Source organism: Phyllobates terribilis, unplaced genomic scaffold (genome assembly GCF_046119375.1).
Source record: "Phyllobates terribilis strain yellow unplaced genomic scaffold, ASM4611937v1 Scaffold_2__4_contigs__length_985480577, whole genome shotgun sequence".
Taxonomy (NCBI): Eukaryota; Metazoa; Chordata; class Amphibia; order Anura; family Dendrobatidae; genus Phyllobates; species Phyllobates terribilis.
This window is the reverse complement of record NW_027362762.1, coordinates 161,737,798-161,809,886: the sequence shown is the minus strand read 5'-3', so window position 1 is coordinate 161,809,886 and position 72,089 is coordinate 161,737,798. Positions and strand designations below refer to the sequence as shown.

At 43.4% G+C, this 72,089-nt stretch overlaps 1 protein-coding gene across 4 annotated transcripts; it reads right to left on the bottom strand.

The window, feature by feature from the left end:
- Positions 1-19,028: 19,028 nt before the first annotated feature.
- LARP4 (La ribonucleoprotein 4) lies at positions 19,029-62,491 on the bottom strand. Of its 4 annotated transcripts, none has more exons than XM_073663209.1 (16): positions 62,179-62,491; positions 53,194-53,338; positions 50,798-50,959; positions 43,264-43,351; positions 42,862-42,998; positions 41,053-41,156; positions 38,857-38,967; positions 38,017-38,070; positions 36,198-36,410; positions 34,332-34,432; positions 31,529-31,756; positions 31,107-31,155; positions 30,332-30,514; positions 29,427-29,557; positions 26,180-26,342; positions 19,029-22,060 (listed from the first exon to the last, which is right to left on the bottom strand). In XM_073663209.1, exons 3-16 carry the CDS (start codon positions 50,913-50,915, stop codon positions 21,734-21,736), a joined length of 2,007 nt encoding a protein of 668 aa, XP_073519310.1. In that variant the 5' UTR covers positions 50,916-50,959; positions 53,194-53,338; positions 62,179-62,491; the 3' UTR covers positions 19,029-21,733. The 4 variants fall into 4 exon arrangements, with proteins under 4 accessions (XP_073519310.1, XP_073519308.1, XP_073519307.1 ...); XM_073663207.1 differs by having other exon boundaries at positions 62,257-62,491; XM_073663206.1 differs by having other exon boundaries at positions 62,277-62,491.
- Positions 62,492-72,089: the final 9,598 nt, after the last annotated feature.

Sequence of the window (72,089 nt, the reverse complement as noted above, 5' to 3'; positions counted from 1 at the left end):
GCCGATCCCAGTCACGGGGGTCGTGTGGATGAACGTGCGGTTATGTGGACAAGATGTGGGAAGGAAAGGTATCCTGTTGGTTTCTGAACCATTCAAAGAAGATGTACCGGTGATAATGGGTATGAATATTCTGCGGGAGTTAGACCAGATCATGTGCACTAAACAGGGGCCTGGCTACTGGAAACAGGCCACCTCGCATAAGCCCACTCAGAAAGCGTTTCAATGGCTGATCCACGTTTGTAGGACTCAGAAGAGCGTCCCGATATACCAGTCTGTAGGAATTATCCGAGTGCCCGGAGCATCCCTCACCCTTCCTTCTGGTCAGGAGACCATTCTCCTACTGCCCGTGGGAACTTTCCGCAACCTTGAAGGTATGGAGGTGGCTATTGAACCAGTGGGCCTTGGTGAAATAGAGCAGATTGTCCTGGTGGCCTGGACACTGGCAGTGGTCCGACAAGGGAGAGTACCCATCCAAGTCGTCAATATGGGGCAAAGGGAAGTCCATTTACCACTGAGAGTGGAGCTGGCCCGGGTGTACCTACATCGAAGTGAAGTGTTGAGTCCGAGAGAAATGACCCTAGCCCCAGTAGATGATGCAGTCTGGACTCTGGCTGTCACGGCTGAAGAGAAGGGGGCTCCGACTCCAGAATGGAATCTGACTCAGATGGGGGTGGATGTGAAAGACCTAAATTCGGATCAGATACAAGCAGTGGAAGCAATGCTGTGGGAGAATCAGGCCGCGTTCGCCCGTCACGCTGACGGCTTTGGCTGCATGGACGCCATCACCCATGAGATACCGAGGGGGGACACTCCTCCGATTCGAGAAAGATATCGACAGATACCCCCTAAGCTGTACCAAGAGGTGAAGTCCCCTGCTAAAACAGATGTTGGATTCGGGAGTGGTGCAGAGTAGTCATAGCCCATGGGAAGCACCAGTTGTGCTTGTCAAGAAGAAGGACCGGACCCTTCGTTTCTGCGTGGACTACAGGTGGTTGAACGCGTGCACCGTGTGAGATTCATGCCCACTGCCCTGTATTGATGACCCTGGGAAAAGCAAGGTACTTCTCTACTCTAGATTCGCCTGCCGGGTACTGGCAAGTACCGATGGCAGAAAAGGACAGGGCAAAAACAGAGTTCAAAATCCCCATGGGATTGTTTGAATTTAATAGGATGCCGTTTGGATTATCCAACACACCGGAGATGTTTCAGCGGTTGATAGAGAAGTGTTTGGGTGATCTAAACTTTGAAGCTACTCTGATATACCTGGATGATATCAACATTTACTCTGCTACTTTTCAGGAACATCTGGACTGACTCGGACAGATGCTTGGATGATTGCGGACCCATGGCCTGAAGATAAAGCCGAAGAAGTGTCATCTTTTCAAGAAAGAGATCGAGTACCTGGGCCACAAGGTGTCTCAGCATGGAGTCTTGCCTTCCCAAGCTAAAGTTGCTGCGATACAACAATGGCCAGCAACTAGAATCCTACGGGAGTTAAAGGCCTTCCTTGGATTGACCGAGTACTACCGGCGGTTCATCAAAGATTATGCGAAAATAGTGGGCCCGCTGCATGAGCTGCTGAGAGGGACTGTTGGGGGACCAAGAAACAAGGGCATACCCTGGGAGCAGAAACAGGAGGAGGCCTTCCAGACACTGAAAGACGCCCTAACATCAGCCCCCATCTTGGCCTACGCAGATTTCGACCAGCCGTTCCTCTTATACACGGATGGCAGTCTTCATAGAATAGGAGCAGTCCTCTCGCAGATTCAAGACGGGCATGAAAGAGTCATCACCTATGACAGTAGGTCCTTGAGGGATACGGAGTGGAACCCCCATAACTATAGCTTCTTCCGGCTGGAACTCCTCATCCTAGTATGGGCCATGACGGAGAAATTCGCAGAGTACTTAACAGGAGCCAAGATCCAAGTGCGAACGGATAACAACCCATTGGCCTATCTGGACACTGCCAAGCTGGGGGCCATGGAGCAGCGTTGGGTTGCCCGTCTCGCGAAATTTGACTTCTCGATTCGCTAACGCTCTGCAATGGAGAATACCAACGCTGATGGATTGTCAAGAGTAACCTTCGAGACTCCGGGAGAAGACCGTGATGAGGACCTAGAAGAAGAGGAGATCCCAGATTTCCGTAAATTCACACCCATCGCAGTAGCGGCACAGTCAAGTGGGGAGGCTCGACCTCTACCCAAGTCACTGGGAAGGATTAACGAAGAATGGGGTCGGGTCCAAGATGAGGATGCAGGATTGCAGCAAGTGAAAAGCTGGGTAGTCCAAGGAAAATGGCCTGACAAGAAAGAAAGAGCTGCCCTAGATCTCGAAATGAAGTCCGTGATACCCCAGTGGGAAAGATTGAAAGTTCGAGAAGCCGTTCTATACCACAAGTGGCAACAGCCTGCTGACTTAGGGGCAAGATGGCAAGTAGTAGTCCCTGGAAGAGTGGCACGAGAAATTTCCAAAGAAGCTCATGAGTTTGGAATTCACTTTGGCCCGGGAAAAACTTACAAGTGGTTGCAGCGTTATGGATATTGCCCCCGGCTGAAGGAGACGGTTGAAGAAATGCTGACAGTGTTGAATGTGTGACCTCACCAAAAGTACAGAACAGAGGGCAGCCATACAGACCATACGGACCAAAGAGCCACTTGAAGTGTTGATGATAGATTACCTTCTAGTGGGACAATTGACTAGAGGCCCACAGTACTGCCTGGTAATGACCGACCACTTCTCCAAGTTTGTGGTGGTCACCCCGACTCGGGACCAGACGGCTGAGTCTACTGCGCGAGCTATCTGTCAGGATTTCATCCGAGTCTATGGGTGTCGGAAGCAGATCCATTCAGACCAAGGAGCGTGTTTTCAGGGTAAAGTAATCAGGAGGAACTGTGTTGACTGTACGGCATTGAAAGGTCCCGAACAACCCTATATCACCCCCAAGGGAATGGGGCCTGTGAGCGCTTTAATCGAACTCTGCTTAAAATGTTGAGGGCATTAGAAGAAGACAATAAGACACACTGGCCTGACTATGTACCCGAAACTAGTTTGGACCTATAACAATCAGGTCCACACCACCACAGGTTACACACGTGGTCAAAATTGTGAAAGAAAAACCCACACTGGTCACAGAAATAACTTGAATCTGACAAAAGTAATAACTTAAAAATTTATGAAAATGAACAAATGAAAGTCAGACATTGTTTTTTAACCCTGCTTCCACAGAATTTAAAAAAAAATTAAACTCATGAAATAGGCCTGGACAGAAATGATGGTACCCTTAACTTAATATTTTGTTGAACAAACTTTTGAGGCAATCACTGCAATCAAATGATTCCTGTAACTGCCAATGAGACTTCTGCACCTCTCGACAGGTATTTTGGCCCACTCCTCATGAGCAAACTGCTCCAGTTGTCTCGTGTTTGAAGGTTGCCTTTTCCAGACAGCATGTTTCAGCTCTTTCCAAAGATGCTCAATAGAATTTAGGTCAGGGCTCATAGAAGGCCACTTCAGAATAGTCCAATGTTTTCCTCTTAGCCATTCTTGGGTGTTTTTAGCTGTGTGTTTTGGGTCATTATCCTGCTGCAAGACCCCTGACCTGTGACTGAGACCAAGTTTTCCGACACTGGGCAGCACATTTCTCTCTAGAATCCCTTGATAGTCTTGAGATTTCATTGTACTCTGCACAGATTCAAGACACCCTGTGCCAAATGCAGCAAAGCAGCCCCAGAACATAACAGAGCCTCCTCCATGTTTCACAGTAGGGACACTGTTCTTTTCTTGATATGCTTCATTTTTCCGTCTGTGAACATAGAGCTGATGTATTTTGCCAAAAAATTACATTTTTGTCTCATCTGTCCATAGGACATTCTCCCAGAAGCTTTGTGGCTTGTCAACATGTAGTTTGGCAAATTCCAGTCTGGCTTTTTTATGATTTTTTTTCAACAATGGTCTTCTCCTTGGTCGTCTCCCATGAAGTCCACTTTGGATCAAACGATGACGGATGGTGCGATCTGACACTGATGTTCCTTGAGCTTGAAGTTCGCCTTTAATCTCTTTAGAAGTTTTCCTGGGCTTTTTTGTTACCACTCATATTATCTGTCTCTTTGATTTGTCATCAATTTTCCTCCTGCAGTCACGTCCAGGGAGGTTGGCTACAGTCCCATGGATCTTAAATTTCTGAATAAGATGTGCAACTGTAGTCACAGGAACATCAAGCTGCTTGGAGATGGTCTTATAACCTTTACCTTTAGCATGATTGTCTATAATTTTCTTTCTAGTCTCCTGAGACAACTCTTTCCTTTGTTTCCTCTGGTCCATGTTGAATGTGGCACACACCATGTCACCAAACAGCACAATATCTGTAGCCCTATATACAGGTCCACTGACTGATTACAAGACTGTAGACACCTGTGATGCTAATTAGTGGACACAACTTGATTTAACATGTCCCTTTTGTCACATTATTTTCAGGGGTACCATCATTTCTGTCCAGGCCTATTTCATGAGTATAATTTTTTTTAATTCTGTGGAAGCAGGGTTAAAAAGCAATGTTTGACTTTCATTTGTTCCTTTTCATAGAATTTTATTTTATTATTACTTTCGTCAGAGTCAAGTTATTTCTGTGACCATTGTGGGTTTTTCTTTCATTAAATGAGAGGTACCAACAATTTTGACCATGTGTGTATACCCCATACACGCTACTGTTTGGTAGAGCCGGCCGAGAAATCATCAAGCTAAATCTGGAACAGCCTGAGGATCTATTTGAACGATCTACCACCTCCTGGGTGAAAGAGCATCGGCAACGACTTCAGACAATCCACAGGCTAGCAGGCCAGCGATTACAAGAGAAGGTGCACAGCAGTCAACCCGCCAATTCAGGAAGTTCTGCTGCAGCCTGGAGACCGAGTGCTGGTGCAGGAAAAATGCCCCAAAGGGAAGCGGAGCCGACGTTGGGCGGTACAACCATACAAAGTGATCAAGAGAGCGTATCCCAATGGTCCAGTGTACGAAGTGCAAGCTGAAAATGAGGAGTCTGGTCAGAGAACTCTACATAGGAATATGTTACGACCATGCTGCTCCGAGGATCCAACACCTGTCCCAAGAGTTACTCCTCCTGCTCCTTCACCAAGACCTGTTTTCCCTGACAGTGACTTTTCTGAAGACTGGTGGACCTTTCCTGGGTCTGTGGAAGGTCCCCAGTCAGTGGGAGTTGACATTCCCGACACGGATGCATTGCTAGCTCGCGGAGAGGAGTAAACCACGGCTCCAGCCGAATCTTCAGTTGAAGAAGACAGTCACACGGCCGTTATGCCTATGGAGGACTGTCAAGATCTCCGGAGATCCAGTAGGCCTAATGCAGGGATTCCACCAGAAAGGTACAATGCTGATCAGTTTATTTGGTCCATTCATATGTGAAACTTTTTGCACACTGTTTGTTCTGAGCTTTCATTGCCAGAGCTGGAGCATAGTTTGTGACTCGCTCCAGCTATATCTTCCTATGTTCATGTTGGTAATATCGTTATTGTAAATATTGTAGTTTTCATCTCCCAGCATATAATTCCTTTGCACATAATAAAGCCGGAGTTTTGTTTCAGCCTTCTCGTCTGCTGTGCCGTACTTGAATCCTGCCTTGCGGTGTTCTTTGGACACCACATGTGGCCGGAAAGGTGCCCCGTCTCATGCTGCACATAACACATCTGCATCTCTGGCTGCTATGGGCATAAAAGGGGACAAACTTATGGTGTGGCACCCATGCTCCCCTGACCTCAACCCCATTGAGAACCTCTGGAGCATTATCAAAAGGAGTGTCTATGATGGCGGGAGGCAGTTCACATCTAAGCAACAGCTCTGGGAGGGTATTCTGTCCTCATGCAAAACAATTAAAGCAGAAACCATCCAAAACCTGACAAATTCAATGGACGAGAGAGTTCAGAAGCTCCTTTCGAACAAGTGGTCCTATGTGCAAATGTAACATCACCTAGAATAAAGTTTTGAGTTGAAAACTGTTTGATTTCAGTTTGTAATAACCTGCTAATGCTTAGAATTTCAAAAATGACCATTTTTTTTGTTCTTTATTAAAATGAAAAGGTTGAAAACTCTGCTGTGCATAATAATTTGGAACATGCATTTTTAGTGCAGTTTGAGTTTTAAAAATATACTGTTATCATAGGCAGTTTGTACAAAAACCTTTCAATTGTACTCTAATAGTTATTTGACTGGAAAATTACAATGACTGCAATTCATATAGGTAATTTGGGAAAATCTGAGAAAATATTATTTGCATAATAATTTGGAACACAGTGTAGATGTAACATATCATGGCAATATTCAAATTTGTTATGTACGTATGTAACAAACTAATAAATAAAATATGGTAAATACGACACATACAATAGACAGAGGAGTAAGGGGAAGAGTAAAGGTGTTAGGTGCTGAAGGGTGGTAGGAGATATATGACTTAGCAAGAAAGGTTCCTAAATATTCAGAAGAACCCAAAAGGTATCAACTAGTTTCATCATTCAGAGCAGTGCAATATTGAAAATTTCTGATATCATTCATCTTAGTGTATAAGTCATATATAAACGTGGGAAGGTTTGTTTCCAATGTGAAGCTAGCAAACATCTTGCAGCTGTCAATATGTGTAAAAGTCTAACGGTTCTTTTAGATATGTTTTTCAGAAAAGTATTGAGTACAAAGTGTTGAGGATCCAATGATAGGCTTAAATCAAAGACTTGTTTAATCAAAGTTTGTACATTCATCCAGAGTGGTCTTATCAGGGAGCAGTCCCAAAGTATGTGGAATATAGATCCGGTCAACAAAACACATCTTCAACTCAAGGGGGGGTGCTGATGGATCTAATTGATGTAGAGGCTCAGGAGTGGGGTACCAGAAGTGGAGGATTTTGTATTGGTTTTCTTTATAAGTGATAAAGGATGCCGAAATGGCTGCTCTCGACCATACAAATCTCCAATCTCCATCGCTTAGAGTTCTACCCAAATAACTTTCCCATTTAAGAATATATGGATGCCTAGTCAAGGAATTTCCATCAGGGTTTTGTATAATATTATAGACATCAGAGATTAAGCCCTTTGTTGAAGAACCATGTCTACAGAGTCTTTCAAAGGATGTTGAGATAGATACCTGTAAACTATGAAATAGGGATGAGGCAAAATGCCTGATCTTAATGTATTGGAATAACGGGAGCATAGGAACAGCTAATGTATATTTCATCTTATAATAAGGGAGCAAAGTCCTTGTTTTATAGTTATGTCTGCAAAATTAAACAGGCCAGTGTGAGCCAATGTTCCCGTTATTGAGGGAGTCAAGCTTTCAGGGAAATTTGGGTGGAAAAGAAAGGCAGTAAGAGAAGAGTTTGTGGATGATAACTTAAAGGGGTTTTCTGTTGAACAAAAGTATATTTTAATCAACAGATCTTGGAATAAAAATAAACCCCACAATTGGATGGGTTTAAATAAAATGTTCCTGTGCTGAGATAATCTTAGAAATGTGTCCCTGCTATGTTCTGTGTAAAGGCTGTTTAGCCGAGTGGATCCAACGAGCAATAGACTTGGAGGCAGGGAGTCCCTTCAGTGACCCTCAGGAATGACGAACAAGGAATCCGAACCTCTGAAGGATGCTGTCTTTGAGACGTAGAGACGCAGTGCTCTGACTAGGTCTAGTTTGTGGAGAAAGCTTTCAAGGGGATGAACAGGCGACAGGCAGACGGAAAGAAAAACAATATCCTCGTTGATATGGAAAGGAGAGACCACTTTGGGAAGGAAGGCACTGGACGAAGGGCCACCTTTTCCAGGTGGAGGATGAGGAAGGGGGAGCGACAAGAGAGCTGTCTGATGTAAAAGTGATCACAAACAAAAAGGCAACCTTACAGGAGAGAAGAGAAGACTAGATGTCCTGAATGGGTTAGAAGGGGGGTCCCTGAAGAACACTCAAAAATAGGTTAAGGTCCATGGGTCCACAGGTGGATGATATGGTGGAGCAAGATGAGCAATTCCCTGAAGAGGCCAAATTTTGTTGAAACAGAATTGAAAGTGCACACCTAACCCTTGAGGGTACTAAGAGACAAACCAGACTCTAGCCTTGATTGTAAGAATGCCAGAATAGATGGAAGGGAAAAAGACATGGGAACTGTGTGGCTGTCTTCACACCAGCGAAAAAAGGCCTTCTAGGAACAATGATAAATGCATGAAGACGAGGGTTTACTTGCCCTGGTCTATATGACTTTGGCTGAGAAGCCTGCCTCCCTCAGGACTGTGGCTTCAACGGCCATGCCATTAAATTTAGAGACCAAGAATTCTGGAAGAAGAAGGGACCCTGAGAGAGCAGGTCTGGTTGGTATGGGAGTTTCCAGGGTACATCTGCAAGTATGATGACGGCGTACCAGGGTCTTCTTGGCCAATCTGAGGCCACAAGTATGACTGGAACACTCCTTCCACTTTGATCTTCTTGACGAGTCTAGGGATCAAAGGAAGATGTGGAAAGAGGTACGGAAGTTTAAAGCGGAGACCATGGAATAACCAGGGTGTCATACCGATCACCAGGGGGTCGCGAGACCTGGCCACGAAACAAGGAACCTTGTGATTCATCCGAGACACCATAAGACTGACATTCGGAGTGCACTACCTCTAACAGATCTGTTCCAACACAGAAGGGTTGAGGGAGAGGAGGAGAGGAGAGGCCCTGACGACTTAAGAAGTCATCAGCCCAGTTGTCCACGCCAGGAATGTGAACCGCTGATATTGCTGCCACATGCCGCCCGGCCCAAGCCAGAATCCTTGAGACGTCTTACATGACAGACTAGCTGCGAGTCCTCTGGTAGTTTATGTAAGCCACGGGCATGGCATAGTCAGAATGAATGCGAACTGGTCGGTCCGTTAGAAGTTGCCAGTGGAGAAGAGAGAGGTAGATTGCTCTGATTTCCAGGAGATTGATGGGAAGGGAGGTTTCCCTAGAGTTCCAGCGACCCTGGACTGTGTGAAGAACAACCACTCCCCACCCGAGGAGACTGGCGTTCGTCATGACTACTTGCCAGTAGAGAGGGAGGAATGATTTCCCGTGCCAAATGGAGGGGGGAGAGACTCCACCATGCCAAAGACTGCCTCACTCGGGAGTGATCCAGGGAAGAAATCCTTTTGTCCCAAGCTGATAGGAGGCCAAGCTGGAGGGGACGGTTATGGAATTGTGTGCAAGGGACAGCTTCCAAAGTGGCAATCATCCTCCCTAGTACTCTCATGCAGAGTTGAAGAGAGCGAGGGGCTGGGCGGAAACGAATCCCCTGTGGTAACAATCTCCCTGACTCAGGCATCGTCAACTGCATTGAGCCACACATCCCGGTAGAGATTTAGAAGCTTCCCAGGCGGGGGAAACCAGTCATGCAGAAGAGAATCTATTTGATCGGGACCCTGAGGACGTGGTAGAGTGGCCCTTTGGGCGCCATGCCAGGGCTGGTTTGAAGGAAATGAAAGACGCACTCGAGTACTGGTTGGCTGGAGCACACGAGGAGGAGGGGGCGTGAATAAAGTGTGTAGGCCTTAGAAAAGCCGGGAACTAAATTTTTGGGTGTCAACTTCAGCGCGGCAGAAAATGCGTGCTGCAAAGAGGGGAGCTGTGATCGCCTCTATCTTTCTAATGCCTTCCCACCACCTGAAGAGAGACTGTGGAGAAGAGGGACAGTACCTGTCTGGATGAGGTCCTGACTCCTCCTTCTCCATCCAGACGCCGATATCAGGGGACCCTAGGTGAGGAGGGGGCCAATGGGAAAAAGGAGTCCTCCTTCCCGCATCTTAGTGGCAGCAGACAGTGAGAAAGACTGTCGACACTGGAGAGGAGGGGGCACTGAGGACCACAGTTTTCCTCCCAGCCTGCTCCGAGGAAAGGGCAAGGACCGCCTGCCACAAACCGCCCTGAGACACGCTTGAAGTGTCAAGGGGTTAGGTCCTGCCTCACAGACTAGAGAGGGTACCGAAGTAGACGGCGCCACACTGTTCGTTCTCTCCCACAATTTGGGAAAACAGGGTGAGACATTACAACCTGTTACCCTGAAGAGAAGAATCTGGAAAACAAAGGGAAAAGATTAATACCCATGTTCAGTATTTTACATCAGTGTTTGTAAGCCAAAATCAGGAGTGGGCAAAAAATGGTGCCCATGTTTCTGGATATATGCTGTAAGTTTAGATCGTGAGTCGCATGGATCTAGCAAGTCATTGTGGTACATATATGGACAGTAAAATATGTCGTCTGTCGGAACCAGGCCAAACATGGAAACCCACACTTTCCATTGACAGATGGTGGACCTGAGTGGGGCTTACTTGTGGTACGAGTTGAAGTATTTATTGGTACCAATAACTTTTTTCTTCTGGTCAATATGATTACAGTGATACCAGATTCAGGGTTTGTGCATACGGCTGCAAAAGTGCCTCATAAAATGACATTGCTGTGCACATGTTCCGTCTTACGTCACGTCTTTGAGAAATGACCTGTCCATAATGGAAAATATTAAGATAGGGCAGCGGCAGAGCTGCCACAAGAACAACGGCGAAGCTGCTTCAGTAAAACGACCACCGATGCTCTCCGGAAACTGCTTCGTCTGGGGGAAGGGAAGGGTGTTGGCTTCTAAAAGACATATGCACATAGCCATGTACAGAGTTTTTTTTTATGCTTTCTTACTTTTGTACACTTTTTTTTTTTAAATCGCCATATTCTAAGAGCTGTTATTTTCATTTTCTGGTGACAGAGCCAAGCAAGTGCTTGGTTTTTGTGAGATGAGTTAACATTTTCAGCGAAATTTTATTATCGCTGACTTTTTGATCACTTTCTTTCTATTTCTGTACATAGAATAATGCGAGTTATCGTTCGACTCATCCCGAACGCAGTAATACTAATTGTGTCATTTTTTTATTTTTATTTTTTTTTTTACATAAAGTATGCTTTTTTTCCCATGGCAAAACTTCTTTATGCAATTTAGATTTTTTTTCAATCTTTATAGATGTGATTTTTTTCCCTTATATATAGTCACACTGCAGAATTTACGGTAAGTATTTTTCACTTTGATTACCCATCTGTTACACTGCAGTACATCAGACATGTCAGCGTTACACAGCCTGCTCCTGGCAGGGTCTAACAGGCTGCTGTAGCTGGAAGACCCAGAGGCCATTACTTAGCATTAGGTTGCCACAACAATGGGGTTAAAGAAGGAGCCGTTAAGGATCCAGATGCTACTGTCACTATTGACAGTGGCATTTGGGTGTTTGCTGAGGCACACACTCCAGACAGACAGCTCAGATACTGTGTGACATCACTGAGAAAACTGGAGCCAGATGTGATTGGTATGTGTATAAAGACACACCAGTCACAGCGATCGCCAGCTAGGACCAAAGCAGCTTGGTTCCCGGGCGGCTATAGCTGCATGTCTTCAGTGTAGGAGACAATCGTTTTTAGTAAACTAGCACCTCCGTTCAGTTTAACTCCTTCGCGACCTTGGGATTTTCATTTTTTGCATTTTTGTTTTTAGCTCCCCTTGTTCCCAGAGCCATAGCGTTTTTATTTTTTGTGCAATATGGCTGTGTGAGGGATTATTTTTTTGCGGGACGAGTTGTACTTTTAAACGCCATTACTAGTTTTATCATATCGTATACTGGACAACGGGAAAAAATTCCAAGTGCGGTAAATTGAAAAAAAAAAATGCAATTCCACAGTTTTTTGTCTTTCTTTCCACGTTCACTGGATGCTAAAAATGACCTGCCATTATTATTCTCCAGGTCATTACGAGTTTGTAGATACCAAACATGTATAGGTTCTTTTTTATTTAAGTGGTGAAAAAAATTCCAAAGTTTGCTTTAAAAAAAAAAAGTGCCATTTTCCGAGACCCATAGCGTCTCCATTTTTCGGGATCTGGGGCCGGGTGAGGACTTATTTTTTGCGCGCCGGGCTGACGTTTTTATTAATACCCTTTTGGGGTAGATCCGATGTTTTGATCGCCCATTATTGCATTTTATTGAAATGTTGCGGGGACCAAAAAAACGTAATTCTGACGTTTGGAATTTTTTTTCTCGTCAGGCCGTTTACCGATCGGATTAATTATTTTTTTATGTTGATAAATTGGGCGATTCTGAACTCGGCGGCACCAAATGTGTATGTGGGGTTTATTTTTTATTATTTTATTTTGCATGGGGCAAAAGGGGGGTGATATAAACTTTCATATTTAATATTTAAAAACTTTTTTTTTTTCCACACTTTTTTGCATGATTCTAAGCAGCAACTGTCTGATCACCTCTGCTACATAGAGGTGATGAACAGATCACCTCTATGTAACAGAAATGCTCTTGTGCTATGAGTGCCGACCACTAGGTGGCGCTCATAGCGATCTTTACATGACAACCACTGGGGTCTGCTGCAGACCCAGGGTTGTCATGCCCACCCATCGGTGACCCGCGATCACATAACGGGGCCACCGATGGGCGGGGTAAGTGACATGCTTCCGGCCTGGCGATGTTAAATGCCGCTGTCAGATTGACAGCGGCATTTAACATGTTAAAAGCCGCAGGTAGATCGCGATTCCACCTGCGGCTGTTGCGGGCACATGTCAGCTGTAAGAATCAGCTGACATGTGCCCGATTGAGTGCGGGCTCAGCGCCGGAGCCTTCACTAAACCAGGGGTGATAGCCTGGGACGTACTAATACACCCTGGGCCATTAAGGGGTTAAATCAATCCCATACATGTACAGCGGATCGCGGTAAGGCGCCACATCGGCCGAAGTACATGTGAGTGATTGTGTTAAGTCATGTTCATATCTGCATTATAAGTAGAAACCATTAGAATGGCAGCCAGCGCTGGCAGACCCCCTCATGCTTATAATTAAAGAGGACCTGTCATCACAATTTAACATGTATAAGTAAAAAGGTATGGCCATAATGGCCTTGTTACTGATTTAATGGATACCTGTAGTGAAAAAAATCCACAGCCTGGTTGTTTAATTCACCTTAGAAGTTTTGGTGCAATAGCCTCTTTGTGCATAGGGGCAGGACTGTGGGTAGGGTCTTCTGCTCTGCTGTGCGCCCCTCCGCATTTGTATGAGCCTCCTTTTTTAAATTTCACACTAGCGCTGCCCTTGCGCACACATTCATGTCCTGGCAGTCTCCAGCAAAATAGTGCTGGTGGCTGCGCATGCATAGAGTGGGGTCTCTGTTCAATGACAAGCCGAGATTGATCTGCGCCACAAAGGGTGCCATTTTACTGGAGACCGTAAGGTTAATCTGGGCATGTGCTGCCTCCATTTTGCTGGAGAATGCCAGGATATGAATGTGCACAAATGCAGCTGGCCGCGAGGGCGGCGCTGGCACGAGTTTTAAAAAAGGAGGCTCATACAAATGCAGAGGGACCACAGCACAGCTGAAGACCCTGCCTACAGTTCCACCTGATGCATGTAGAGTTGTGATGATCGAGTATTCCTCATTAACCCGAGCGTGCTCGCCGAGTATTTTGGCATGCTCATTTCATTCATTGTCGCCGCGCCTGCAAGTGTCACGGCTGTTAAGGAAAGCTGTGACACATGCTGAGACAGCCTGGAGAACAGGCTCTCTCTGCATCTGTCACAGTTGTCTAACAGCCGTGACACTTGCAGGTGCAGCGGCAACGAATGAAATGCCAAGCAAGCCAAAATACTCGGCGAGCACCTGAGCGTGTTAGCCAAAATGCTTAATGAGGCATACTCTATCATCACACTTGAAGAGGCTATTGCACCAAAACTTCTAAGGCGAATTAAATAAGAACTAGGCTACAGATTTTTTCACTACAGGTACCCATTAAATCAGAATAATAAGAAGAAAGTCATAAGTTACTTACCGGTAACGGGATTTTTCGGAGACCATGACAGCACCATGAGAGAGGGGTTCCGTCCACCAAGGACAGGAAACCTATAGGCTTAAAAGAGGCGGCCCTTTCTTCTCGCCTCAGTTTGGATTACAGAGCATTGAGAGGACCACCAGGTTAGTAGACATAGCAAAACATGATAAACCAACATTTCTATAAATCACCAACTTAAGAGTGAAACTTAATAAACAAGGAGTGCTCCCACCTATGTGAAGGGAGGGAATATAAGGGTGCTGTCATGGTCTCCGAAAAATCCTGTTACTGGTAAGTAACTTAAGACTATCGATCGACCATGACAGCACCACGAGAAAATTACAGAGATGAAGTTTAGGGAGGGACTACAGCTTGGAACACCCTTCTCCCGAAAGTGAGCTCAGACGAAACACCCAAATCCAGTCTATAGTGCCTATAGAAGGTAGACGGAGAAGACCAGGTAGCAGCCTTACATATGTCTTCTATCGAGACACCCGCCTTCTCCACCCAGGAGGTAGTCACTGCCCAGGTGGAGCGAGTCTTCAATTCTTGTGGTATTTCCTCACCGCTGGATGTATAAGCTAGGGAAATAGCCTCCCTGATCCATCTAGCTATGGTGGACTTTGTGACTTTAGAGCCTTTCCTAACACCTTGGTAGGATATAAGTAAACTCTTTTCGAAATTCTGGTGACCAAGAGGTACCTAATTACCATCTCCTTACATCTAGCGTATGAAACTCTTTTTTCCGGTTACCCGAATTAGGGCAGAAGGAGGGTAGGACTACTTCTTGGAGTCTGTGAAAAACGGGTAGCTACTTTAGGGAGATAGGCGGGATCAGGTTTATTAATTATTTTATCATCCAGGATCTGAGTGAAGGGCAAGGCTGAAGACAGGGCATGAATATCACTAACTCTCCTAGCAGATGTTAAAGCTATCAGAAGTGCTGTTTTAAGAGTAGCTAACTATTGGCTCAACGAGTGGACCAGTTAAGGCTTTAAGAAACAAATTTAGATCCCAGGGTACCAATTTGCTTTTGACATCGGGCTTGGACCTAAAGGCGGCTTTAATGAAACGAGAAATCCAATAATTACTCGCCAGATCACAGCTATATAAAGCGCCCAAGGCGGACACCTGAACCTTCAAGGTGCTAGTGGCTAGCCCTAACTCAAGACCTTTTTGCATAAATTCTAGAATTTTACATATTGGAGCCTCCTCACCGACTCTGGAACAGGAAAAAGATAAAAACTTCTTCCAGGTTCTCGCATAAATTCTGGTTGTAATAGGCTTACGGCTATGCATTAAGGTTGTCACTAAGCATATTTTTCTTAATAGCACCACTGCAAGTTCCATACCGTCAAGTGGAGGCCAGACACTTCAGGATGGACTATAGGACCCTGGAAGAGGAGATCCAGAACTTCTGGTAGAACCCAAGGATCTGACACAGACATGCTCCTGAGGCATGAGAACCAGGGCCTCCTGGACCAAAAGGGTGCAACCAGCAGAACTCTCACCTTGTCCTCCCTGATAACCATAGGAAGAAGGATTAACGGGGGAAAGGCATAGGCTAGACTGAACCCCCAAGGTATCTGGAGAGCATCTACTGCCAAGGGTTTTTCTTTGGGGTCCAGCGAACAGAAGAGCTGAGTTTTCCGATTTAACTTTGTAGCAAACAAGTCCACTATTAGAGGTCCCCATCTTCGGACAATTTGGGAGAAAATGTCCTGATTTAGTTTCCATTCCCCAACTATCAGGAAATCATCCAGATAAGGGATAATAGCTCATGCTCTCTAACATGAGCCATTACCTCTGCCACGATTTTGGTAAATACCCGGGGGTTATGGCTAAACCGAACGGCAGGGCCCTATATTGAAAGTGCTTGATGACCCCATCTATAACCACAGCCACTTTAAGATATTTCTGGTAATCTGAATGGATAGGCACATGGTAATAGGAGTCTTTCAAATCCAAAACTACCATGTAACAATCTGGAAACAGCAATTTTATTGTTGACCTTATCAATTCCACTTTGAAGGTGGGGATTATCAGGAATTTATTCAGGACTTTTAAATTTATAATACACTTGAAAGAACCGTCCAGCTTAGAGACCAGAAAGAGGGGAGTAAAATCCCAACCCCCTTTCAGACGTCAGGACCTCCACCAGGACTGCTTTTTGAACAAGGTCCAGTACTTCTTCCTGAAGAGCGAGTTGTTCTGATATAGAGGAACTGACCAGGGTCAAGATAAGCCTAACACAAGGAACTGCTTGGAACTGGAATCTCAGACCCGAACCTGGGCTACGAGTCATTGACTCGATTTCCAGGGCTCCCGAGTGGAAGACGACGTACTGAACAGAATACCTCTACCTTTTGGTGACCGTCTCCCCATTTATCCTGATCTCTGTGGCTTTTTATGCACAAATAGTCTCCTGCGAAAAAAACGCTTATAAGCAGGGATGGACAGGCTAGGGAAACCTTTCTTCCTGTCGCTTGCTTTGTCTAGGATTTCATCCAGGACTGGACCGAAGAGATGTTCCCCTTAGCAAGGTATAGCACAGTCTAGTTCTAGCCTGGATGTCACCCGGCCAACACTTGAGGCTCAGGGCCCTGCGGGCTGCATTAGACATGGCGGCCGATCTAGCAGCTAACTTAGCAGCGTCCGCGGAAGCATCCGCTAGGAAGGCTGCTGCCCCCTGCATGAGTGGGATACTAGACAAGATCTCTTTCCTGGATGTGTTGTTTTCTAAATGCGATTCCAGCTGATTTAGCCATATCAAAGACCTAGCTGTGCAAGTCGCAGCAATTGCCGGTTTTAAAGCCCCAGCGGTTCTCTCCCAGGTGCCTTTGAGAAACACATCCACTTTTCTGTCCAGATGATCTTTAAAGGGCCCCCATATCAAAGAAGAGATGACTTTTTAGAAGCCTTAGTTGTGGCTGCGTCTAGTTTGGGAGCCTTCTCCCAGGAGGCGGCGGCCGAGTCATCAAAGGGGTACATTCTTTTAAAGAATGGGGGGAGAGAACCCTTTCCTTCTGGCTTTTGCCACTCGATGGATTAGACCCTGAAGTTTATCATTAAACGGGAAACATTTTCTCTTCCTCTGCCCCAGTCCTCTGAACATGACGTCTTGGACTGACTTCTCTGGTCTGAAGTCCGTAATGCCCATGGTTGAGCGGACCGCTTTAACCATCAACTTCATTTAATGGAAAGCAGTGCTGGCTTGAACTACTATCCAAAGATGAGGAAAATGAATTGTCACCACCTCCTCGGCTGATAGGGATTAATCAGGAGTTGGGGAGACCTCATGGTTAGCTTCCTTCCTCTTAAGACTTTTTAGAGAGGAGTTTGGTCACCTCAGATTTAACTAGGGTTTTTAAGCCTGAGGCAAAACTAGGGGTCTCATCCAAAGTTTGGTATATGCAGGACTGGCACAGTCTTTTGGAATAAGAGTCTGCCAATAGGGCCTCGCATAACGCACATTGCTTGTGTTTGGTTTTGGAGGTACACTTCTTCCCCTAAACGGATAAGAAGGGACACCTTATTACCCAAGTGAACTTTCTCGAAGATCACTTACCCAGAGCTCAAATAGCCGGTACCGGTTTCTCAGCCAGGGGGATCGTCCCTAGGGGCTGCAGAATCGTCCGTCTTGTTAGAGTCATGATGGCCGGAGCAGGTTCGTCTACATGCAGTCCGAGAATTGCTGGTGACTCGAGGGGGTCGTGTCTCCTGGGAGTCCCCAGGCGACCGCTGAGATGGAGAAAGTGGCGGCCGCTGGATTTCCTGCTGCTCATCTTCAGAATCCATTAACAGAGTTCTGAAGTAGCTGGGAAGCCTAGAGCAGCGATATCTGGACACAAATAGGAGCATCTACTTCCCCCTCTTTTTTTTTTTTACATTGCAACCTGCTGGTTGGAGGGGAGAATGCAGCACTCACGCGGCGTCTGCATGCATGTGGACCAGACATCCTGTCTGGTCACATGACTGCCCAGCATCAGACCTCGCCCCCAGCATAGTAAAAGACCGGAAGCATGCGGCGCCGGTCATAGAGGAGCTGCTCCTGTAATCGGTGCTCTCTCCCTCCAGCTAGCATTTACCTGCTGCTAGGGGCGGCCCTACCTCAGCCGGGGTGCTGCTCCCCCAGCGTCCTGCGTGCAGGTCTGGGGCTGCCAACCCCAGACAGGGGCGCAGCCCTCCAATGCTGTCCCCACCTCAAGTTGGGGCTGCCGTCCCCAGATAGGGGTGCAGCCTCCGTCATCAAAATCCATCTGGCTGGAGCTGCCACCCCGGACAGGGGGGAAAGCTCCCACAGCCCAGGACGGTACTGTAGCTGCTGATCCCAGACAGGGGCGCAGCTCGACAGCACACTTCTTCCGGACATCACAGGTAAGCCTGTCAGAGGTTCCCTTCATCAAGGACAGGAAACCAAACTGAGGCGAGAAGAGAGGGCCTTTTAAGCCTGTAGGTTTCCTGTCCTTGGTGGGCGGATGCCCTCTCTCGTGGTGCTGTCATGGTTGACCGATAAATAATCTTTATATAGCTCCAACATTCATATATTAGGGCCATACCTTTACTTTAACAGGTTAAACCGTGATGACCGGTTCTCTTTAGGACAAAAAGAAAGCAAACAATACAGCACCATCCTTGTAATAAATGTATGCCGAATGGTCCCGGATTTGGAACACATGCTTGTGTAATTGCATTGCATGGTTTTAAAACTGCTGCAATAGAGCAGACATAAGAGATGTGCCAGCTTTCAGATAAAGCAGTCAGGATGTCCGGTTGTATCATAAGTAGTTAAAGTGAATGTACAATAGGAAGAAAACTATACCACAGACTAAACCCTTTGAATCAGCTTTATTCTTCTAAATCTGGTATTTCAATATTTCATAGCACCTTGGCAATGTCCAGAATAGAATACAAACACATATACATTTAAAGCATGAACCCTACTTTACAATTTTCAAATAGGACGATAAGCTGGAACAATGGGGAAAAAAATGCATGTTTTATTTTGACTAAAAAGCCCCATAACTGCCAAGGCAAGTTATAATCACCAGGTAAAAGGATGTAGATACATTTTTTTTTCACAGTTCAGCCTAAAAAAAAAAAGTGTAGTTTTTGGGTACAATTTAATTTAACACAATCAGATTTTTAAGTGCCAGATGGTCTTGAGTTATTCAGGACAAGAAAAAAAAAAAAAAAAGATTTCAAATAACATTCCAGATTCAAGAACTGTTTCTTGATCGTCAAACACAAAGCTGAAAACTATGGTACCACAGTAAAAGGAAGCCCTGACAACGCAATATACAGAACAGAAAAAAAAAGTTGCATTACTGAAGTATCACACTTGTGTAAATATTCTAGAATAAAACTCAAATGAACCTGGGAGGAAAAAAATAAAAAATGTATAACAAATAAAATGTATAAAATCAAAAAGCAAATTAATCTACCCTAGTGCAGTTTCCACAGACCGCTCAAATAATTCACGTGTATTTATCACACTCGCCAAAGATGTGTCACTGGGTAAAAATCATTATTTCCTTGAAGCAATACAGTTTGTCATTTCACTTTAAGCAGACTGTAATTACAAAACTACTTTACCAGCATATCTAGTTATCGAAGGAGGAATGTTATACCACACCGTTTTAGATGCTGCCTATATGCGTTACATTTTGCAGAGTAATATAATGTGTTAATAGTGGTAGAATAAATCGTTTGAATAGAAGCTGAAGAAAATTAAGAAAAAAAGATATATACAAAAAAAAAAAAAAAAAAAGACTCAAAATTCAAGAAAATAAACACCCTGTAAATTAATATTTTTTTTTTTTGAACATGCTCATTAATGAGAATAGTTCACAACATTTTTTGCTATGAAAAAGCTATAAAGCTGGTATATCTGATCTTGATAAAACAAAAAACGTATTGAATTTCCAGAATGGCAAAGGTGAATATTGTAATTTCAGAATATGCTTGAGCTAGCGGCCAGCCTAAGAGGCCATGTGCTTGTCATGCAACATACCGCATATGTAGTTTATAATCTAGATATTTTCACAGCCTTTATTACATTTTGATAGCCCCAGTCAACAGAAAAAGAGAAAAAAAATCAAGGGGCAGCAAAATATTCTGTACGGAAAATTAAAATAAATACTTTCATGGGGAGGAAAAAAGAAAAAAAAAAAGCCTTATGTAGCATTTATACTGAAAGCCAACACTTCCAAATCGGCATTTCTGTACATGAGCTATAAGTCTGATGGAAAAAAAAATGCTATACACAACAGAGCATTCTTTCAATTTCACATCTTAAATCAACTTACATAATAAGATTTCTGCAAGTCACAATCAATGATAATTTATTTTACATCTAGAAAGAAAAAAAAAAATATATAGTACAATTAAGAAATACTCAAAAGTCCTATTTCTAGAAGAATAGGATTAAATGCACTGCATTCACATTTCCAGATTTGGACTAGAACGAGATAAAAAGATTTAAGATGGAACCTGTTCCAGTGATTAATGAGAAAACAGGCCCCATCGTTCCTTTGTAACTAGCACGATACGAGTGCTCGCAAGTCAATTTCAGTAGACATGCAACATGTCATTGTGCGGACCTCGGATACAAAGAGGCCCGCTATACAAAAATAGCAGTGAATGGTGCAACTGAGATAGGACTAATGTCTAAAAAATAAAATGATTAAACCAAAAAAAAAAAAAAACCACAAACCTGTCGAACTAATTTATACAAGTAATATAATGACTATGGAACAGTGGGCAGGGCAAGTTTTAAACGGATTTGTACAATTTTGGTTACTGGATAGGAAACAAAAAACAATATAAGATTAGTTTGATCGCGAGGCCTTCGATCACAAATGACTATGCGGCAACAGAGTCACCATTTCCGAAAGACTACAAGGGTGAAAATTCCCCCCAAAACACATGGATTTAACACATGTTGGTGAGAGATTGCATCAGTTTACTAGAGATGTATGAAAAGCCGCACAGGATGGTGACAGATATGAGGGTGAATGACTCCAGCGAGAAGTGTTTGGTATCTGACCAGTTATGCATAGCCCTTTCTTAAAAGATGACATACATATACACCGCATGGATTGACAGATTAACATAGCTAATGTGAAAACCATGCTCGAGACTGAGAAACAAGAAATAAATCGTACATATGAGAAAGCCTGGATTACAGACACGCATGCCTTTGCTATAAGCTAAGCTCTTGTTATCTTCCAAAAAGTTCTGGCTTGATAGGTAAACAGCTTCAAAAAGAAATTTTAGTAAGGTCAAAAGACAAACTAAATTTCAAGCTAATAGACATGACAGAATAGCTGTACATTCAGTTTTATAATCTGTGACAATACAGCATATGGCCACAGTTACAATACACACTGACCACACACTGCATCTTTTTATTTCCACTTCAAGGCCAAAATGGCATACATATACTACCAGCAAAGCCTTAAATAGATTAAAAAAATCAATTTTAAATTTCTATATTTTTTTTTTTTTTTACATTTTTTTTCTTAACAGATCTATTTCTCAAAAATATTTTCTTTTACCCCCGACTGAGGGTCTTCTAGGTTTATGCCAAAGCCCTGAAAATGATATATAGCAGGTAACTTCTGCAACTTAAACAGAAAAAAAAACCCCACAAATTATACCCACCCGCTCCTCAAAAAAAAAAAAAAAAAAAAATCCTACATTTCATATGTTTTAAATCAATCATATCTGGAACATGCTACCACCTCAAAAAATCCGAGATGAACATTGGGTTCCACTATGCCCGCTTTGTACAAAACAATGACCATCTCCGTTCAAGTCTTTTTCTTCGATGTCATCAGTCCGATTAGATAGTTAAGAGACGAGAAGTTTTTACTTTGGTGATCTTGGTGGCACATATTGCTCCTTGCCATTACGCCGTGTTGCTCCCTGAGGTGAAGACCTGCGTCCAAACTGGCGTCTCTGTTCCCTGATTTTCCCAGCACCACCTCGGGGTGCTCCATTACTTCGGTGCCCAGGAGTTTCTTTTACTTTTCCTTCAACCTTTTCATGCGTCTTTTCTGAACCTTTTTCTGGAACAGAAGTTTCTTCATTTTTGGCAGGTGGCGCTATATTTGTACGAAGCTCACGAAGTGGCTGGACTGGAGCTGGTGCTGGAGGCCTTTGACACACCTCAGCGTAACTTAGTTTTCGTGGTTCCTTGAAACAAAAAGATGGTTGATGTGAACACATGGCAGATGTCAGAACCCGATATTTATGCTCAACACTAGAGCAAATTATGAGAAAAAGGTAAAATAATGCAACTACATTGAGCACAGATTATAAAAGCAACTAGTACAACAGATAGCGAGGCATTAAGGTCATCTTAATTGTTTCATCTAAACTCTTGGCAATAAAGCAGGTAAAAATATAATTTTAAAGGAGACCTTTCATAAATTTCCTCATGTTGAACTGGACACAAGTTGTGACTACAAAGCAGAATAAGTTTTTTTTTTTTTTTAAAAATTCACCCTAATTTGGCATTTATGTTTTATTATATCTAAGTGGGTGTAACAGTTTTCAATGAGCGCCTGTACATCTCCCTGTATGATGCTGTCCAAACATAAGCAGGCAGCAACGCTAAAAGGAAAGAAGAACCCCCCACCATAGCGTAAAGCAGATTTCTCAGTGTGTGAGATGTATAATGTTAGACAGCCCTACCCTGATCTCTTGGTCTAACCTCCCACATGAGTCAGTATGGGAGGAGAGGCAGTGCTACGGAACTTAGCTGCGTCACATTACAAACCCTTCTATCAGCGCTCCTCCTCTCATAGCACTGTCAGCTCTTTTGTGCTGCACCTGCACCAACCCCCACACTGCCTGCTCTGATGATTTCTCAAAACGACAGTAATCAGAAGTCAGGCAGGTTACCAAGCTGGATTGACAGCCCTGAACTCCGTGCAGAGCATGTACAATTTTCTCTTTGCCTTACTTCCTGCATTAGTGAATGTGGAGGGAAGAGCAGTGCAGCGGTTTTTAGCAGTGTCACATTACAAACCTTTCTACAAGCTCTCCGGATTACTGAGTGTGTCAGTAATGACACTAATGTTTGCGGAGCCTAAAGAGTCTGTCAGCACAGAATGAGTGTTCAAACCAAGTACAGTCGCTAGGTGCACTCTTTCTGTGACCAAACATTTAAAAAGGCTGTCCACTACTTGGACAACCCCTTCTTGATCTAAATGTTTGGCCTCGATAAAATAAAAGCCCTGGCGTCACTGTCCCCGCCTTAGGACAAATCGAACATTAAGAGGAAGTCAGTGCTGCAGCTGATCTGACTTCCTCTTCATGTTTAACTTGACAGGAGGCGGGGACAGCGACGCCAGCGCTGATTCAGCGCCAGGGTCACGTGTCACAACAGCACAGGAGCACTGGGGAGAGTGAGTGCTGACACTTCGGGAAAAGAGCCAGCACAGGGATGTGAATATACGCTTTTTATTTTATTGGGGCCAAGCGTGGGTTATAAGAAGGGGTTGTCCAAGTAACTGAAAACTTCTTTAATAACACATTCCCACCTGCTTGGTCTCCATCTATCTTCAGCTCTATGAAGCTTGAGCTGTCAAAGAGGGCATAGGGGAGGAGGGTGTTGGAGATAGATGGAAAACAAGCTGGTGGGAAGGTGAACTTAAATGTTTGCCCACACCATAACGCACAGAGCACATGAACTTTGTTTGAATAGTCATTTTGTGCTGACAATCCCTTTAAGCGCAGCAGACATTAGTGCGATTACGGAAACACTTGGCAATCAGGAAAGCTGCTAGAAGGGATTGGAACGTGACACCGCTAAACTCAGCTGCATGGCCTTTTTCCCCAAACTGACTCATGAAGGAGGTTAGACTAGGAGATGAGGCTTGTCAGTCATACATCTCGCACACTGAGAAATCAGCTCTAAGCCACGGTGGGGGCTTTGATCCTTTTTGTGTTGCTGCTTGCTTATGATTGGTCAGCATCAGAGAGAGTAACTTAAAGTTAAGTTCAAATGGGCTTTACCAGAAATTCTTCTCTGGGGAATGTACTGTGTCCCTTGCATGACACTGACCAATCAGAAGAGGAAAAATGACAACTTATGTAACCTTTATGTTTACCAAAGCAGTATGGCAATATGATAACCTTATTTTATGGGTAAGCTCAAACAAATCCAGAAAAAAAACAACTCGCTTCTATACCAATTTGCTATTGAATTGAGTTTTAGTAAAACACTTGTTAAATTAGCCATGCAATTAGTTTAACAGAATGAGTTGTAGTTTATTAATACTGTTCTGATGTTGTTTTACAGGTGCTTCTCACAAAATTAGAATATCATGAGAAAGTTAATTTATTTCAGTTCTTCAATACAAAAAAAAGTGAAACTCATTATATAGTCATTACAGAGTGATCTATTCCAAGTGTTTATTTCTGTTAATGTTGATGATTATGGCTTACAGCCAATGAAAACACAAAAGTCATTATCTCAGTAAATTGGAATCATTAACGAAACACACCTGCAAAGGCTTCCTAAGCGTTTAAAAAGGTCCCTTAATCTGTTTCATTAGGCTCCACAATCATGGGGAAGACTGCTGACTTGACAGATGTTCAGAAGGCAGTCATTCAGGCTAAGTAAATGCAAAGTAAATTTTGCATTTCATTTGGAAACCAAGGTCCCAGAGTCTGGAGGAAGAGTGGAGAGGCCACAATCCAAGCTGCTTGAGGTCTAGTGTGAGGTTTCCACAATCAGTGATGGTTTGGGGAGCCATGTCATCTGCTGGTGTAGGTCCACTGTATTTTATCTAGGCCAAAGTCAGCGCAGCCGGCTACCAGGAAATTTTAGAGCACTTCATGCTTCCCTCTGCCGACAAGCTTTTTGGAGATGGAAATTTCATTCTCCAGCAGGACTTGGCACCTGTCCACACTGCCAAGAGTACCAATACGTGGTTTAAAAACAACAGTATCACTGTGCTTGATTGGCAGCAAACTCGCCTGACCTTAACACCATAGAGAATCTATGGGGTATTGTCAAGAGGAAGAGGAGAGACATCAGACCCAACAATGCAGACGAGCTGAAGGCTGCTATTAAAGCAACCTGGGCTTCCATAACACCTCAGCAGTGCCACAGGCTGATCGCCTCCATGCCACGCCGCATTGATACAGTAATTGATGCAAAAGGAGCCCCGACCAAGTACTGAGTGCATTTACTGAACATACATTTCAGTAGACCAACATTTCGGATTTTAAAAACATTTCTCAAGCTGTTATAAAGTATTCTAATTTTCTGAGATAATGACTTGTGTTTTCATTGGCTGTAAGCCATAATCATCAACATTACCAGAAATAAACACTGGAAATAGATCACTCTGTTTGTAATGACTCCATATAATATACGAGTTTCACTTTTTGTATTGAAGAACTGAAATAAATTAACTTTTTGATGATATTTTAATTTGGTGAGATGCACCTGTATATACATTTACTACTTATTCACAAAAAAAAATATTTCTGGGGGATTAGCTGCTAACATCCCCATCAATTCTGAGAAGATGGTTCCCAAAGATCCCTGCATGATTGGAGTGAGCACTACTCAGTGAAAACCCAAGATAAAAACAATCAGCAAATACCCGGCAGTAAATAAATAGCAAAGTTGCTTGAAAATATAGAGTGTTTAGTTAAAAAAAAAAATTTTTGATAAAAATTATAAGCCATCCCACCACATCAGGGTGACCCTATTCAGGACGGTCCTAACCTCTAGTATTAAAACCTTACTATTTGTCAAGTGACATAGATGTGGGAGAAGGATTGAGACCAGAGTTTTAATACTAGAAGTTAGGAACAACCCAAATAGGGTCACCATAACGTGGTGGGATGGCTTATACTTTTTTTTTTTTTATCAAAATTATGTTAACTAAGCACACCATTATTTTCATGCACTATTGCCATTTATTTACAGCAGGGTATTTGCTTATTAGGTTTTTATCTTAGGTTTTGTCTGTTTAGTGGCCAGTGTAAACATGCGCCTACAAGCTACATGCACATTAACTTGAATTCCAGTTCATCTCCTTAGGTTTTTTTTTAATCAGTGAAGGAAAGCTGAATACACAAGTTTAGGAGAATATAAACTGCTTGAACAGAGCAGGACCCTGGAAGAAACAACGCAGACACAAAGATGTTGTAAACTCATCCACAGCCTACTGATCATCAGATGTCTCAGTACACTTCGACACTTACCAACAGCTCCCATTGAACACATTATGTAACTGCTCATTAAACTGACTGTTGGAGAACTGAAGAGGGGGGATATATTACTAGTACCTGTGTACTCGGAGCAGGGGATGTATTCCCCATAGGTGCAGTGGCAGCAGGTTTAGTTGGTTTCGAGGAGGCAGAAGTGCATACAGGGAGCACTGATGAGGTCTGGCTGGCAACATCTTTGTGACAAGAATTTTCTGCAGGTTTTTTCTCAGGCATTGAGTTGCTATGAAGGAACAATAAACAAACAGTGAGATTAAATGAGGTGCTGCACATTTGTGTATTTAGTAGTCTCCGCTATATCATAGCCCTCAGATCTCATAATCTTGCAGTCATTGGAAGAACAATGCAGAGAAATTCCGGCCAGAAAAATCAAGAGAAGTGGAGAAAGAATGAATAAAAAGAATAAAAGGAAAAAAGGGTAGTTAGTTGTGAAGAATGAAAAATGATAAAGAGCACAGAACAACATCTGCAAGTCTTTTACCCTCTAAGCGCGATACTTAATCATCACAGGGCTGGAAGACTAAAATGAAGGTTGAGGAATACATGAACAGAACTTTAATTACAAAAGGAAGTTGAAGGCAAACAAACATTTATGACTGCTTATGCAAAGGTATTTTAAAACAAATCCTGAGGTTTCCAAAAAATAAAAATATAAATAAATATAAATAAATATATATATATATATATATATATATATATATATATATATATATATATATATATATATATATATATATATATATATATATATATAGATAAGACACAGTATATACTCGAGTCTAAGCCGATTTAACAAATTTTACCACAAAAAATTGGGAAAACTTATTGACTTGAGTACAAGCCCATCCTGTATGCATGTGGGCCCCCCCTCATCCCCCCAATCCTGATATACATGGCCCCCATCACTGCACACATAAAAAAACACTCACCTTCCCAACCTCTGCTCCTGCGCTGCATCCTGTTCTGCTGCAGCAGCTCTGAGCAGCGCATGACATCACTGCCATTTGCTCTCAACGCGCTGATGTGAGCAGCCGGCATATTCATTCCTCTCCACGCCGGGACTATGGACGTGGAGAAGAGTGAATATTAATTTTCCCTTTAGCAGCGGGCACACGTGGTAGCTGCAGCAGCCGGCTACTGCCTGTGCCCCGCTCCTCCACCGCAACCACCTACCCCCTTTCCCCCACCACTGGAATTTCTATATACTCAAGTATAAGCCGAGGGGGGCTTTTTCAGCACAAAAAATGTGCTGAAAAACTTGGCTTATACTTGAGTATATACAGTAGTTGTAAATATATTTATGCCCAAAAATGACAAAAGTATTCCAGGAGTGATATTTTTCTGGTTAGCCAATAAAAGGCATCACTCCTAGAATACTTTTGGGCATAAAATAATTTACAAAGTATTCTAGGTGAGAATTTTTGGTTAGCCGATAAAAGGTATTTACTGCTTTCAGAGCACAGAGGCTCCTTTTTGAAAACCAGCATGAAGGAGACCATGAACTCAAAGTGCCAAATAGTTTTTTTTGGTTAGCCAATAAATGTATCACTCCCAGAATACTTTGTCACCTTTTTAATGTACATTAAAGACATGGTTAAAAGTCTAGGATGTCAGTAATGTATGGAGTTGTATAAAATGATTTGCAGGTTCGGTGTCCACTTTGGTACTCTGCGGCAGCTGGACAGTAAGAACTTCCTCAGACAGCACTCAAGTGCAGATATCCTGGGCACATCTTGAGATTTCTAGAACTCCATGACAACACAGGGTCCTAGTAAGCACAATAAGTGTTTAAGGATGTCGACATTCGAGGCGCGGCCAAGGAATTGCGCACTGCTCTGGTCCGGCAGCCATGGAGCGCCGAAGCATTTTCTCATTTAGTATGAGTTGGTCGGCTACTATAAATGCTCTTTGAAATTAGCCCCTTCCTGTAAATGGAAGTTACAGTGAATCCATACTGTAGGTAATTTACCTCAATTGGAAGTACAGTTAAGCGGTGGCATGGGCACTGGAAATGCTGAGTGCGCAGAGACCAGATCTAGCTCTGATCTCAAAACCTCTCAGATGCCACTACTAACAGCATCCTGTGCAGAAAATAACAGAGGGAGAACGCTCCCTTTGTCAGCCCATCAGTACCTCTACAGTACGACGGCAAGGAGCCAATGAGTTGCTATGGCAATCAGAGGCCCAACAATGGCTTATTTGCATTTGCCATATACCTCAGCCTACTATATCCTGCAGAGGCAGAATCTAATAAGCTACTTGTCAGTCAAATGCTAACATGTAGTGCAATGCATTACCTAGGCTAAGTAGAGCAGTGTATTACATAAGTTATCATAGGATTACATGTTCAAGTTCTTTTGTGGGACTTTTTTTTTTTTTTAAATGAATATTTAAGACATTCTGTATCGCCACGTTCGTAAGGACCCACACTGTAAAACTTAATATTTATTCCACAAGATGAATGCTTTTAAAAAGAAAAAATATGAAAAATTGTGTCAAATTTCTGCTTTTGTTACATTAAAGAAATATAAAAAAAAAATAAATTTATGCTACAGCTGGTTACGCAAAAAACTAACTCAAACAGCTTAACTTAAAGGGAATCTGTCACCCCCTGGGACTTTTCAGACAGCTAATATGGGCATACAGGGCCCTGTGACGTGCAGTTCCCGGCCGGATGCAGCGCCTGCCCTGTTTCCCCTGTACGGACGGCGCTCTTCTCCCTGAAGTCCGTACAGCCTTGTGGAGCAGGGAACTTGTGTGCAGGGGAGCTGGGGTAAGTATGATAATAGGGCTAGTAGGCGGGCATTTCTTGGTGTCCGGGGGACGCCAAGCTTAGCAGACATCATTTAATAAAAATGCGATTAAACTGAAAGCAGACCGCTAATATGAGCCATACAGGTAAGTATAGATTCACATTTCTATAACCTGTTTGCCCATATTAGCGGTCTGAAAAGTCCCAGGGGGTGACAGATTCCCTTTAAAAGAATGAAACAGTTGGGGTACTCAGAAGGGAAAACAAAAAAAAAGTAAGTTATTTTCTTGTATAATTTGAGTATCATCGTTTGCATAACGACCAACGGAAAAATGTCAATTATACTGGATGATGAAATAAAAAAATAACGAGCATCTGCTGGAATGGGGACTACCCCCTTTCGGTATAAATGCAGACCAGGGAGCGTTGGATCCAGGTAATTATTCTTTTGTTAGTTATTTCAATATAAAAAGTCACCGGCAAAATTTTTACTTTCCCCAGACAGTTTTTAAACATTAGACACCAATTTATCCAAGTTAATTAACACCTGCTTACCTTGGTTGGGGAGGCGGTGTAACCGCTTGTGTAGGATGCTGCGCTGAGCTTGTGATCGTGTGCTGTACTGGAGTTTTTGCAGGTTCTTCCTGAGCAGGATTCGTCAAGCTTTGAGGCAATTCCTTATTCTCCTGGAACAAATCAGAATATAAGGAGTGTGCTACTTTTAGATAAGTAGACACCAAAATGCTGCTCATCATATTAAACAAAATCATACAGTGCTCACCCTCCACTACTGCACCAGCCTTAGTATTTTGGCTGCAGGGATAACGTCATGATCACCAGTCTCACCACCACTGAGCTCCACATCTTGGCCAAAGTAGATGGCACAAGCCATTAATCTCAGTGATTGTTGTGGTGATGTGAGCCATCAAACTGATCTCACCACTGGAACAAAAAACAACGAGACTGGAGTAGTGGCGGACGGCCGGTATAAGGCCCGGGGAGTGCGAGTACTAGCAGATTTTGCTATTCTACATAACAATCAAAGTTTGGCATTCATTTTTCTATAAGTGGAAAATCTTTTTCAAGACTAAGGAGCCGATTCATCAACAGCAGCATTTTTCTTGCCGGTCTTGATGAGCCCTTGCCAGAAATTTTACTGAAGACTAGAGTGAGATCTGTGGGTGCAAGGTACGCAACCGCTCATGAATTTGCCAGGCCAATGCCTTATAACTGCCCACTTTGCCAAATCTGCGTGAGAACGCTAAAAGTCGCCAAATTTTTAGCGACTTGAGTTGTACCAAAAATGTGACTTTTTATAGCTTCTTACTTCAGAAATCTGGCATAAAAGCTTTGAAGGAAGGGACCTTAGAATACAATAATGAAAAGCAAGTTGCAAAAAAAAAAAAAGTAGTTGGACAATTCTTGAACAAACTATTTCCTAATTAAGTTCTGAGACCTACTTTTTCCTTGCAGAGTCCTTTAACAACATCAGCCATCCTGCTCTCAAGTACAGGCTCCCCCGGCGTGCTCACGACGCTTCCAGGCAATGGGGGGAAATTAGATGCTAGCAAGTCAAACTTTGGTGCTGGTGCCATTTCTTCCATTGCAGTCAGGGGCCGCTGAAACAAAGCAATATCAACACACTGCACAGGTTTTATGTCCACACAGGATCAGATGAATCTGGCCATCAGCCCTCAGATCTCATAATCTTGCGATCATTGAGAAGGCAAAACAGACAAGAGTCTGAGCAAAGAGGACAGTGATCAGAAAGGTCAGATAGAAAAGTAGAAATAAGGAAAGAATGAAAAGGTGAAATAAGGAAGCTCAGACTTATGAATGCCAGCCCTGTTCCCTCTAAGCGCGATACTTGATCATCACTGGGCCATACAAAATCACCAGATCTGCAATGCAATGGTTATTCAAATCTATAGACGACTTATTCCCTTTTATAAAGCAGTATGGGTGACTAGCTACAACATTTCCATGTGCACGGTTACAATGCAGATTGTACTCATGAGCAAGATTTCCTTCAACCTTTTAAAACACTTAAGACCTGAATCCTCAGGCATATGCCATGAATTATAGAAATGAGAGACTACAAATGCACAACGTGCATGATTATAATTATTAAGATACCTGGGCAAATGTGTAATTTGTTCAGAGGCATAATTGGCTTTGTACTGCAAAACCAAATTAAAATTTTCTGACTTTAATTTAAAAGAAAAACAAACTTACGGAAGGTCGCTCGTCATCTCTTCTTCGTCTACCTCTAAAGACATTTCTCCTGGGAATAGAAAACAAAACATTGTTATACACAAAGTCTATAACAGGGCCAATGCGGCACAATTGCTTGATCTAAAAGGGGTTTGTTAGTCTTTGGCCCCATCGGAAAATCTAACAGGTAGGTAGTTATCAATGGAAGATGGAGAATAGCTGGCGGTAGCTGTCCATGACCGCTCTGAGCCAGCAGAAATCGTTGCTGGGTAGAACAGGCAAATAGTTAGCAACTACCTGTCAGTAAGTACTTACCACATTGAAATAAAACATACACCCCCCCATCCAATTTTCAACTTCTCAAAGCTTTTTAAACCAGAATTCTGTAGTGAAAGCTTTGAGGACTAGGGCCCAAATACTTTTGAAGAAACGCAGCTGCTTACCTTCCCCGCACTGCTCCATCTGTACCATTCTGTTCTATATGTAAAGATTGAGAGTCCTTGGAAAAAACATCCTGATGTCCAGTTAGAGATGTGATGTGCCGATCGGATGGGAAGGGACGAGAGTTCGGTCTATTTACATGGATATCGGCTAACGGTAAAAGAGTTGTAGTGCCAGCCTCAGCAGTTCTTTCCGAAGGGTTTGGAGACGATCGAAACGGAGGCTTCACACTAAAAGACAGAAATAAAGCACAGATGTAAAAGTAAATCTAATACGTTTGTAAAAGAATTACAATGATTTTCCAGTTATTTATTTATAATTTTTTAAGCCATTAGGTTTATGAAAAAGTCAACTTTGTGATTCATCTGCATTAAAAGTGCAAGCAGTCTGGCTATCGCAGTCACAGGTAGAAGTAAATCTAGGTTGAGGCATCACAGCATCATAGGACCGAGCCCTCATACAGCATTAGATAGCTTAATTGTATGTCTGACAGCCAGGGCTTGTGAGTCAGTAAGCCAAACCTCCAACTCTGACTACTCAATTTCCATGACTCAGACTCCCTTATACACGGCTCATGTTTAAGTGATAAATTTACTGTGGCACAGATTCATCTCAGCTAAAAGTCTAGACCCTTAGATCAAGAATAGGACATTTCATAACTTTCCCAAATTCTTATTAGAAAAATATTCCCCACAAACTGCACTGAACTATTGTACCCAATTTATTATATATTTTAGGAGTCGGAGTTGGTCCATTTTATACCAACTCCACGACCCTGCTGACAGCTATAACTTCCGATTCACCCATACACAGGAACCCTCAGCTAGGGCTAGTGGCCCCGTGTTCTCTGTAAGAGACGCCAGACTCCTCTGGCAGTAGTTTCTCTCTCCGAAAACAAAAGGATCAGCTGTTGAAAATACAACATACTGGATCCTTATCTCCCTTGACATTTGTCAAAGGATAGGGAGAACCGGGATGCCCCCCACAGACAATAGACTTCAAACTATCCCACTGATATGGAAACTGGAGAGAAGAGGACTTTTGATCTTCTTAAAAGGGGGGACAAAGTGTCAAAACTTCAGAATTTTTAATGCATGCAAATTTTAAAGTGGAATTATTGTCAAACTGCGCGGAGCATGAATCATACCCGCGTATGATCGTGTCATGCTTTATTTGCCGCTGAAATGGTTGGGTGTTTAACAATAGATAGATTCGACCAGAGACCAGACTAGTCCAGTACTGCAACAGGCCGTCTCTTCACAGCGCTGTTAGGGAGAGACCGGTCTATCAGCTCTAAGAGAATGTAGCCTTAGGTCATGTTCAGTCGGCCATATATATACCGCAATGCCCACATGAAGCTGGCTCTTCAGGTCGGAAGAACAGCGTTCAGTCTGGGCTTTGTGGCCCGGCCATATTGTCACAGTGATTCAAAAGTAAAAGAAATTTAAGGTTGTCAAGTCACTGGTTAACAGTTTAAAAATTCCTAATTCTTTCATGTCAGGTTACTCATCACTTCATAATGTTATAACATTTCGACTGACACTGAGGTGTTAATGTAGTATTCCAAATATCCTGTTCATTGCTGTTACTTTGGCAGATGAGGATCGGTGGCTGCTCCATTGTGGGCGCACCTGCTTAAAGTAAATATAGCCTATTGGTGTTTAACTGTGCAGTCTTGTCTTTTCATATCACTAAAAACAGATTAACTTGGTGATCCTTTCCTCTTGTATGTTTTGCACTGTTTTAGTAGTCCAAGGAGAACCCAATTTATCGAGTGGTGCCCTCATTATCCCAGATAAGTAGGGAAAGAGGCAGCTAAGTGCTGCTTCTAGTGTTGATTTGTGGTTTAAAAATCAGTCATTAAAGCAGCCGATCTGTGTAAGATATTAGGAAATCTCATTAACATGGAGCATGAAGTATGTAGATAAAAAAAAAATAAATAAGAAAAACTGAACGGCGCTGTGGAATTGCATTCTCCAGCACGTCAATTTATGATGTGGATGTCACCATGGATTTCACTCTCTGCAATGTGTGGCTTAACCAAAATGACAAAAATCCACTGTGTGCAAGTATCTAAGAGATTTTTTTTAGCTCATACAGCAGATTTTAAAATTTGCAGCATGTGAAGGATTTATAGTCCATGCCAAGAGCGTAATCTGCAGAAAGAACTACGTGTAACATGGGGTATTAGCACGCGGATCCTTTGAAACTAAAAATAGCCAAAAGTTTTATACAAACCGACCATTGTGAACAGTGTTTATTTGGTATACAAGCACTATTGAAACATTTGAGAGATAAACCTTATTAGGAAAGCAGAGAATATATAAAAAAAAAAAAAAAAAAAAATGGACTGGCAGAAAATGGTATACAATGGTCAATGGTATTGGAAAAAGGTTCTACTCACACAAGCAAAAATTACTGCAGACACTGGAAAATAGTGCAATGTGTCTGCCGAATGACCCGACTGTTACATTTTAACTGTTTGTGACCTTAAATGACCTTATAACTTACTAGAAAATAGCAGAGCCATTCCAGAAGGCTCTCTGTAGTTTTTCACAAAAGAATGCATTGCTAAAACACGTTCCTTTTGTTAGCAGGGCAGAATTTCAATCCTCTTTGCGGATGTATAACTGGCCCTTGTCAGTAAAGCTGGGATCGACACTTAAATAATTCCCATAAAAAACGGATTCAAGTACAAAGCTCACATACAGTAACAAGTGGCTGTAGGATAAAACCTGAATGGGAGAGGTTATGTCACAGCAACCAGAACCTACTAGTAATGAACGGCACAGAGATTGTACCTACCGGTTTCTATGGAAAGGTCGACCTATACTTAAAGCAGCACTTGTTTTGTACGATCCTGAAGAATTAAAACCATTGACATAGCCACCATTTGGAAACGGAGCCTGCAGAAGGAAAAATATGATTAATCAGAGGAATCTAAGGATGGAGGAGGGGCGAGTAAATATGAAATCATAGGGTATTAATAACTGGAGGCAGGTGAAGTTTGGGAACTTTTAAGCTTTGTACTTTCGTTTTCCTCTCTCGTTCTTCCAAGACCCTTAACTTTATTTTTTCTGTAGAGATAAACATATGGGGGCTTGGTTTTTTTGCTGGACAAGTTGTACTTTTGAATGACACCGTTCATTATCATATACATCTACACACACACACACACATTTTATTCTTTACATGCCATGATTCTCCAGGTCAGTAAGGCAACAAATAGCAAAAATTGTTTTGTTTTTTTTGTGGTGAATGAAAAAAAAAAAAATCTGCACTTTTATTTTATGTCCACTTTGCTGTATGAGGGCTTGTTTTTTTTCTTTTGCACCTTGAGTCGACGTTTTTAATTATATAATATTGGGGCTCAAGTGACCTTTTGATCACAGCTTTTTTTTTTTTTTCTTTTAGGGTTGGGGGAGAAGAACAAGTCTGGAAACCAGCAGCATTGTAGATTTTTTCTTCTTTTGGGCGTTCACCAGACAGTTAATTTTATATTTTGATATATCTGTCTCTTTTGTAAGTGACAATCAAGTTTTTTCACAAAAGTTTAATTTTTTTTTTTTTCCTTTTAAATATCTTTGAGGGGGAGGTTTTTAATTTTTTTTTTTTTAATCCACCTTGGGGCTTTGAACATCGATTTTTCGATCACCTATACTATACACTAATATTTAACAGTATTTCAATTCTCTTATGAAGCACAGTGTGGCTGAGCTTCAAAGGAGAACCAATATAGCAGTTAAGGGGGCCCATGAGAAGGCCACCTGGCTGCCATGGTAGCCCATTGGAACCTGACATAGGGGCTGATGGAAACAAGCAATGATGCCACCACTGAAACAGCAGTCAGAGCGACAGCAGCATTAAAATAATTAAAACTGTAGTTACGGGAGCCCTCTTCAGTCACTGAAGTTTAGGCAGATGCCAGCTATGTCACACAGCCGGTATCAGCCTGGCATAAAGGAGGCTCAGCTCCTGAGCTGGCTCCATACATTTTCACTGTCACTAAGGAAAGTACGTCATAGTATTTAACAACCTAATTTACACAAATGGAGTACCTTATCTCCTACGTAATAGTGTGAAATCCACTTGTTACTATTGCATAGCAAAAGGTGAATTTGACCACTAACAGGGCATGCTACTGACCTGAAAATAAAAATCCTGCCCCAACCCGCATGGATTGCTTCTGTACCATGTAATTACAGCTCATTTACATGCATTGTGTGGTTCTTTAATTGTATATTTTCAGCAACTATTTCACAGCTAAGTCCACTGCATGTGAATAAATCCTAAGAATAGTAAGAGGTATAGTCGATATACAGATGTAGCCGACCTTACGTTACCTGCAAAGCTACACTATGGTAATGGTTGCTACACCGCAGCACAAACAGCCAAAGAACATAGGAATTTTGGCCCTCAGATCTCATAATCTTGCAATCATAGAGATGGCCCAGCATTCATTACATGAAAATACTAATAAAGATTCTAAATGTCAGAGATCAGAAATGGAAACCATTCCTGGTGTCTGAGGAGGTAACACTTCCATTAGATTACTGTTGAACTCATGTAATAGAACGAAGACCTTCTTCTCTCAAGGCGCATGTTTTCATCACTGGGCCAAGCAGGACAAACACTGTAGTTTGCTTAGAAACATCTATGGCGATTACTTACCAGTGGAGTTTCAAAGTAAGGTGCTGGGTTTGGAGACCATGTTGGAGGCACAAGGTTATAGAGTGAATACTGTTGATGAGGACTATATACAGGCTGCATAAAGAGTGGAGAATGAAACTGTGCTTGTGTCTGAACAGGCTGACTGTACACATTAGAGTCCACCGTTCGGTAGCCATTCTTTGCAAAGAATGTGTTGATGGCTTTTATCCTTGCCTGCAGGGAAGAACATGTCCATATCAGGATCATGTAACATTCACAAACTAAGTTGTAACAAGCAAAGAGCAATCGTTTAATTTTACAAGAAATATTGAAAATATAAGTTGGAAGCATTCCCTGAAGTATTTTTCGAAAGGGAGTCTCCGATATATGCTCCTGTAATAACACATCAGCCATTTCCACTGACAAAAAACCCTTTGTACGTATTTTTTTTTTTAAAAAACCTAGCGGACTATGCTTTTGTACTGAGGTAGAGTCATGATTGACATTCTGCTCGCTAGAAAACATTAAAAATTGAGAGCTCAGTACTCCGCCTCTGAGGTGCTCCATACATGTGTCCTGCGTATCACCAGCCTATGCACTGTCCACTGTCATGACTCCATTTATTGCTACAGGACCACAGCTAAAAAAAAACCCAAACAAATAAGGTACCCCAGTCTGGTTGTCAGGATCCAGGAGTGGACATATCATTGGTGCAACCTGAAGCCCAAAAAGGTAAGGGGGCTTATTTCTACCTTTAACCCTCAACTGGTGAGGTGGAGTTTGCCACACCACAGGGAATTTTTGTTCGGCTGCCATTCTTTGAAAAATGCTGGTATGAGGGTCTCACTAGCTTCCATCCATTTGTGTGTGTCAAAAATTTGTTATTCTCATGTGTAATCAATCGCCAATAAGAAAACGATTAAAACAAAAGTGATCTTTGCATTTTCTGTAAAAATAAGATTTCTAAACACTGGGGTATAGGAAACCCTACCTGACCAGTTGAGGGTTAAAGCAGGTGCAATTTTTCATTTTTAGGAGCTCTTGGGCTGTGAAGGGCCCATATACTGTTCTTGCACAGGGGCCCTTTTCTGTCTGCGTCCTCCAGTGTCAGGATCACTGGGGACCCCAGCTGCGGGACTCAAAGAGATCTACAACTTATCAACTAACATGCTTATCATGAACTATGTACCAAGTAACCAGCCTGACGTGACATTTACATGGATGAAGCTAAACGGCTACTTATGAGACAATAAATCTCAGACAAGTGTCACGACTAAAAACATATGTACAAGTGATCTGTAACTTATTGTTGCACAACTATTTTTGAGCTGTGTAAAAAAAAAAAAAAAAAAAAAAAAGAGCACAGAAATATTTAATGTGACTTTCATGAAAGGCCTAGGCTTAAAGAGCAGCGTTCACTTCATATTGATAGATGCCATAAATGTTGTACCTAGTCAATGCTGCCGTTCTCCTGAACCTCCTTTTTTTTCTCTCGCCCCCCTCTTTCCCATTGTGTAAATCTAGACACGAAAGGGCATCAAATCTGTAGTCAACGTGGAGAGATCCTCATGAAGATGCCCATAAAGACTAGATTTACATACAAGGAAAAGAGGGACATACCTCAGGAATGGAAAAGCAAGAAAGAAAGAAATAAAAATACATCACCAGATTCAGGAGACCACCAGCATTTATCCAGGTAGAGCATACAAAAATAAAAGCGCATTTTTGGCAAGTGAAATATCCTCTTTAAACCAGACCAACTTCTTGCTTAAAGTTGAAAGAACACGTAAAAAATGAGGATCATGAAAGAAGTCTGAAAATGGAAAAAAAATGGTCTTACCATTATTGGCTTGTCCTGAAATGTTTTAACTTCTTCTCTTAAATATTTAAAAGCCTACATGAGAGAATAGTGTCCGTGGGTTAGTACACACAGGGCCATCATAGGAAATAGCACGAATAACCACAATCTGAAGTGTAATGTGCTGAATTATACACACACTTACTCTGTTCATTTGCTATTTTATAAGATATTTTGGCTAAATATTTTCAGCTACATAAGAAATGGCTAAAGAACAGCTCCTGCCAGCATTTACTAAAATTGGTTCATCTCACACCAGTCCTACAAAAGCAGGGAGCAGTTGTGATTTGCAGGAATACCTTTAAATAAACCTGACTCACAGCAGGTCAGTTTGCACAACACATACATTAGATAGATCTTAGACTCAAAGAGGCTGGTGTACTTACGCTGAAAATTAATGCCAGAATGGCTGTTATGTTTTTTTAAACTTTAAACACAATCTCCGCCCACCTTGACCGATTGACAGCTCTTCAGTGTCCTTCGTACTGCAGAGATCTCAATGCTCAGTACCAAGCTGCAGCTGTCAGTCAGGCTGGGTGTACGGAGAATTAATACTCTAGCTGGACTCATAATTCGCATCTAACTATCAGGATATCACAGACATTCTGAAAACAGATTTAAAAAAGTTCACAAGCCTCAGGAGGCTCCATAGATTAACTTCATGAAGTATGCAGTTTGTTGTACATTTGGTGAAAGATTATGAAAAGGGCAGTTTTGTTTTTTTTGGAATAAATTTGTTGCACACTATTTGTGACTTTTCACCTCACAGTAAAAGGAAACAAAAACTATAAAAATGATAAAGGGAACAAGAGCCCATCTCACCTGTTGTGCATCAGTGTCAGACTGGAATGTAACATACCAGTTATTGTTGTGAGCAAACTCACAACTTATCAGTTTTGGACAATTTTCATTATCGAATAGTGCTTTCACCTCCTGCAAGAAACCAAAACGTCAGACATGAAATTTAGAGAAGAAAGGAATTTTTTTATTAAATGCTTTGTTCTAAACCTTTGATAACCAAACGTAATTGGGAGGGGAGGGTCGTACCAGATTTGCGTTTTTTAATTTCAGTAACTTGTAGTGACTCAGAAAAACAAAGACTTAAACCCTTATCGCTCCTGAACCCGCTATCCCTTAAATCACAAATAAGCATCTTATGGGAAGCAACTTAAATCCAGTTATGCTGGAATTGAAAGACCTTGACAGATTTTAATGGAGTAAATTGGGGGGAAAAAAATTATTTATTTATTTATTTTTTTTAATAACCATCAATGAAATCTTCACTTGTCCCTCATTTGTCAGCAGTGTTTGTGAGATGCTCCTGATCTTTGGCTACTTGGAACAACAATGAAATGACCACCTCAGGACTGCCCGCACTGCCAGAGAGGCTCACTGGCATCTAACACTGCAGATTTTTAGTTTTCAATTTAAATGTAAAACATACAGATCTGACTCCTATTGGACCTGAACGTTTTCATGCTGTACTCCACCCCCCCCCCAATGATAGTTGAGGTCTGATCTGTCAGTGGTGTCATACGGGCTCATTAACGCTCCTTTTATAGTTCACTATCATTGCTTTTTCTTTTAATAAAAAGAGCCAAACTGGTCAATTGTAAGATATTTTTTCCCACTTTGCAACAGTTCAGCTTTCATCTCACAGGCAGCAGGTGTGGGAGAGGGGCAGTACAGCAAACCTGGCTGCCTGTGAGAAGGAGGCTGAAGAGTGTTAGTTATAATCAGGCATAACTCTACAGCACAGCTGATAGCATTACACAATGAGAAAACTGCTGCGAATGTGTTTGTATTTAAACAAAACTCAGCTCTGCTGTACAGTGTTAATGGTGATCTGAAACAACTCTGCAGCAGAGCTGACTGGACTGCAAGGAGAGCTGCAACTGCGCTGGTACACCAGAAATGAGCTTTCTGATTAGTGTTAGTCATAATCACAGCTCTTCAGTGAAATCAGGAGAGCAGACGGTCAGTCATTACATATCACACTGGTATCACCTCTTCATTTAAAATTAGCTCGGGGTGGGGGGAGATCAGTGTCCGGCTCATAATTTTAAACAGCTAATTTACAGATCAGAAAAACATGTATCGCTCTGGAACAAGATACCGGTTTACAGATATCATTCAGCGTCCTATGACCTGCATGCCCATATAGACTGCTTAGGAGAGTTGATCTTACTAACAAATTCCCTTTAAGTGATGGAAATTTTTTTTTTTTTTTTTTTTGCATTTACAACTTTTTATTTCATCACCTTAGTGGACTTTGACCAACGATCATGTTTGCTTGTTTAATATACCGTAATTGAAATAGTATTGCATTGTATAGGCAAAAGGTAATTCTCCTATAAAGTCCAGTGACAGGCTGGGCTTCATTGGAGGAGAAAAGTAAGCCATAGGGACGTTCAGCCACCTCCCACGACAATCTTTCAGCAATCGCAAGGTGCCAATGGGAGCCGGTGCACATGCGCCCCAGCGATTAGTCCTTTAAATGCCGCTGTCATTCACTGATCAGCGGTTCATGGAGACCAGTCCAGTCGTTGCTGTTATGGCAAGATTCTGACAGCACATCTTCCAGGTTTAGCGTGAGCTCAGCACCAGTCATTAACACCCAACATACGATGTAACGGTACATCATATGTCAGGAAGGGGTTACGGAAGTGTCCTGGGTAGAGCAGTGTGGGTATGAACGCCGAGATGAACTCAATTTAATGAGGTAATGACAGGAATGTGTGTGTGTGTAACATGACAAGCTGACTGGGTTACTTTCAGGGTAACTAGATACACCACATGTCCTGGACAGTTGTCCAGCTGACACACAAGGCACTTTTACATGGCAGAATTTTGAGCAGCATTTGTATGCTAAAACCAGGAGTGGGTCCAAAACAGAAGTGCATTGAAAAATAAATCTAACTTCCGTATTTTTCACCGACTCAGTCTATGCTTACAAATAATGATCTAAATGCTGTCATTTAAACAGACCCTTTAACTGTCACCAAGAAGAAACTGTACCTCCACAGGAGTAGTTTCAGGGATTTCACGTAGAATTATAATACATCGTTTGTGGTTTGGTCTCACTTTCTCTCCTTTTTCATCAACTTGTACCACAGGCGTAGCTGCAACAAAAATAATAGTGGTCAGGAAAGGGGGTCAGGGAGTGTTAATCCCATCACAACCTCATAGTGAAGGTGTTGTGCCACCACCATCTGAAGATGCCCAGACTAGATCACAACACAAAACCCAATCATGCAGTGCCCACAAGCACAGAGGTCTTCTGATGTACACTACCGTTCAAAAGTTTGGGGGTCACGCCGACAATTGTGTTTTCCATGAAAACTCATACTTTTATCAAATGAGTTGCAAAATGATTAGAAAATATAGTCCAGACATTGACAAGGTTAGAAATAATGATTTTTATTTGAAAGAATAATTTTCTCCTTCACACTTTGCTTTCGTCTCAGAATGCTCCTTTGCAGCAATTCCAGCATTGCAGACCTTTGGCATTCTAGCTGTTAATTTGCTGAGGTAATCTTGAGAAATTTCACCCCATGCTTCCTGAAGTCCCTCCCACAAGTTGGATTGGCTTGATGGGCACTTTTTGCATAGCATACGGTCAAGCTGCTCCCACAACAGCTCAATGGGGTTGAGATCTGGTGACTGCACTGGCCACTCCATTACAGATCGAATACCAGCTGCCTGCTTCTTCCCTAAATAGTTCATGCATAATTTGTAGGTGTGCTTTGGGTCATTGTCCTGTTGTAGGATGAAATTGGCTCCAATCAAGCGCGGTCCACAGGGTATGGCACGGCGTTTCAAAATGGAGTGATAGCCTTCCTTATTCGAAATCCCATTTACCTTGTACAAATCTCCCACTTTACCAGCACCAAAGCAACCTCAGACCATCACATTACCTCCACAGATGGCGTCAGGCACTCTTCCAGCATCTTTTCAGTGTTTCTGCGTCTCACAAATGTTCTTCTGTGTGATCCAAACACCTCAAACTTTGACTCGTTTGTCCATAAAACTTTGTTCCAATCTTCTTTTGCCCATATTAATCTTTTCCTTTTATTAGCCAGTCTCAGATATGGCTTTTTCTTTGCCACTTTGCCCTGAAGGGCAGCATCCCGGAGTCGCCTCTTCACTGTAGACGTTGACACTGGCGTTTTGTGTGTACTATTTAATGAAGCTGCCTGGTGAGGAGCTGTGAGGCGTTGATTTTTCAAACTAGAGACTCTAATGTACTTGTCTTGTTGCTCAGTTGTGAAGCGGGGCCTCCCACTTCTCTTTCTACTCTGGTTAGAGCCTGTTTGTGCTCTCCTCTGAAGGGAGTAGTACACACCATTGTAGGAAATCTTCAGTTTCTTGGCAATTTCTCACATGGAATAGCCTTCATTCTAAGAACAAGAATAGACTGTAGAGTTTCACATGAAAGTTCAAAGGAAGGTCAATTTTATTGCTTCTCAAAATCAGCCACACCGTTTTCAGCTGGGCTAACATACTTGTGCAAGGGCTTTCTAAACATTCATTAGCCTTCTTACACAGTTAGCAAACACAATGTACCATTAAAACAATGCAGTGGTGGTTGTTGGAAATGGGCCTCTATATACCTATGTAGATATTGCAATAAAAACAAGACGGTTGCAGCTAGAATTGTCATTTACCACATTAATAATGTGTAGAGTGTATTTCTGATTCATTTAATGTTAGTTTCATTGAAAAAAAATGTGCTTTTGTTTGAAAAATAATGACATTTCTAAATGACCTCAAACTTTTGAACGGTAGTGTATTGAAAAGTAATATACGCAAGATGTGACTACTTACAACGTAGAACTTCAACAATAAGGTCCATATCAGTGGTCAGTTTTTTTATTCCTTCCATATTTGCAATTGTCCATATAGGTACAAACTGATCACTATCCATTTGGGACATCAAGTATAAGTCTTTAGATAGGTTCTCTCTGCAGCAAAAAATAGAAATCCATATCACATAATGAACATAACCATCTCTAGATTTTCTTTTTTGCATCTTCCTCAGATTGTAAGCAGGGCCCTCTCTCCTCCTGGTATCTGTTGATTTATGCGATTGTTATTCTGTAATGTCTTTTATTGTCTATTAAATCCCCTCTAAAATGTAAAGTGCTGCGGAATTTGTTGGCGCTATACAAATAAAAATTAATCATCATTTTTATCGCTTGATATGAAATAGTATAATTATACTAATACCTTGAAAAGCAGAACTCCAATTGTTTTTTCAGACATTCTTTCAGATCTTCGGCAGAAACGGCTTGTGGAACAGAGGACGTGCCTTCACCTTCATAAGAACACAGACAAATTAAGTTGTCACTTGGGCTACTGAATTCAGTCCTCATTAACCCCTTAAGCCCCGTGGGTGGTTTGCACGTTAATGACCGGGCCAATTTTTACAATTCTGACCACTGTCACTTTATGAGGTAATTACTCTGGAACGCTTCAACGGATCCCCCTGATTCTGAGATTGTTTTTTCGTGACATATTGTACTTCATGATTGTGGAAAAATTTCTTCGATATCACTTGCGTTTATTTGTGAAAAAAACGGAAATTTGGCGAAAATTTTGAAAATTTTGCAATTTTCAAAATTTGAATTTTTAAGCCCTGAAATCAGAGCGATATGTCACACAAAAGAGTTAATAAATAACATTTCCCACATGTCTACTTTATATCAGCACAATTTTGGAACCAAAATTTTTTTTTTGTTAGGGAGCTATAAGGGTTAAAAGTTGACCAGCGATTTCTCATTTTTCCAACAAAATTTACAAAACCATTTTTTTAGGGACCACATCACATTTGAAGTCACTTTGAGAGGTCTTTATGACAGAAAATACCCAAAAGTGACACCATTCTAAAAACTGCACCCCTCAAGGTGCTCAAAACCACATTCAAGAACTTTATTAACCCTTCAGGTGCTTCATAGGAATTTTTTGAATGTGGAAGAAAAAAATGAACATTTAACTTTTTTCACAAAAATGTTACTTTAGACCCAATTTTTTTTATTTTCACAGGGGTAACAAGAAAAAATGGACCGCAAAATTTGTTGTGCAATTTCCCCTGGGCACGCAGATACCCAATATTTGGGGAAAAAACACTGTTTGGGCGCACTGTAGGGCTCGGAAGGGAAGGAGCACCATTTGACTTTTTGATTGTAAAATTTGCTTGAATAATTAGCGGACACCATGTTGCGTTTAGAGAGCCCCTGTGTGCCCCAACATTGGAGCTCCCCCACAAGTGACCCCATTTTGGAAACTAGACCCCCTAAGGCACCTATCTAGATGCATAGCGAGCAGTTGCAACCCCCAGGTGCTTCACAAATTGATTCGGAAAAATGAAAAAGTGAAAAAAAAAACACTTTCATTGTTACGAATCAATTTGTGAAGCACCTAGGGGTTCCAAGTGCTCACTATGCATCTAGATAGGTGCCTTGGGGGGTTTAGTTTCCAAAATGGGGTCACTTGTGGGGGAGCTCCAATGTTTGGGCACACAGGGACTCTCCAAACGCAATGTGGTGTCCGCTAACAATTTGAGCTGATTTTCCATTCAATTTGTTAGCGGATACCATGTTGCATTTAGAGAGTCCCTGCGTGCCCAAACATTGGAGCTCCCCCACAAGTGACTCCATTTTGGAAACTAGACCCCCCAAGGCACCTATCTAGATTCATAGTGAGCACTTGGAACCCCAGGTGCTTCACAAATTGATTCATAAAAATGAAAAAGTGTTTTTTTTTTCACTTTTTCATTTTTACGAATCAATTTGTGAAGCACCTGGGGATTCCAAGTGCTCACTATGCATCTAGATAGGTGCCATGGGGGGTCTAATTTCCAAAATGGGGTCACTTGTGGGGGAGCTCCAATGTTTGGGCACACAGGGGCTCTCCAAACGCAACATGGCGTCCGCTAACAATTTGAGCCGATTTTCCATTCAATTTGTTAGCGGACACCATGTCGCGTTTGGAGAGCCCGTGATGTGCCTAAACAGTGGAGCTCCCCCACAAGTGTCCCCATTTTGGAAACTATACCCCTCAAGGATTTTATTAAGGTGTATAGTGAATATTTTGAACCCAGAGGTACGGCACAGAATTTGTTTACATTAGGTCATCATATTGAATAAGTTGTCATTATTCTTGAGCGCAAGTGCTCGCTACTTGAGTTTGCATCGGGTACTCAGGTATGCACCATGTACAGCGTGTGCTCGAGTGACATGCTCGAGACCCTGCTCCGCATGTTTCACGGTTATTAGACACCCAAAAAAAAACATGCGGGGATCGCTCGTGCATGGCAGGCAATCCCCGTAAAGTTTTTTGGCCGCGAAGCATATGGGGCAGAGACTCGAGCATGTCACTCAAATACCCACGATACTAAATGCATACCAGAGCACCCGATGCAAACTCAAGTAGCGAGCACTTGCTCTCAACACTAGTCGCCATATCGTCATCTTTTTTTCTTACTTTTGAAAAAAATCCCAACCCCAGCACAACCCTAGCCCCAGCACAACCCTAGCCCCAGCCCAACCCTAGCCCCAGCCCAACCCTAGCCCCAGCCCAACCCTAGCCCCAGCCCAACCCTAGCCCCAGCCCAACCCTAGCCCCAGCCCAAGAGTTTATTTTTGACGCCGTTCCTTGTGCGGTATAAGTGATTAGACGACTTTATTCTTCGGGTCGGTGTGATTACAGCAATGCCAGAATCATATGGGGTTTTTATGACTGACAGCTGTCACACACTAAAAGACGCATTTTTTGTAAAATCTAGTTTTTGCATCGCCATATTTTGAGAGCTATAATTTTTCCAGATTTTGGCAGACAGTCATATGACGGCTCGTTTTTTGCGGGATGACTTGACGTTGTTATTGGTGCCATTTTCAGGCACGTGACATTTTTTGATCGCTTTCTATTCCGATTTTTGGGAGGCAGAATAAACAAAAACCAACAATTCAGGAATTGTTTTTTTTTTTTTTTTTTATTCTGTTCCGCGTGTGGTAAAATTGATGAGGTAGCTTTATTCTTCGGGTCAGTACGTTTACAGCGGTACCACATTTGTATCATTTTTCTATGTTTTGGCGCTTATACACAATAAAAGCTATTTTATAGAAAAAAATATTTTTTAGTATCGCTTTATTCTGAGAGCTATAACTTTTTTATTTTTCGGCTGATGGAGGTGTATGGCGGCTTGTTTTTTGCGGGACGAGATGACGTTTTCAGCGGTATCATTTTTATTTATATGCGTCTTTTTGATCGCGTGTTATTCCACTTTTTGTTTGGCGGTATGGTGATAAAGCATTGTTTTTTGCTTGGTTTTTTTTTTTGTTTTTTTTTTTTACCGTGTTCACTGAAGGGGTTAACTAGTGGGACAGTTTTATAGGTCAGGTTGTTCCGGACGCGGCGATACCAAATATGTGTACTTTTATTGTTTTTTTTTTATAATAATATTTATTGATGGGTACATTATATTTTTATTTTTGGTGTATTTTTTTTTTTTTATAATATTTTTGCACATTTTTTTTTTTTTTTTTTTTTCCCCACTTTCACACAGTTTATACACTTTATTACTTTGTCCCACTCTGGGACTTTCACTTTTTTTTTTCTGATCGCCTGCATGGCACAGGAATGGAGCACCATCCCTATGCCATGAAGGCTGTCAGAAGTGCACAGTGTGAAGATTGCTTGGAGATGCACTGCGCATCTCCAAGCAATCTTCCTGCTCTCTGGTGACCCGGATGTTGTCATGACGACATCGGGTCGTCATGGCAACACCCGGGAAGCCTTTGCAGACTGCGCTGGAAGCCGGAAGAGGTGGTGAGTATCGCCGATCACCTCCCCTTGCCCCCGCAATGCCGCGATCGACTTCGATCGTGGCATCGCGGGGGTTAATGTGCTGGGAGCGGTGCAGGACCGCTCCCTGCACATTGTCACAGCTGACACCCGGTACTATCAGCTGACACCCGGCGGCGATCGCGCCCGCACAGCCTGTGTGCGCGCGCGATCGCGATGACGTACTAATACGGGTCTGGCTCTTAAGTCCCAGGGCACAGACGTGTATTAGTGCGTCAGATGTTATTAAGGGGTTAAAGGGAGTCTATCAGTTTGTAATAACGAAAAAAGTCTTTAAAAGGGAACACACCACCAGAAAATGACCCATTGCTTAAGCAAATCATGACCAAACGCTGTAACTTTTCGGCACTATGTTTTGGGCTTTAACCCCACGCCATTGACAATTTACACTGCAGGGACAAAGCTCCTGATATCTAGCTGGAGAAGGTCCAGTCTCCAGCTGTCAGACATACCCAGGGAGCCTGGAGAGAAAAACAGAAGCAGTTTATTACCACTTCCATCTTCTTTTGCAGGCAGCAAAGTGAACAGTAAGCGCTATGCAATGAACAGAAGCATCAGCACCATCAATGCTTCTATTCGACCCAGCCATTACATAAACACTGGGTCTAGGCCGCCATAGCAAAGATGCTGGCACATGATGCCCGAGTTAGTGAGAAAAAATAAAAAAAAAAAAAAAAGATTACACAGATATCCCTTTAAAGGCTCATAAAACATAAAAAAAAAATTCTGCATTGACTGTTATCTGTGAGAAATAATATATAAATATAAATATTAAAATGTAACAAAAGCTACACATTAAGTATCCACACAACCGTAATTAGATAGATCTTGCAAATTAGAAACTGGCCTCCAGGGCTTTAAACTCATTGTTCCTGTTCTTTACAGAAGAATTTTCAGAAGTATAGTTATCACCAACAGGATTATAACAGGTAATATCTTTATACACAAACCCTCCCCTTCACAATGACCTTTGCATATTAGATGCATCAACACAAAAGATAGGGACTGACCGACTGCGGCTAATGTACATGTGGATTTCCTGAAAGAGCAGGAAGAGTCTAGAAAAGTTCCAGTATCAAAACTGCAAGACGCCTAATATTTTTCGGACAGATCATGATATAAAATTAATCAAAATAAGATACAAAAAAAAAAAAACTAACGTTGAAAACACATTAAAAATCTTTTAAGCAATAGGTCATTTTCTGATTACCCATTTCCTTTAAAAGATCATGAATCCTTAAATAGGAAACCGAGATGAAAAGGTGGGGGTCTCGGGGTTATGGACTACCAGGACACAATACAGCTAGGCAGAGTAGTAGTTATGGTCACATGTTTATCTACAGGACCTCTATTACAGATGCCAGCTGGACTTCAACCTTTGTAATAAAAAGTGATAAAACTACCAGGCATTCAAGTAGTTCAAAACATAAAACAAACTTTCAACTTTCTTAACATTTGCTTACACCTAAGTCCTATGCAGCTTCACAATCCAACATCGTGATGACTTAAAGGGGTTTTCACAGAAAGTTAATTTCAATCAATAGATCTTTGAATAATAACTTCCACAACTGGTTTAAAAAAAAATGTTCCTGTGCTGAGATAATCTTATAAATGTGCCCCTGCTGTGTACTGTGTAATGGCTGTGTCTGACCGTACAGGAACATGGTCTGATCATACCACATCGCCTGGGCAGGGGAGGAAGCAAAAGAGTATACAGACATTACAACACAGATCACAGCTGATTCTTTCTTTACAGTAAAACATTGCTTAAAAACAGGCAGTGAAATGTTTTGCCTCACAAAAAGAATCAGCTGTGATCCCCTGCTGTAATGTCTGTATACACTTTTGCTTCCTCCCCTGCCCAGGAGATGTGGTATGATCAGACCATGTTCCTGCACGGTCAGACACAGCCATTACACAGTACACAGCAGGGGCACATTTATAAGATTATCTCAGCACAGGAACATTTTTTTTTTTTTAAACACATTGTGTAAGTTAATATTATTCCAAGATCTATTAATTAAAAAGTACTTTGTTACTGGGAAAACCCCTTTAACCTACCAGCCGCTGTGTAATATCAAGGCTGACCATACAATCAACAATGTAGCTAATATTTAGCAGCCATGGTCACGTAGTTATGGACAATAAGCCATATCAAAAAGTAACAAGATGCAGCAAGAACGAAAAAGATGAGCAGAGCAGGAAAACAGCTTCACTTACATAGACCGACCGGCAGCACGATATTACCGCCGATCAATAAACTTACCGATCAGCAGTTGCTTGAATGCCTGTTTACACAGGCAGACCAAAGTAAACGATGCACACTGAGCCATCTACACTAGATCCCTCAGCACACATAGGCTGCCATGATTTGACAGGACGAGTCCTGTTTACACAGGATGATGCACCGCCGAAAAAGATGAATTTTATGCAGCAGAAAAAAGTCATTTCACCCGATGAGAGTTTTGCTCATTCATCAGCAGCTTGTTAACATGACAAGATAATCGTCAAACAAGTGTTTTTATCAACACTCACGATTGTCTTGCAGTGAAATTGCCTCTTTATATAACACTGGAATATTTCTTTCAAGACAAAAGAACAGGGTGAGGGGGGAGAGGCGCAAAATTTTCAGATAAGCGAAAGGGAGAAAAATAAGACCTGTTCCTTGCGGACGGAAGGATTTATAGGTTATCTCTAATAGCAGAATACAATGGAGCCTTATCTAAAAATAAGGAAGTTCAGAATTTTTACAATGCTGAAAATACAAACCTCTAAGAGGCAGTCTTCTAATGACATCCCTATCCATATGCACTTTTAGAGCTAATGATCATAGCAGGACAGACAACTGAGGACACCTTTTCCAACTTAAAATAAAAAGCCCCTAGTTATGGCAGACATGAGCTATCATGGTATTACATCGATGAGCATTCATCTAAATAACCAATTCAGTGCAAGGCAAATGTATAACTGGCGGCATGTATGACTTGCAGTCTTTGACAAGAGAACCCCTTTAAATTTTCCTTTTAGTCCTCCTAAATGAAATGGTTATTTTCAAAGTTCTTTAATGGATAAAATTGCAAAGTGCCTGTAAAACAGAGCGTGCAATTTACTGCTTCTTAAGCCTCTCTTTTCAAGAAAGGAGGGTTTTTTAATTTCATTGTTTATTGCTCATTATCTAGGTTACTGGCCACTGCAGCAGTCGCTAAGTGGCCACCAGATTCCTAGGCAAGGAGTGCAGTGCTTACAAGCTTTTGTATACAGCTTGTAAGTGCAGCACTGAAGTTGGATGGCTTGCTGGATTCAGCCAGCTTGGGCGCCCCTACAGTTCTACGATGCTGTGGAAGCAAACGCTGCCTCTGCTTCAGCATAGGATAACAAAAGGTTTGGGCCAATGCTAGCCCGAACGTTCATTCAGGGGTGCAGAGCCCCTTTCCAGGCAAGCAGGAAGGTAGGGGAGTGCAGCCCTCTTGAAAAGCAATCTTGAAACTTGCACCTTTAAAAAGTTATATACCATGTGCGCATACCCTAAAAGAGGGATTCTTCATGAAAAAGCAAGCGCAAGTGAGCCCCATAAAAATGATGCCAATTCTCCAGATGGCTTCCGCTGGGAAGCTGCCTGCTCTCTATAGCTGAAGTATAGAGTAAAATATATTGCCAGCAAAACTGCCAGTGAAGCTGCTTCAGGAAGACAACTGATGGACTTTTCCTAAATGGTTTCGCCTGGGAAAACTCAGCAGATGCGGTGATGTTTATAAGACAGTGTGCACATACTCAAGGGAGTGCAAAAAATCCTGACCCGCACAATGCAAACCATGGCTTAGAAACAGAATACCAATAAACACACATGGGACACATACTTTCTTTTTTGTGATCGGGAGGGGAAGGAATACTGAATTACCTGAAACCTCAAACATTTGGTATCCAAGTTCGTCTTGTACTAATGAGTCCATTCCATCAGCTGCTGCTTCCTCTAACTGAAGACCATTCCTATTCGCTTCACAAGAGGGGGAATACATTACTTCAAAGGGTTTACACGTTTCACTCAAACCTTCTAGATTTCCTGCAAAAAATAATAGGTTTTAAAGAATTAAAAGAAAAAAACAAACAAAAAAAAAACCCTTCGTTTCCCTGAGGAAGCCGTGGTATGGAGCAGCGATACACATGGGGGTTCAGGCTTCCTTCTCCTAGGATGAAAAACCTTTACATTTTTGGGTTCTATCTTCATTTTATAAGTGGGCTTTCTTCTTGGCCGTTTGGCCTACCAGTGGTCTTTCATTATTTATATTACCTATGGCTATTCGTATTGGGCTGTGATTTTCTGATACGTGAAGGGGTTAACACTGCTCATCTTGGATTGACTGTTGGATCATCAGTCCATAAATATCCTATTACAGCAGAGAGGCTTGGTTATATTATAAAGTATTAAACAACTTTTCCCAGCTTTTGTGGTTGGGCTTATGTGTTTCAATCAGTTGATACAGTAAATATTTTGCCTTTGAAACGCCTTGGTCTAGAATATATTTCATGATATTTGATTAGGAGGTGCGGCTTTAGCTTATAATACTCGTCCCAGTTTTCTGGCATTTTTAAAGGGAATGTATCAAAATTACCTACTGTGTAAATCAGGTTTGTTTTCCATATTTAAAACCTTTTTTTGCAATTTTTTTTTTTTTAATAAAGACCATATGACAAAAAAAAAGAAAAAAAAAAACTTATTTCAGTAAATTTCACATAAGCAACTGGGGCTTTTTTAGAATCCTACTTCCTGTCCTTTCAGGAAGTTTTCAGCAGGCTACTTAAAGGCAGGAATACAATGACAGGTAACCTCAATACACAATAGGCGATGTCACAGCTCCCCCTCCCTTCACAATGACCTTTGCACAAGCTCATTTGACACTTCAATACAAGAGAGCCATAATGATCAGACCCCAAATTTATGTACAGGTGTCATTTCCTGAAACAATAGGAAGTTAAAGAGAATTTGACAGGTCGCAATTTTCTTTCACACAAGTCATTATGCCTCTGTAGCCAGGTTTAAGCTTCCCGGCCTCAGAGGAGCATTGCCCATGTCCAGAAAAAGAGAAGAGGCTTGACGTCATCGGAGGAGCCAAAGATGACGCTCCTTCTTTGCTTCTGGACATGCGCCTTTGAAGCCGGGAAGCGTACACCTGGCTACAAAGGCACAATGACTTGTATGAAAGTAAGTGGAGTGCACGTGCGAGTTCTGCGAAGAGCAGGTGATGACGCCAGCTATTGCAAATCATATCCACATGGTGAAGGGGCCGACTAGTCTGGGGAAAGAAAATACCCATTGACTCATCAAAAGGTGATTGGCATATGATAAAAATACTTAGAAATACTTTGTCTAAAGATCTGTTTATGTTAAACACTAAAAGGGACTGTTAGGCAAGGAATTTATACAGGAAGATACAAATGCTGGTGATATGGGAACATAGGGGATCTGACAGGCTCCCTTTAAAGTCTAAAAAAAAACATGAGTGGTAGGAGTGAAAACTGCAAGATTGTGACATGATAAAAACTTTTAAAAAAAATTTGAAAAAAAACAAACAAAAAAAAAACAGTTTAAATACCAAGACATCTTCAGATTACATATCTCCGTTAAATGTTTTTAAAAATATAGGTTGCCTGTAATGACTACAATGCAGATCTTCTAATCTGTTCTCTTATTTGTTCACTTCTGAGTTTAGAATATTTGAAATCGTTAAATGGGTGGCACGGGTGCATACTCCTGCCCCATCAGACAGCCATGGAGCAATGCGACTGCACACTACTCGATGCCCGGGTAACTCTCCAACCATGGGTGCAATAAAGCACCTTTGTGCCCACCGGCCTCGTATGTCTACGTAAACTATTAAACTTAAAATGGATTATTCCAATCAAAATAGGGCACCATGTTAAAATAGATTTGCTTAGCTCCTACAGCCTGGCAGAAGGGGCTAACATTTCTTACACAGAGACCATGAATATTGGCTGCTGATTTAAGAGGCGAGCACTGTCCCTGGATAGAAACAGAAAATAATGGTCTGAAATAATTTTCAATATTTCACAAGGGAACAGTTTAGGGTCGCTCATACCTAGGCCCCTATTTACATAGCAAGGGAGGACGGCCTACGCTGGGTCGATGTATATATTTTTTGCTGCCACACCCGAGTGATGTTTGCAGACCTCCTAGGAAGTTGTACATTTATTAAATTATAGGAAAGAAAACTTGACACGACTTTTTTTTTTTTTTTTTTTTTGCAGATGTGACTTATGACGTTCAAATAGACCAACCTTCAGTGTGTGTTTCTGTTGTGGCCACTGCCTCATCCCAAGACTCTTCTGTGCCATTGACAGTCTCAGAAACTTCAGTGTTTCCTTGCGGGATTTCCTGCCATACTTTTGCATGAGGATTCAAACCAGCTCCTTTAGATGCCACCTAAGTAGAAAGAAAAATAAATCAATCAATACAATTATGCAAATGTAGGTTTATAACTTTGAATGCTAATACAAAAACATTTTATCAAAGTTCATGAGCCACTAAAAAGTTACTTCAACTTTCACGTTCCTTAAAGTTTATAAAAGTTTTCACATGAAGTTTTCTGATACTGATTACAATTGACTCAATGGGCACATGTAATTTGATTTGCACTCTGAAATCATCCCAAAAAATTGACATGATTCTTAATTTCGTTCACAAAAAAACACGCCAGGAACAGAAGCCATGATCTTCAGACCACTGCGATTGACTGCAGCAGTCAGGTGACTTAAGCAGTGCATCATTGGATATTTCTCTGACGACAAGTTGTACCCACTACAGCCAGGCATCTAGTGACCAAAGACCAGTAACGTCATGTCTTCCAGTCCATGAAAGCTGCCTGTCCTGGATACACACCGGCGAACGTCACAATTTGCTTTTTACTCAATCCATGCCACGCTCAAGTTTTTATTGAGGTGGGCATCCACTGTTATAGGCAAAGTCTTTAACCTAGATGTTGGTGAACTGTTGCACCACAAAGCCGACTGGCGGTCTGGGACAGGGGGTATTGTGCGTGCTCGCAACCTTCCTCTTCTCACTCCTTTACACATTTCATTGCCTTTCTAAAATTGCAGCGGAAGCTTTGCAGTTCTATTACGATATACTATGTATTGGGCAGCAATAAGTAGCTGAGATCTGTGCTACGTGCAGTTTCCCAAATAATGAGTGCGGTCGTACTCTACAAGACACATTTTTAATCTCTAAATAGAAGAATCCAAGGAATTTTTTTTTTGAAGGATAATGAGTAGTTTTCAATGGTATTATTTTGGTGCATCTTTTACTTTTGATAGTGAAGATATTGGTGTTGGACACGGCTCCTGAATCTGCGCAATGAAAGTGTTCGGTCCATGTCCTCCCGCATATGACATGAATATATGTCTCTGAATAGAATGAGTTATACTTCGGTTTTAAACATTCTTGAAAGTTAAAGGGTTAAACTCGCAGACATGCAGCCCATGTCACCACTTTTTAGATGGGAAAACCCATTTGAGAGCATCCACAGCACTTCCTTACTACAGCTGCTCACCCCAAGATCACATAGGGGGCTTACAAAAAAAAAATTTGCAATCCTTTCCATTTTATCAGGATAGGAATAATAAATCTAAAGACAAACCCATCTATACTCTTACACCAGTCGTCCCCATCGCAGTGATGTCACCGTTTCCAGGTACATAGGATACATATCCAAACACTGGCCGTTCCTAAACATGGCTGCTCTCATTGTATGGTAAATACCAGGCACACAAGCAACAAGACAAACAGACAGTAAGATTTCAATACAAGCTTAGGAGCGAATGGATGTGGACAAACAGGTTGGACAAAGTAAAGGGAAAACACAAACCTACAGCAAACAAGATTTTCAACTCATCTACAGGAGGGCCTGTTCACATAGCGCTTTCCTATCCTGCCCCGAAATACACATGTATTCCTCATGACAATTCTCAACAAAGATTAGACAAGTAAATGGTATTATGCAGCCTCACGGATTAGCAGCATTGAAAGTCAAGCTAAACTGCAATTCAGTGGCAGAAACCTGGGGACAGCTGCAGATTTCTGACGCAGAATCAGGGTAGGATTTTTCTGAAAGTAGAAACTGATCAGTGTACCTGTTCTTTTAAGCCAGGTCTTTATATTTCCCCAGTTAAGACCTGGTGGGATGGCCTGTAACACAGCTCACCATGGCTGCCAATGAGCGGCATTATCAGATCGTGGCAGGCAGCAGCCATCGCGATGAAGTCGCTAAAGACCTGATAGGGAGGGAAATTCCTTTTAATCCAATGTAGATCAAGAATAATCCTGAATGTCTTATTAGGTTTCCTTGACCGTAAAGTGCCGGATTAAAGGACTTAAAATTAGTTAGCACAAGACCTGGCAGGATTATCATTTGTCACCAACATTGCCAAAAAGGCTTTAAAAAAAACCAAAAAAAAAAAAACAAAACAAACAAACACTATTCAGAGGTTACAAGCTTCCAGAAGGTTCTGTTCTTGGACACTTTACAGAGTGTATTTTAACTCTGCCAGACACCTGAAGTCCCTCCGGAGAGCACAGAAATACAAACGGAGTAGTCCCTTCACACGATGCAGATATGACTGGCACCGCGTGCAGCTCCGTACACTCACCCACATCACGAGTGGTGCACAAGCAGATTGCCATTACATGCCCTACGCTGGTACATAAGAGACCAGTGTAATGACTGCCGAGCAGCGGGAATCATCGCTAGTGTTTCCTAGCACATAACACAGACCAATTGACTGCTGTGAACCTGGAAAGGAAACAGCTGCTTGAAGGAGGTCTCAATCCTCACCAGGTACAAAACAGATGACAAAAACTGTTCTAGAGAGAATGAACAAAAAAAAAAAAAAAGTTACAAGTTCATCTTTTGTTTTTTAACAAACTGAGAAAACAGTGAAGGAACTGTAGTGGGGAAAAGTCACGATTAAATTGTGTAAGTGATTATGGACACTGGGGGTTGACGTTTCCAGTTCTAGAGGTCATTAATTCTACCCCAACCTACTGTCTCCTCCCCGTTCCTGTAGAATGTAAGCCCGCAAGGGCAGGGTCCTCTACCCTCTGCACCACTATCATTGTTAGTTTACTGTAAGTGATATCTGTATTTGGTATGTAACCCCTTCTGTACAGCACCAAGGAATCAACGGCGCTATATAAATAATATCACAGCCTTTTAACATTTGCTGCCTTCTACAATAGATATTATATATTTGCATTGTAATTTAATTAGAAAATTTAAAAAGCAACAGAAAAAAAAAAAATGCTTCCCTTGAGCAAAAGGCTATATCTCCAGCATGGTGACCTTGAATAGACCGGTAACAGTGGTAGTGCCCTAGAGTCAGAAGACAGGCAGGATGTGCAGTAATGGCATCACATGGCTGTCACTCCTGCTTCCCCTGTGTACTCTGGCAGCAGGAGACAAGGCCATTGCTGCCTGGCCTGCAGTGACCGCTCCGGCTTGCAGCTACTTTGCTAGCAATGGTAACATTTGGTAACCGTCCAAATGATCAGAGCACACATTGTTTAACAGGGTTGTGTCATATTAACCTTGACGACCGCTTGGTAGAAGGCACAGCTGCCCACAGACGTACAGATAATGCAGCAAACAGAATCATTACTGCAAATAATCTGTATCTAAAGAGCGAGCATGTCAGTATGAATGTGCACCACTAACACGCTTTTTTCATTAAAATTGGTGGTAATATGAGTCTACAACATGTTATACACTTAGATCCTACCAGCTCGTTTTAGTCATAGGGGTGTGATCCTGGTATTCAGTTGGGGCTGGCGCCTCTCATGTATTTGAATTTTGCTCCCGGCTAGTGCTGATATAAGTGAGGCACATGTGCAGGGAGCCGAGGCTGGCCATGTAAAACTGCGCAAGCGCCCTACTTATATCAGCACTAGCCGGGAGCAAAATTCAAATACATGAGAGGCGCCAGCCCCAACTGAATACCAGGATCACACCCCTATGACTAAAACGAGCAGGTAGGATATAAGTGTATAACATGTTATAGACTCATTATATTACCACCAATTTTAATGAGAAAAGTGTGTTAGTGGTGCACATTGCATCACTAACACTGGGAGGGCAGTATAGATAGGACATGACAGTTTCCCTTTAGCAGGCACATGAGGAAGCGCACTATGAGCAACGTGTCAATGTTACCAAGCTGCAGGATGTAACTAATGACCACTCCGAGCATAAAGGTTTGTACACAATGCATCAGAGTGGCTTGTGCCATTTGAGGATTCCATGTCATTTTTGGCAGCACTGAATATGTACTTGTTAGGCCAGGTTCAGACAGGCGTATATTACAGCTGTACATGACACCAATGCCTGGACTGACCTTGGGCCTCCAAACCTGAACTTGCAGTCTCAGACACAGATAAGACTAAGTCAGTCCAGGCATGGCAATTTGTTTAGGGGCTGTAATATACGCACCCGGCTTAAATCAGAGTAAGGCTGCGTTCACACATTGCGTATTTTCGCGAGCTTTTTTGCGCGCGCTTTTTGAAAATACGCAATGTGCTTTGTGTCTGCCAGCAAAGTGAATGGGAAATTCACTTTGCCGTTCAGACACAGTGTAATTTTACGCAGTGGGAAAGCGCAGCTGCGTAAAGAATTGGCATGTCAATTCTTTACGCAACTGCGTCCCGCGCTCTCTATTGTGCCCATTATAAGCGATGGAATTACGCAGCGGTGTTCACATCGCACCGTACGGGGGCGCAGGATGGATACTCACCTACCCGATGTCAGGGGAGAGGCGTCCGGTCCGCTCCAATCCCGCGCTTCCAGCATCTGTCGGTGAGCCAATCAGCTGTTAGCTAACAGGCTTGTAACCGGCTTCCGGTCAGCTGATTTACAAGCCGGTCACGTGACAGTCTGCTGATCGCTTCACAGCAGATGCTGCAAGCGCGGGACGGAGCAGACGCGTCTCTCATCCATCGGGTAGGTGAGTATCCATAGTCTGTACATACACTACTAGGGACACACACACGACACAGACGATACACACATGACAGACAAAGACAGTACACATGTCACCCTTTATTTTTCACACTGCATTTTTTGCTGCGCTTTTTTACGCAGTGTGTGAATGGAGGTGTTTTTTTTACCTGCGTAAAAAAACGCAGGTAAAAAAAAGCAGGAAAATACGCAATGTGTGAACGCAGCCTAAAGGGAACCTGTCAGCATGAAAGTGCAGCCACCATGGAACAGGAGGAGCTGAGAAGATTGATATATAGTTTGTGAGTAAAGTCTCAGTATAACTTGTGTTTTGATCATTTAATCCTCTTCTCTTTCTGGGGTTTTGGGTCCAGTGGACGGGCCTATCAGTGATTTACTGCTCACCATGTATGGCTACATGGTGCCCACTGGACTGAAAACCCCAGAAAGAGCTGAGGATTAAATGATGAAAACAGTTTATACTGAGACTTTTCTCACGTAACTATGGATCAATCTTCTCAGCTAAATAAATAATCTTTTTATTTATATAGCGCCAACATATTCCGCAGCGCTTTACAATTCAGACAATTTACAGACATCATTACTGTCCCCATTGGGGCTCACAATCTACATTCCCTATCAGTATGTCTTTGGAGGGTGGGAGGAAACCGGAGAACCCGGAGGAAACCCACACAAACAAGGGGAGAACATACAAACTCCTTGCAGATGTTGTCCTTGGTGGGATTTGAACCCAGGACCCCAGCGCTGCAAGGCTGCAGTGCTAACCACTGAGCCACCGTGCAGCTCATCCTGCAGCTCCTCCTGCTCTATAACATGCTGCCTGCAGTGGGCTGCACTTTCATGCTGACAGGTTTCCTTTAATAGCCTTCTGGTTAATGTTTGTATTTTAATCCTACAGATTGGTGGGCCCAGCAAATTCCCCCTTACCCATTCACAGATATCTATAGGACATGCCACAAACATATGTGTCTGCCGAGACCGCACCACCAACTGCCAAAACAGAAATGCCTTTGAGCGTACATCCAGCTTCTCAGGAGCTCCCATGTCAGCCATTACTGCCCATGGGAGAACCTGCTGTGTCAGGACAAGCACGCGTGGCTTCTGCACCCTGGTTTTACATTCACAGCATACATGCATTTGCCTTGCAAAAACAGTTTAAGTGATTGTCGCAAGTCCCATGTGTTAATCAGTAGTGTGATCAACTGGGTTGATGTGATATGTGGGTCTGAGCATGCGCCCAAGAATCACAAGCTAAACAAAAATAGACCCAAGTGCCCTAGGGTACTGTGCCACATGGCAAGGGTCACAAGCAGCAAAAAAAACAAAACAGCCAAAATGTGGTGTGAGCAGATGTCACAGGTAATCTAGCAGGTAAATTGGATACCTTCAAGGCCACGTGGCCATCATCAACCATATTAACCGCGTGTTATCTGTAAACTGCACCGCTGCTAAGTGGAAGAATGACAGTACAAAGTAAGCGACTGTTGGGGTATGTGCACACGATCCATAGAGGCAGCGCTTTGAACACAGTATACTTTATGATGCATCCAAAGCACTGAATCCGCATGTGTTCATTGAACCATGTGGATTCACCGCATTCAATACATTGTAGTGATCCAATTTCTCTTGTGGAGAGTAGCGACTCCACAGGAGAAATTGACATGCTGCTGTCTGGAAAGACGCTCCGCATGACAGTTTACGCAGGCGAGCGGCAGACACAGTGGACATGGGATTTCTACAAATCCCATCCACTATGCTTTAACAGCTGGACGCTGCGGGTTTGACGCGGCATAACACTCAGCGGCAAAACCGCAGCGGCTCCTGACCATGTGCACATAACATTGGAGGCCCATGGACCCCACCAACACTGCTGATGTTAGCGGAGCACAGGCCTCACACCGGTGCTACTGCTGTGCCAAGGAACACAGAACTGTGCACAGTCTTGTGGACGGCAGTTGACACCTGATAGTTAAAGTGTAGCAGCACTTTCAGAAACATGACATGTCAGGTGGTTCCATTGCTGGGACACGTGTGCGGAGATGCCCACCAATAAGCTCAGCTGCTCCCCCTTCACAATATGGACACTAACTTATTATCAAAGACACAACTCAGTTGAACACTACTGCACCTACATCCTCCCGCAATCAGTGGGGGTCTCAGCAACCGGATCCCCACTCATCAAAACGTCAGCCAAGTCTGATGTGAAAGATGTTTTCTGAGTGTACAGACACATTAAGCAGCATCTGCAAAATGAGTATCAGAACTACTCAATACAGCTGATGGGCACAGGCTTACTGACAACTGCTGCTCCTCCCTAGGACAATTTCAGTTTGTAATCACCTCCACCCAGGATTACCAGGCGAGGGCCACAAGCCAGCGATACATCACCCAGTGGTCTGCCAACAGATCCTTCAGCGCTCCCTCCCAAACCCCATACACATGCATGGACTCCGAATGGGAGTAAACTGACCAGCTCAAGGGTAAAGGATCCAGCGAGACAAAACCAAAAATAAAGTCCAGTCATTGAGCTCCTCATAAGCTACTACATTGTCTATTCAGCTTTTGGGAAAGCTGAGTGATGACAAACATGGCTGCCATCATACACAAAGCATACTAGTAGTATTCCCAGAGCCCTGTAAGCTAATCAATAACCGCCTCCACCCTGAATGCATTGGTGCAAACACAGATGCCTCTTTGAGGCTTTGTAACTTTGTAGAAAGGCCGTGGTGTAGGCCTTTTCGGCAGTCACCCGGCTTTCCCTGCAAGCTGTATAAAACAAGAGCAGGGCAACCAATCAGCAGCACAGGTAATTCAGAGTTAACTTTCTCTTACAGGAGGGCAGTGACCAAAGTAAACTAACGAAATGGCAGATACAGAAGTGGCCCAGGTCAGCTACAAAAGGCTTTCCAAACAAAATGGAATATAAGCGGCCAACAGCAACGTCCTTGGTGAACGGCAGAGGCAACAGGAAGTGTCGTAATGCTCAGCACTCACCGACTTGTTGCTCATCACAGACTGGGGGATGGGAAACCTCAATGTGCTCATTACATAATATATTACATATCTAATCACACCAACTATCGTCACCCAACAAGCCAAGTCCCCAGGCTACTGATCAGTGCTCGCAGGAGAGCAGCCCATTACCTAGAGAGGAAGGTGGCAGGGGAACACAGCTGCTCCTCTGATGGCACATAACCACCCGCCTGCCCAGGATGACCCCAGGGATCTCTCCACATCTTATCTGGTGTATTAGCAAAATAACATTCATCCCATCATACCAAAAAAATCCTGGTGACCCTGGTTCACTGACTACACATGATGGGTGTGGAATAGTGACCCCCAGTGCATTGCGGGACCGATGGGGGTGGTAGAGTGACCCCCAGTGCATTGCGGGACCGATGGGGGTGGTAGAGTGACCCCCAGTGCATTGCGGGACCGATGCACTGGGGGTCACACTACCACCCCCATCGGTCCCGTAATGCACTGGGGGGGGTCACACTACCACCCCCATTACGGGTCCGATGGGGGGTGGTAGCGTATGGGCGGCAAGGTGGCGCAGTGGTTAGCACTGCAGCCTTGCAGCGCTGGGGTCCTGGGCTCAAATCTCACCAAGGACAACATCTGCAAGGAGTTTGTATGTTCTCCCTGTGTTTGCTTGGGTTTCCTCCGGGTTCCTCCCACACTCCAAAGACATACTGATAGGGAATCTAGATTGTGAGCCCCGATGGGGACAGCGACGATAATGTATGTAAAGAGCTACGGAAAATGTTATAAAAATAAAGATTATTATTAGTGTGACTACCATTGCATTATGTACAGGATGCAATGATTGGGGGTAGTAGTGGTGACCCCAGTGCATTATGTAATGATGGGGGGGTAGTAGTGTGACATCAGGGCATTATGTAATGATGGGGGGGGGGGTAGTAGTGTGACATCAGGGCATTATGTAATGATGGGGGGGGGGGTAGTAGTGTGACATCAGGGCATTATGTACTGGATGTAATGATAGGGGTAGTAGTGACACCAGTACATACACAAGGACGGAGCACATGGCGGAGGCCGGGCCCGTCCATATGGCGGCTCCTCCCGGCCGGCAGTGTCAGTGCCGGCTCTGCTCCATGTCACCTTGACTCTGCCGCCAGCAGCAGCAGCTCCGACAAAGGTCACTGCAGCCGCCCCCTCCCCCTCAGCCCCTCGCTGCCCCGGATTAGCCCGCAGTGATGGCCGCCCCCAGCACCCGCCGCCCCGCACCCCTCACCGCTCAGGTGCAGCGCGGCCCGCGGAGGATTGCTGTGTCAGCCCGGCCTCAGTCACATGGCGGCTCCAGGCCCCTCACCCTCATTCTCCGGTCCTCACCTCCACGAACAAGAGCATCCTATCACGGCAGGGAGCGGGGCCCGGACACTCGGGGGGAGGGGAACAGGAGAGCGACGAGGATTAGTGCGGGAGAGGAAGGAAGGACGAGTGAGTGACAGCGGCGGGGCCCGCACTGCTTGTCACACAGGCCAAGCCCCCACACCCTCCTCAAGCTGCGGCGCTGGAGCCCGGCCTCTTCCGCCGACGTCCCTCCCAACAGCCGGTACGGCGCATGCTCACACAGAAACTACTTCCGGCAGTCAGGGGTCAGCAGCCGGCGCCATCATAACACGTGCTGCAGAGCTGCGTCCCTTGCAGGTCATGCCGGCAGCCGCCATTTTACCGCAGGGCAACAGGCGGCAAGGGGAGGAGGAAGGGGCGGGACCTTGTGAACTGATGACGCGCTGACGTGAGGCGATAGTGAGACACGTGGTGGCGGGTGGAACAAGGGATGCTGGGTGTTATACTTCTGCTACACTGGAAGTGACCGGTTGGCTTCCCATTTCCGATGGGCCAGATGTGTGAAAACGGATTGCCCATGGCGACCAATGGCGGAGCGGCTTTTGTTAAATTAGGCCGAGTTCAGAAATGAGAGCTGGGCGCTGATTGGTTGCTATTGGCAACAAAGACGGTTTTCCCTTGAGATCGTATGTACACTGCTCGAAAAAATAAAGGGAACACTTAAACAACAGAATATAACTCCAAGTAAATCAAACTTCTGTGAAATCAAACTGTCCACTTAGGAAGCAACACTGATTGACAATTTCACATGCTGTTGTGCAAATGGAATAGACAATAGATGGAAATTATTGGCAATTATCAAGACACCCTCAATAAAGGAGTGGTTCTGCAGGTGGGGACCACACACCACATCTCAGTACCAATGCTTTCTGGCTGATGTTTTGGTCACTTTTGAATGTTGGTTGTGCTTTCACACTCGTGGTAGCATGAGACGGACTCTACAACCCACAGAAGTTGCTCAGGTAGTGCAGCTCATCCAGGATGGCACATCAATGCGAGCTGTGGCAAGAAGGTTTGCTGTGTCTGTCAGCGTAGTGTCCAGAGGCTGGAGGCGCTACCAAGAGACAGGCCTGTACACCAGGAGATGTCCCAGATGTGCTCAATCGGATTCAGGTCTGGGGAACGGGCAGGCCAGTCCTTAGCTTTAATGCCTTCATCTTGCAGGAACTGCTGACACACTCCAGCCACATGAGGTCTGGCATTGTCCTGCATTAGGAGGAACCCAGGGCCAACCGCACCAGCATATGGTCTCACAAGGGGTCTGAGGATCTCATCTCGGTACCTAATGGCAGTCAGGCTACCTCTGGCGAGCACATGGAGGGCTGTGCGTCCCTCCAAAGAAATGCTACCCCACACCATTACTGACCCACTGCTAAACCGGTCATGCTGAAGGATGTTGCAGGCTGCAGATCGCTCTCCACGGCGTCTCCAGACTCTGTCACATCTGTCACGTGCTCAGTGTGAACCTGCTTTCATCTGTGAAGAGCACAGGGCGCCAGTGGCGACTTTGCCAATCCTTGTGTTCTGTGGCAAATGCCAAGCGTCCTGCACGGTGTTTGGCTGTGAGCACAACCCCCATCTGTGGACGTTGGGCCCTCATACCACCCTCATGGAGTCGGTTTCTAACCATTTGTGCAGACACATGCACATTTGTGGCCTGCTGGAGGTCATTTTGCAGGGCTCTGGCACAAAGGCGGAGGCAGTGGTCCTGCTGCTGGGTTGTTGCCCTCCACATCTCCTAGTGTACTGGCCTGTCTCCTGGTAGCGCCTCCAGCCTCTGGACACTATGCTGACAGACACAGCAAACCTTCTTGCCACAGCTCGCATTGATGTGCCATCTTGGATGAGCTGCACTACCTGAGCAACTTCTGTGGGTTTTTTGAGCAGTGTATAATGACACAGTGTCCATAACATCACGGATGTCTCATCAGTCGCTATTTATGCTGCATTTATGGCCCAACCTGTTGCCTCGCATCAGAAATGTTTCATAGGGGTGCATGGCTACTGCGTGGTCACCCCAGAGTGGACTCAGTGCGTCCTCCATGGACATGTGGGGGTCCTCAGCAGCGGAAACTTGTAGTACGGTTTCCTTTTTGTCCCATTGCCCAATTCCCACCCGGATATATCATGTGGCAGGCTGTCCTGTGCGCAGATCCATGTTGTGGCTGGAGCTGAGCGCCTTCTTCCTCCCTCCTCTGAGGAGCCGGCGTTGTGATTTTTTTTTTAATTATTTGCAATTAATAATTGAGGCTTATATTTTATTTGGAAGGCTATCTGCACCCGCTTGGCTTCCCATGTTTGGGCAGGAGGGGCAAAATGTTAAAAAGTCACTTATTTTGTACAAAGCCATGTGTCCCTCAAAATTAACAACTTTTTAACAATAAAAACCCTTCCTTACTTCCCCTCATTGGTTTTGTGATGCTTTTTTTTTACCTATTATTGAAAGTATAAGGTTGTTTGGCGCAGTAATGTGAGAACAACTGTGGTCGTGGTGTGTGGTCGCGCTGGAGTTCTGGTTTATTCAGATGCGGGGCTTGCCGTGTGGTGGATTACCACGTGGGATAAAGAGACCCGGACAGCAGATTTATGCTGCCAAACCATTGGCTGTGTTATGGCAAAGGCTTCTTACCTCTGCCTCAGAAAAACTCTTACTGTCGCTCTTACTCATTCTTATCTAGATAACTGTAAAGCTCTACTGCTCAGTCTCCCTCTTACTAAACTCTCCCCTCTCCAATCTGTCCTGATTGCAGCTGCCAGGATAATAATTCTGTCCAACCGCTACACCGATGCCTCTACCCTGTGCCAGCCATTGCACTGGTTGCCCATCCAACGGAGTCCGATATAAACTTATCACTCTCACCCACTAAGCGCTGCACAGTTCTGCACCGCCCTATGTCTCCTCCCTGATTTCTGCCTATCACCCAACTCACGCTCTCCGTTCCGCTAATGACCTAAGACTAAAGGCTCGCTCACACAGAGCAGAGCATTTCTGCAATTTTTTTTTCTCATGCCGATTCAGCATGAGGAAAAAATCACAGCATGCTGCGTTTGGCAGCACATCTCACACTCATTTCACTTAATGGGTGCGTGGAAAACATCAGACTGCACTTGGATGTCATCCCAGGGGCGGACCTACCACCCGTGCAGCCCGTTCATTGAACGGGGGCCCCAAGGGAGAGGAGGCCCCTCCAGCAGGGCCGCCATCAGGGCATGACTGTCCTGACTCCAGTTTGGGGCCCAGCCGTCGCCATCGGGCACCACGCGCGCTATGGGACCCGTGAGCGGAGGAGAGCGGCGGTGTCAGCGCCCGCTCCCCCCCGCTTGCTCAGGGCCCCGGCACCCGGCACAATACTTACCCCTCCCCGTGCCTCCGCAGCAGCTCCTGCATCCTCGGCGGCTGCTGCACTGTGACGTCTCAGGTCAGAGGGTGCGGTGACGTCTTTTCACTGCGCTCTCTCCTGAGCAGTCACAGCGCAGAGTGGGATGAGGCCGGCGACGCTGGAGTCCGGAGCAGCGGCAGCAGGTGAGACGTGAGGTGAGTATTTGATTCTTTTTTATTGTATGGAGGCCTGTGGCAGTATAAGGGAGGGGGGTGAGGTGGGGGTGTGTGACATCCTGCATGGGGCATTATAAGGGGGGGGTGAAATCCTGCATGGGGCATTATAAGGGAGGGGGGGTGACATCCTGCATGGGGCATTATAAGGGAGGGGGGTGTGTGTGACATCCTGCATGGGGCATTATAAGGGAGGGGGGTGACATCCTGCATGGGGCATTATAAGGAAGGGGGGTGAGTGTCATCCTGCATGGGGCATTGTAAGGGGGGGTGACATCCTATATGGGGGGGAAAAGCCTGCATGGGGCATTATGTGGGGAGAACAGCCTGTGTGGGGCATTATGTGGGGGGAACAGCCTGCGTGGAGTGTTATATGGGGGCCAGTATTCTGTATGGAGCGTTATATGGGGGCCAGTATCCTGCATGGAGCGTTATATGGGGGCCAGTATCCTGCATGGAGCGTTATATGGGGGCCAGTATTCTGTATGGAGCGTTATATGGGGGCCAGTATCCTGTATGGAGCGTTATATGGAGCGTTATATGGGGGCCAGTATTCCGTATGGAGCGTTATATGGGGGCCAGTATCCTGTATGGAGCATTGTATGGGGGCCAGTATCCTGCATGGAGCGTTATATGGGGGCCAGTATCCTGTATGGAGTGTTATATGGGGGCCAGTATTCCATATGGAGTGTTATATGGGGGCCAGTCTCCTGTATGGAGCATTTTATGGGTGCCAGTATACTGTGTGGAGCGATTCGCTGGTTTCTGAGCTATTGTGGAATTTACAATAGATATCACTCATGTAATGTAAGAAGTGAAATGTTTGCATTGTACTATATATATATTTCTCTTCGGTATCTGTGCATCATGAATCGTGGTATGTGTTAAAGGGGCCCACTGAGACTCTTTCGCCCGGGGCCCACAAAAACCTGGAGCCGGCCCTGGGCCCCCGACTCCATGCTGAGCGCTAAGCGCCCGGACATCTCAGCGCCGCTTTCCTCTGTGTAGCAGGGCAGCGCTGCTGCGGCAGCACCTTCATGATTCCCCTGACTTCCGGTCATGAACCGCGCCGTCACATGGCCGGAAGTCAGGAGAACCTGGTAGCAGCAACGTGGACGAGCGCCAGGATTCTGCAGGGATCGCATGGGGGGGGGGGGGGGAGTATAACAAGTTTTATTTTTTTTAAATACAATTAATTAACTAGGAGTGGGGGGAATCAGAGATGCACGGGGGGATGAGAGATGCACGGGGGGTGAGATGCACGAGGGGGGGATGAGAGCTGCACATGGGGGGGTGAGAGATGCACATGGGGGGGATGAGATGCACATGGGGGGGATGAGATGCACATGGGGGGATGAGAGCTGCACATGGGGGGGATGAGAGATGCTCATGGGGGGGTTATGTTTACATAACTTTGTTGCCCTATGAAGGGCGGGGGGGGGGGGGGGGCAAAAATTTCTTGCACAGGGGCCCACTACAGTCTGTGTCCGCCCCTGTGTCATCCGACTGCAGTCCGATATACGCTGAGACACACAATGGAGAAATTAATCTCTCCTTCTTCTCCGCACCTGTGATCCAATTCTCGCATGCAAGAGGATCAGATCACAGTAGCATGATACTCGTTTCACTCTTGCAGCAGAGTTTGAGCCAAGTGTCATTAGCATCTCGCATCGGTTGCTATACACTAATGTGACCACGGCCTAACACCCTCAATCCAAACCCACTTCCGTCTCCAAAACTTCTCATGAGCTGCACCAATTCTCTGGAATGCACTACCCTGGACAATGCAATTAATTCTCAATACCCACAGTTTTAAGCGTGTCCTAAAACCACATTTCTTTACACTGGCCTATAGCCTCATCTCACTTAGCTAAATATTCTCTTTTTGCCCTTCCTAAATTTTCCTGTAAATCTAGTCTCTTGTATGACCTGTTCACACACCCTCCATGCACATAATAGCCCTCTGTGCCTGTACTGTACACACACTGGCTGGTGACCGGTTCATGCAGCATTACGTGAATACCCTATTTATTATAGTGATGGCTGGAGCATACAATACAAGCACTTTTTACCATTTACCTTTCAGGTCTCCCCTATTTCCTCATAGATTGTAAGCTTGTGAGCAGGGCCCTCACTCCTTTTGGTATCTGAGTTATCTGTTATTCTGTTATATCTTTATTGTTTGTACAAGTCTCCTCTGAATTGTAAAGTGCTGTGGAATATGCTGGCGCTATAGGAAACAAATTATTAGTATTATGGAAACCATGTATATTTTACTTTGTAACACTGCAATGTTTTTGAGAAAACATACTATGAAAAGCCATAGGCGGAATATCTCCGCTGACGGCTTGTAACCCGGCCCCCGGCGGCTTCTCACCCCAATTTCTGTTAGTCTAGGGGAGGAGGGAGAAGCTGACACGGGGTTGGACTAATCAGAGGAGACTAATGGAGCCCCATTCCTCATTTGCATTACACTTTACTTTTTTTGTCTTGTGACATTTTTTGGGTCAAATTTTACAAAATGGTGCATGCGGTTTATAAATTGTACCCAAATATGCTCCCTTTTTTTTACAATTCTTAGCCCACATTCACACATTCAGTATTTTACATCAGTATTTATAAGCCAAAACCAGCAGTGGAACAATCAGGAAGAGTATAATTGAAACACGTCACCACTTCTGTATTTTTCACCCATTCCTGGTTTTGGCTTACAAATACTGAACATGTGAATGTGGCCTTGGTGTATAAAGTTGCATGTTTCTCTAATATGTCTCAAAGTTTTCAACAAAATGTCAGGCATACATACAATCTGTCCATGGGGGGATGATATTGTGATTTTTTTGCAAAGTATACATTTATGAATCAGCTAAACCATTTGGAAACCCTAACTAAAAGGGCGCAGATTAAAATAATAAGGTGCAAAATGAAAATGCAAAAAAGACCAAAATAAAGGCACAAATGCAATAACGAATCAAACCTATAGTCCCCAGCTGTTTTTTAAAACTTGAGCCCGATTCATCAAGACTTGCGTGAAAAACTGGAGGCAGATGCTTCTGCTTCATTAAGAGGTGCGCACCACTTAATATCCGGAACATCTGAAAAGTGTTGTGCGACTCTTTGTGCATCTTGCCACAATTATTGTTCTAGTCGTGGACTGGAGTAAGGTTTGTGACGCAGTTCGTCATGAATTTGATGATCGGGGGATTCCACGCCGCAGCTTTCTCCAGTTTGTCGGAGCTTGCCGAAAATGGCTTGAGAAGGTCAAACGTCACAAGCTTTTTGAGTAGTCTCTCTTGTGCCAAAAGTTTGCAACTTTTCAAGTTTTTAACACTAAAATACTAGCGTAAAAGCTTTGATGAATCAGGTTCTATATTTTCTCCGAAATGTTGCAGGGTTTAAAAGTAAAGCCGACACAGCTACAATAACAGCATATCGGGCAGCACCAATCGTATGACAGGTTCCCTTTAAGGCTAAGAATACACAGCGAAGCTGAAATCGCAACGACACATTGCGACATTGGATGTAATGATTTCATATGGTGTTGCGTTGCACCCTACGATGCAGTCATAGATGTTTCCAGATGTGTTGGCTTTTCTGTCGCTGGTTACGAGTGGAACTTACAGAGAAAAACTATAACTGAAAAATTAACACTGGTTGTTTATTTTGGAGACACTTCTGGTTCTGCCATAAAAATACTGATGAAATAATGATCAAAAATACTGATGTGTGAATGAAGCCTAAGATACTGCCAGTAGTAATAGAAATGGTGTGGGTGGTGTCCATTCCAACACCCATCTCACCCTCTGCTACATGATTGCTGGGTGCTGATGTTATCTTTATGACAGCCAGGAGGCATACTGAAAGCTCCCGTGTCCGCCATGTTTGTGCCACAGACTGGGCGTTATAGGAGATCGGTAATTTTACAATACACTGCAATGTATAAGTACAATGTACAAGTGATTTGGTGATCCCCTAGGGCACTGGTCCCCAACTTTTCTTACTGTGAGAGCCACATCCATCTCTAAGAAATGGTCTCCCCCTACAAAATTGACACGCAATACCTGGAATAAAGACAGTTAAAGCTCCGACACAAAAAGCACATTGTGACCTTGTGTCCCTTCTTTTGTAGGCAGGATACTTAAATCCAGCAGTGCGCACTTTACCCCATTCAGCAGTACTCTTACATCAAGCATACTCACACACTTGCATCTGGCTCCAAGCACCTGACTGGCAGTATCATTCCGGCATTCTGCCTCCAGCTCGCCATATTTATCCCCTCCCCCCTTCCCCTTGTATATGACCATCAAGAACTTCTCTTCTGTGTGGGGCTAGTCAGAAAAATCACCATCTGGAGACCTGCCCTTCATAGCTGTTTTCTAGTCCTGGTGTTAAAACATCCAGCTGGAAGACAGATGTGAGCCACACATAATGGGCCCACAAGGCACATGTGCCTTCCGAGCTACAGGTTGGATAACCTAGCCCTAGGGCATACATGCCAAACCCTGGTCCACAGGGTGGTTTTATTTGGCCCTCGACATCAAAACCACCACCCCTATGTGGGGCCCATTATTCTGTATGGGGGACAATGTGGGGCCCCTTATTCTGTATGGAGGACTATGTGGGGCCCATTATTCTGTATGGAGGACTATGTGGGGCCCATTATTCTGTATGGAGGACTATGTGAGGCCCATTATATTGTGTGGAGGACTATGTGGGGCCCATTATACTGTGTGGAGGACTATGTGGGCCCATTATACTGCATGGAGTACTATATGGGGCCCATTATTATGTATCGAGGACTATGTGGAGCTCATTATTATGTATGGAGGACTATGTGGGGTCTTTTATTCTGTATGGAGGATTATGTGGGGTCCATTATTTTGTATGGAGGACTATATGGGGCCCATTATTCTGTATGGAGGACTATGTGGTGTCCATAATACTGTATATTGGTTGGCCCGCGACTTTGTCCAAGTTTTTAATTTTGGCCCTCTGTGTATTTGAGTTTGACATCCCTGACCTAGGGGGACAAATAAAAATGTTAACAAATGCATGAAAAATATAAAAAGTTCTCATCACTATCCTTTTCCTGACCTGAACATGAATAAAAAAAAATGAACATATTTGCTATTGCCATAAATGTCCGAACTAATAATGTTAGAATATTTATTCCACATTGTGAATGCCAAAATGGAAAAAAAAATGTAAATAGCATAACTGCGGTGTTTCGGGGACTTCTCACAAAAAATTGAATAACAAGATCACAAAGACATATGTATCCTAGAATGAACACATGCCCTTATACAACACTATAAACTGAAAAATAACAAAGTTATAGCTGTTGGAAGATTATGGGGGGATGGGGGAAAAATAGAAAGCATAGAGGGGCTTATTGGGACTCTTAGGCTGTGTTTACACATGTTGGGTTTATTTTACGTCACAAATCTGCAGCAAAACTGATCTCTGGCAGGAAATCAGCTGCGTCAAAAACGCTGGTTTTGCTGTGTTTTTTTGCTGCTGTTTTTTTTTCAGCGTTTTTTTTCACAGTCCTTCTGTCTCTATTTATGCATGTACATAAAGTTCTGTGAAAAAAAAGAATCCCATTCTATTTTTGTCATCAAAAAACGTTGCCAAAACACTGATGCAAATTTTGGTGCGTTTTTTCAGCATTTTTTTCACCACCCATTACTTCCTATGGGTTAAAATAAGCTGACAAAACGCTGATAGATGTGACATGCTCTATTTTCCAAAAACCCAACCAAGGCACAAAATACGCTGCAAAAAAAAGCAAGATATGTGAACAGATAATTCTGTTTTTTCATTGACTTTGCTGGTACTGCAAAACGCAGCTGAAAATTTGCATAAAAATCTGCAGCAAAAAACGCTGAAAAACCCAACATGTGTGAACATAGCCTTACTGAAGGGCCCGCCTAAACCTGCAACTTGGGCCTGTCCATGTGCCATTGTACAGGGCCTCTGATGTTTTAATGTATGGCTATATTAACTTACCTAGTGTGCATTGTCAGGGACCGTCTCCAACAGATGACCCCTTAATTCCCAATAATGGCAGCCACATTAGCTTACCTCTGCGCAAACCACAGTATATGCTTTTCTAGGAGGGGAAACAAAATATTTGCAAGTCTCATGTTAGATTTCATTGATCAATGCAAGTAAGAAAACTGTCTCAGCAGCTATAGGTAGAAGCATTCAGCAGCGCTCCGTTGGCTGAAGAGTTAATG

Excerpts from the sequence above, each read along its gene's own strand:
- LARP4 (XM_073663206.1), bottom strand. Across the intron at positions 43,352-50,797 it reads CCAAATGTTTGAGGTTTCAG|GTGAAGGCACGTCCTCTGTT; the intron begins GTAATTCAGTAT and ends GTTCTTATGAAG. Across the intron at positions 38,968-41,052 it reads CTGAAACTACTCCTGTGGAG|GAGGTGAAAGCACTATTCGA; the intron begins GTACAGTTTCTT and ends GGTTTCTTGCAG.